Raw genomic sequence first — 70,107 nt, forward strand, 5'->3', positions numbered from 1 at the left:
TGGAGGAACGGGGAAATCTTTTCTCTCTCAGGACCAAATGTCAGTTTAGAGATTGCCCCTCGCTGGGAAGACAGAACTAACTCTCCAGTTTCCTCCTCACTGGAGTTATGATTTACTCTTTGACTGTCAACCCTGGGTTTGGCATTCTTGCCACCTCCATTGATTCTCCCCTCGCTGTGGTCCAAGAAAGGATGTAAAGGCTTTTTGATATAAATTGCTTAGTCATTTTCTTCCCCAACTAACTTCAGGTTAGTAGACATTTACTAAGAACTGAGTGTGTGCCAGGCCCTCTGGGCAGGGACCCAGGTAGGGGATGGCAGTGCACCCTTGTGTTTTGCCCTTGGATGAGGGGCTCTGTATAGCCCCTCAGTGTTGAGGGGGCAGCAGGGGAAGTGGGGCTGGGGCTCTGGGAGTCCCTTCACTTGATCTGAGAGATTGTATGTTCCCAGGGCATCCCCCAACTATGCATATGTCAGCATGGAAAGACTGAGGCTAATCTTCCCAGGTTTTTATTATTGGTGATTTGGAGTTTTATTGTATTTGGGTGATTCCTGTATGGCTCCTTTTCTCTTTTGGTGTGCGTGATTAAATGTCATGGCAGAGATTTCCTCTTAGTAACCAGGTCAGTGCCTGCGCCCTTCCTTGTTTTCTCTGATTGTTTCAGTGCTTCTCCAAGTGTGGTCCGTGGACCACCAGGATCCCCGAGGGGCCGGGGGTGAGGGGACTTGCCAAATATGCAGATGCTGGGCTCCGCCCAGAACTACTGAATCAGAAGTTCTGGGGATGAGCCCAGGAATCTGCATTTAAACAAGCTCCCAGGTGACTCCTATAAGAACTAAAGTTTGAGAGTCACTGGTTTGTGAGGGTGGCTCAGATAATTTGGCCGTTGAGGTGACTTTCTCTCTGATTCTCACAGGATCAGATTCATCTCTTTGCCATTCTCCTCTGACTTTGTCAAAAGGTCAGAGCCAGTATGGGCCACCCACGCCGGGTAAGGTGGGGACAAAGGCAGAAGAGAGGAGGAGAATGGAGTGTGTGTTCACAAGTACCAGCTAAGTGTCTGGCACATCATGCATGTATTTCATCCATTGCTCACAGCAACAGTATTATCTTCATTTCACAGACAAGGAAATTAAGGTCCCGAGAAGTTGATAACTTTATTAAGGTCACACAGCTAGTCCAGGATCCAAACTGAGGTCTAGGGAATGTCAATGTTCATATACTTTCCACTGCCTTGCCTTAGTTGTTCCTTGAGAATAAAATCATGGTGCATCAGAATGCTTCCGGATGAGGGGTTCCAACTGATCCTACCTTACGACACTCCAGAGATAAGGGGTGGAAGGTGACATAAAAGAACCTCCTGGAAATGTTTGTAGAAACATCTCCCCACAGCTTCTGCTCTCCAAGAATCTTGGATAGACCTTATTATGGGGCAGTTCACACATGCCTCTTATGTGGGGATCCAGAATTAAAACTCAGACTTCTGGTGGGAGGACATTTGCCCTGATGGCCTGGACACAGACAGTTGACTGGGGACCTCTGTCTCCGGCCTATTCCTGAATTGACAGTCCCCAAGAAGTCCCACCAGGGAAGTCTGTTCAGAGTCCCCTCAGATGCAAAGGGTGTCCCTCCTGGATGTGATAAGATGGAGAGAGGGGTTTCTGGTGGACAACCTTCTTTCACTTGTTTTATAGGAAAAACTCTTACTTCTCTCACCTTACGTTATTTGGGATTTATAAAAAGGGATTTAAAAAAAGACCTGATTGGGTAGAAGATATTTTGTCACAAGAATACATATTTGATCTCAAGATATAGAAAAACCTTTGAGTAGTTCTCCCTGGCAATGCCAGGGATGACTTCAGAAGGTGTCCCCAAGGGGCACATTGGTCCCCTGGGACGCTGGGATCTTTCTCCAGATCTTTCTTCATGTGGTATCCCCTTAGTCTCTGCCTCCTGGGCTTAGAGGGTCCTGCAGGAGCGCATCTTGGGCACAGCATGGTCTGGATTCCACCAAGTTTGAGCTGGGGGGAAAATCAGGTTCAAAAGGCCACTAGATCTGCTCTGCGGAGGGAAAGGCGTTGTACCAGGATGGGGCTGGGGAAGGGGAGGTGGTAGAAATGGGGGAGGGTCTACCTCTCCTTTCTGATGGTGGTGGTGGAGGGTGTGTATATGCATATTTGTGCCTCCAGTGTTTCCTCCATATTTAATGCAAAAGCTCATCTTCTGAGTGCTCCCTTGACCCACTCCCTTCCCTGGCTACTTGCCTCTCACCACCACTCTTCAGTAGCACCAAGGGTATAAGAGCGGGGTATCCAGACAAGAGGTGATTCCCAGATGGTCATTTCCAATGTCCCTGTCCATTCCAAAGAGGATTACACTTTGTGATTTCCTTGATCATGTGGTTACCCTGCATTTCTCACCATGCTTGGTTCGGGTGGGTAACGGCTCCAGTTTGTACTTCCCGAGATCCCAAGGACTGAAGCAGGGAACAGTTGGCAACACCAGGACCGGGAGAAGGAGCAGCCTGGGTGTGGGTGTTTGTGAGGATGGTGCAAAGCAGAGGGGATTTGAGACTTGGTGGGAGAGCGCTTGTGGCCTCCGAAAGGAATGCAGAAGACCCCAAAGCCCAAGCTTACCCGATTTCTGAAAGCACTATATTCCATACTTCCTTATCCTTTGGAGATCCTGTGTATTTTGGGGAGGGGCATTGAATGTTTGCACAGGAGTAGAATATGGATAGAAGGTCTGATTTTCTCTTGATGGGGGTCTCATCTTGGTTTGTGGAGTTTCAAAAAAAAAAAAAAAAAAAGAGCCCAGGAAAGAGCCCTGGAGCCACTGACATGGGCCTACTTTATTGTCTGGGCCCCTTGCTCTTCTGGCTTGTTCTTGATTGAGAGATTCAGACCACTTGACTTCTCCTTAAAATTTATTTTTTTCTAATGAAACTTTAATCCTCAGTTACTCTTGGAGTGTACCGTTTCTGCAAGGAATAGCTCTTTTCTCAGGAGAGAGCTGTGGGAGACCCAGAATCCTTTGAAAAGAGAAGAGCTTGCTCTGCATTTTTGCTGTTGGCTGCAAGGAGGGTGGTCGGGAGAGGTTTCTTCTTCATGCCGATGGCACCTCGGGCTGCCATGCACACGAAATATGGAAACTTATTAAAAAGCTTATCGATATCTCCCAGCTCCTGGTTGTTTGAGTTTTCAATGCACGGTGTCATATTTTTGGGTATCAGGTTTGGCATTTTAGTTATGCTTGGCCCAGACCCAAGGTAACATCAAGGTGTTTTCCCCAAGCACAGACTCACTGCACAGGCCCCCAGGCTGACGTCCAGAGCATGGAGGCCACTTCTTGCCCAGCGTCTCTCTGAGACATGGCAGAGCTGATGCTCAAATTTTGATCTCCTTACATTTCGGCCCTGGAGATTTAACCTTTCCTGTGGATGAATGATGTGCCTTAAACTGAATGTTGGCCTGTTGTGAGTATGACCATGCCCTTGAAGCCCAGAGAGATGGTAGAAAGAAGGAGAGGGGGCCAGAAACTTGGAGGAGGCCTGTCTGGTGTCAGCTGGCAAACCTCAAACAGCAGCAGCCAAAGCACTCAGGAGAGGCCTCCAGTGGAGTTATAGCTCTTTGGGTCTGAGATGAGGATTCATCAGAATGCACAGGCCCTTAACATCTCCTCCCAGGGACAGGCTGGGGGATGGGGCAGCAGAGGAGGCCGGCAGGGGGACATCTGCCTGGAATAGTGATGGCCAGTCTGTTCTCCTAATGGAGAAATGGAGGTGAGTCCAAGAGGGCTGATGTCTACACCTCCTGCTCTACCAGCTGCCTGAGTTCATCCAACCATCTCAGGCCTGACATGTTCTGGAGCCCCATCCTGGGACTTGGTTGGGGGTCAAAGCCAGGAGGAGACACTTCCTACTCTCCAGGAACTTGCAGCTTGATCCAGTGTCCAGACACACCCAGTGACATCCCTGGACACGAGCCACAAAGAAAGAACCAGAGATCCTCAGGGTTTGAGACACTGTGGGGCAGGAAGCGGGGGATGTGTGTGTGGGGGGAGGGAGGGTAGCGAAGGGGGGCAGAAGGAGTGCTGAGCAAAGGCAAATGGGAGGAGGGGTGTGGGGTAGCCTATGCGTCCAGTGGGATAGTCCTGGGAGGCCTCAGGCGGCGGACTTGTCTCCATTGGGTGGAGCCTGCATCTGGGAAGGTGAGCATCTGGGTGGAGGGGTTGCACAGGGCAGAGGAGCGGGTGGGGAAAGGGGAGATGGGGGAGCCTGTGTTTGACATAAGGAGCACATGCATATGCTGGGAAGTGGTGTGAGCCAGGCAGTAGGGGATGAGAGCTATGAGTTTGGCATTCTGGCTGCTGGGGAGGGGAGGGGGGTTTGTGGGGTGCGGATGGGGAGAAAGAGGTCATGTGGGGATCTGGAGCTGTGGTCCAGGCCTGAGGGGTCTGAGCTGGAATCAGGCTATGGAAGTGGAGGGGAAGAGGCAGAATCACTGGAGGGCTGGGAAACACTGCACGGGGTTGGAAAGGACTGGCCAGCTGGAGATGGGGCCAGAGGGCTCCGAGTGTCGGACATGTTGCAGGCACAGAGACAGTGTTCTTCACAAGATCACATGTCTTTGCATGGCAGCAGCATTTATTAAAACAAAGATTGAGACAACCCAGAAGGCGAGGCACCCACAGACAGTCATAGCAGTGGCCTCACCTTCTCCATCCCACCCACTCAGCATTGGACAGATCCCTCCGGCACCCGCAGGGGGTGACCTCGGAGCAAACATGGTGTTTTCTTTGAAATGTATAAAGGTGTATTGAATAGTGAGACCTGTCCAAAATCAAAAGAATTCCCCCCATAATGGGCCTCTCAACTGGGAGGTCACAGGAGGAGTCTGGCTGGAACAGGTTAACCCAGAAGAAGGTAGTCGGTTAGAGAGACAAGCAAAACACAAACAAAAATGACCAAGGGGCAATTCTTTCCTGCAGAGACCTTCCTGGCCAGGAGAGGGCAGCTGCTGGAAGTGGCAGGGTGCTGCTTCCTCTCTGATTCTCAGGTTGTGGGAGACCAGGCTGGATACTTAGGCTTATTCCTTGTGCCAGGAGAAGGCCAAATTTTCACAATGTCCAGCGGCCCTGGGTGACCGGTAGGGTCCCAGAGAGCCTGGTGACTAATACAAATTGGCCACTGGTATTTGGGAGTTAAATTGGAATTGAGTAAAAGGGCTGGGAATGACTCTCTCTAACTGAAGCCTGTTGGAGAACCAGGAAACAAGTCCCTAAAATGAGAAGGTGGCGGAGAGCAGTGGAGGGTCTTTCCCTTGGAGGAACACGTGGAAGATTCTGGCAGCAAGCACACATTTTCCATTCACACACCATTCCGTGCCCGGGGAGCGCAGGCGGGGCCTCGGACTCTAGGCAAAGCAGACGGACCTGCTCCCGCAGTTGAAGCTGGAGATGCAGGGCTGACAGGGGGCGCAGGAGTCGGGCGCCATCAATCACTGTGATACTGCCCCCAGTGGCCATGGGGCCAGAGGCAATCTGGCGGCTTGGGGTGGTGCTATACATGTGGGCCCCCAGGTGACTCCACCGCGGGAGCTGCTGACGCCTGTGGGAAGAGAGGGGACAGGAATGGCTGAGTGGCCTGTTGTGATGTCACCAACCCCAGGACAGGCCCTAAGGGGCTTCTGCACCGCAGGACCTCCCTCCTCCTCAAAGGGGTTTAGTGGTTCATAACTCAGACCCTGTTCTCCTCAGCATCTCAGCCTTCTAGGGCAGGGGTCCCCAACCCCGGGGTCCCCAACCCCTAGGAAGCGGGCCACATAGCAGGAGGTGAGCCGTGGGTGAGCAAGCGAAGTGTCATCTGCTGCTCCCCATCACTCCACCATCATCCCCCCGCACCCCGCCTCCATGGAAAAATTGTCTTCCACGAAACTGGTCCCTGGTGCCAAAAATGTTGGGGACCGCTGTTCTTGGGCACCTGGGCGAGAAGGAACCGAGGACCCCTACACTCAGAGGGGCAAAGCTACTGTGTCCTTATTACCCTGGCCTGCAGTTCACATCTCCACCAGTGGATGGCGCTCAACTATGCCTTTGTTTAGTGCCTCCAGGGAAGAGTGGAGGGGGGAGGGGGAGAGGGGGGCATGAAAGGCCCCCTCCCTCCCAGGCCTGGAACTTTCTGGGTTTAGTGGGTTAGGCTGTCAGGTTCAGATTTGCCCATCAACAAAGCCATTTTTCTAGGGGTGTTTCAAGCGGGTACTTACAGACATTCACAGAGCCCACACCTTCGCACAGCCTAAGGGGAAAGAAAACTCCGTTAACTCTGGGCGGTGAGCTGGATTCCCTGAGGCAGATGGTTGCCTGGGCACAGAGACGGCCTTCCTGTGTACAGATCCAACCCCCAAGAGGCAGGAAGTGCTCCCCCAAAGTCTGTATTAAATGCTCACTCTCTAACTATTCTCTGACCACAGAGACAAGGCCTTCTGATTTTCAGCAGAGGTGAGTGAGTTTATGAACTCCACCCGTTGCCTCCAATCTGAATGACTTGCCCCACCCTGGATAGTGCCAATCGGGCTCACAGGAAGGAGAGTCGAACTGAATGCAGCAGCGTGTGTGAAAGGGCTTGATGCCCAGGAAGAGCTACAGCCACAGGGTGCATCAGCCTTACAATGCACCCGCCTCCGGGGCAGGCCAAGCTTCAGTCTCCTTTAGGAAGCTACTGGCAGACAATGGATTTTAGAGCCACATGTCTTGGGTGCAGGTCCTGGCTCTTGTGCTTGTTAACTGTGTGGCCACGAGAAAGTCACTGAACGCTGGGCCTTGTTTCCTTATCTTTGGATGGGAAAAATGATACCTACCTCGCTGGACTGTGAGGGTTAAAATGAGCACCTAGCACAGGCCTAATAAGCATTCAGTAAATTATCATTATTATTGAAGCTTGAGCTGTACTAGCAGCGGGCAGAGATACAGCTCACATTTGGGCTCAGCGAAATTCACCGCCAGAGGGCCAGGACCTCCTCCTTCTAGACCCCGAGGTCTTCCTTAACCCCACCTGTGCTCCTCGCCCTCCAGGAGGCGCCTGTAGGTGGCGATCTCGATGTCCAGGCCCAGCTTGGAGTTCATCACCTCCTGGTACTCCTTGAGCAGGCAGGCCATGTCCTGCTTGGCCTTCTGCAGGGCCTCCTCCAGCCCGGCCAGCTTGCAGCGGGCATCATTAAGGGCCGCCTCGCCCTGCTGCTCCGCCTCGGCCACGGCGGCCTCCAGCTTGGCCCGCTGTGGGGAAGGAGATGTGAGGATGAGCGTGAGAGAGAGAGAAGGTGCAACTTGGCTCCCCTGAGCTGAGGGAGCTGGGGCAAGGGTCCCAGAGAAAAGGTAGGTTAACTACCTATAAACGGGTAGTTAATGGGACTATGAACACGAGGGAGGAATGGGCACTTTTCACCATCTCTCCTTGGCGTTGCAGGGTGGCCAGGGAGGGGGACGTCAGTGACACAGCTCATCCCAGCTCCAGTGCAGCGTGATGTGCCAGGGGCCCTGCCCTCTCTCTGGACCCCTGCTTCCTCACGGGCACACTCTGAGGCCTGATTAGGGCCAGACCTTTGCTCTCCTGCTGGCAAAGGGCCTGGTGCTGCAGTCTGCCTGTGCTGGGTATTCAAGCTCTCCCGGAACCCATACCTGGCACTTGGCATTTTCAATCTCGGCCGTCAGCCTCTGGATCATGCGGTTCAGCTCGTTGATCTCCTCCTTGGTGCAGCGCAGGGTCTCCCTGTGCCGGATCACCGTGGCCTTCATCTCCTCGCACTTGGGGGAAGCAGAGATGATTCCTGAGTCTCAGGATGGGGCATCCCATCCATTCAGGACCACACGGATGATTGTGCAGGTTGTACAGTGCTCAGCCTGTGCAGCCAGACGTGGCAGCCCCACCCTGACGCCCAAACTGAGATCTGTCAGTCCTTTTCTTACCATCCCTAAAGATCAAAATCCCCAGACAAAAGAAGCCTTTTCTAATATACACCTCGCATCCTTCCCAGTGCCATGTCTAGGAGGCAGGTGCCCTGGGCCACTCACCTTGCTGCGGTACCAGGACTCAGCCTCAGCCCGGCTGCGGCTGGCAACATCATCGTACTGAGCCTTGATCTCGGCGACGAAACAGTCCATGTTCAGGTCCCGGCTGTTGTTCATCTTGACGAAGACTGAGGTGTCTGAGATGTGGGCGTGGAGGACCTGGAGCTCCTGGGGGGCCGACAGCCAATGCATTTGGTTCTGGTGCCTTGTCTGGGCCACGTGCTCCAGCCCTGGGGGCCGTGTCCACTCCCTGGAGGGGGCACTGGTCATGTATGATACATGACTCCCACTCCCTTTCATTCACACACAGGTACATCATAAGACAGTAAAGCTGGGAGGGGCTTTGGAGGTCAGCTGGGGACAGCCCACGACTTAACAAAGGGGGAAACTGAGGCCCAGCATGTGAAAAAGTCCTGACTCAAAGGGAGCTGGGGTCTGAATGCCGGGACTAGTGATCTGTCCAGGAATTAAGACCCCCTCTCTAACTGGAAACCCACCCTACCCCCCTCCCACATACACTCTTTCATATCCATGTAGAGACCAACATGCACAAAGGCCAGCACACGGGCACACACGCTGCAACACCCCGGGGCTCGCCGGCACAGAGAGGCCCAAGCACGCTCGAGCGCCACTGTCCTTGGGGCTTACCTGCACGTGTCTGTGACAGCTACACGACAGGCCCCTCTTGCATGTGCGTGCATGTTCTTCACATGCTTCCATCACTCAGGAGGCAAACGTGCACGCAACACCTCCCCCCAGTCCCCACGCCTTCCCTCCCCCCTTCCTGGCTGGTTGGCAGGGCCCTCCTCACCTCGTCATAGAGGCGCTTCAGGAAGCTACACTCCTCCACCAGGGCCTCCACGTTGGCCTCCAGGTCTGACTTCTGCAGGTAGGCGCAATCCACGTCCTGGCAGTGGGGCGAAGAGGAGGGGTCGTGCATGTGGGAAGAGGCCCCCGGAAGGCGCCTCTGGGTAGGTGTGGTGACCCACCATGGTGGAGGCCACCAGAGGGTGCCCCTCCCTCCCTGCCCTGTGACCAGCCCCTCACCTTCTTTAGAACCACGAACTCATTCTCTGCTGTGGCCCTCAGAGCCACTTCCTCTTCATACCTGGGGGTGGGGGAGACAGGGGCCGGGGCTTGGCAACCATCTCAGCTCCTGGGCAAGCTCTTCCGGGGCTCAGAAGGGATGAACTCTGCAAATGTCATCTTGTCCTCTCCTTGGTCTATTTTGTGCATTGTTCGTGGGCCAGCCCTGTCCCAGCCTGGCTTATTCCACCCCACTCCTGCTGCCTCTGGATGAGTAACACTCCATCCCCCAAGTCTAAAATCATCTTTGCATCCTAGATCCAAAGAGAGGTGGTGCCACGGGCAGGAAGGGCACGGAGCCCTGTCATGAAGGTGAGCAGGAGTGGGAGGAACAAGAAAGCTCTAGAACCCCATTGGGTTTCCTTACTCCCCCCAAAACAGCTCTAAGACTCAATGGGCCTCCACGGGGTTGAGGTGGAGCCAAAGAATCTGAAAAAACCTAGGCCCCTACTGAGCATCCCCTTGGGTCCCAGGCAGCCCCTGTTGATAGACAGGCAGGAATCTTAATGAAGCTGCTTCAAGAGGCTTGTGGGAGGAGCTTTCCCACTGCCCCTGTTATTCTGGGTCGGGCGCACTCACTTCTTCTTGTAGCCCTCCAGCACCTCCTGCATGTGGTTGAGCTCCGAGGCCAGCCTCCCGTTGTCAGCCTCCACCTGCTCAGCCTCCCGCCTCAGCGTCTCGATGTAGCCGTTGAGCAGGGGCTCCAGATTGCTCTCGGAGCACTGGCGGTTCTGGTAGAACTGCCACTTGGTCTCCAGCAGCTTGTTCTGCTGCTCCAAGAAGCGCACCTGCCGCCCAGGGTGGGAGAAAGAGACTCAGGAGGAGGCTGGGGAGGTGCCTGCCTCCCCAGAGCTCTCTCTCCCTCTGCTCTGATGTTCTCTGAACAGCCAGGGCCAGGCGAGGGCTGAGCCATGGAGTGTCTGCGACTCAGCGGGCCTTGCTCCCAGTCCGCAAGGGAGGCACTGTGGGTATGAGTGCCCCCGGCTTGAGGCCAAGGGTCTGATTCAGCTCCCAGGTCTGCCACTGTAACAGCAAGTTGTCTAACCTCTGGGTGCTTGGTTTTCTCATTTCCAAAACAGAGATAATAATAGTACCTTCCTTAAAGTTGTGAAAACTGACCAAGTTACTACATGTAAAGTGCTTAGAACAGTTTCGGACACACAGTAAGTGCTCAATCAGTTGAACTATGACTTGTTCATTACCAGTCATTCTTCATTTATTCATTTATGCAACAAACATTTATTGAATATTTACTATGTGGTGCCAGGACTTGTGCTAAGATACACACACACACACACACGCACACACGCACATCTTTGTCTATGTCTGTACCTATCAATCAATTTTATTCAATTCTCACAACCTTTGGGGGGAGATCTTATTTCTCCTATAGTACAGAAACGGAAACAGAGACCCCAAGGTATGAAATGACTAACTTACTGTCTCATAGTTAGTAAGGAGTCAGGATCTCATGTCCCTTGAGTCCCCTTCACTTGCCTGTCACCATAGTCTGTCTAAGCTGCTCACTGAACCCTCAGCTTCAATCTGTTATTCAAAAAATAAAGATGATATTTTACCCTATTGAGTCATGTTGAGGATTAACTGAGATCACTAAAGAGAAAGGGATAATAAGAAGGTACCCCTGTTGCCCCCGATCCCAGACCCCAGAGCCTGGTCCTACTTCCTCAGCTGGAGTAAGGCCTCACCGACACAGTAGGAGCCGACATGAGGGGAGACGCAGAGGTGGCCTTTCTGAGAGGCAGCCTCAGGGCAGTTCTGGGTTTCTCAGGCTCTGCACTGGTGGGCCTCCTCCCGCCAGCCTGGCGGCCCTGCCTTCCCCATTCCCAGCTCTGCATCCATGAAGGAGGCTGCCAAGCCTGCTTGGTTAACTGTCACACCTCCTTGCCCACTACTGTCCTTGGAAAAGAACGCTAACAGCTAACGTTTATCAAGCACTTACTGTGTGCCAGCACTGTCCCTGCATGAACCCCGTGAATCCTCACACCAAGCATGTGAGGCCAGTTCTGTTAGGCAGACAAGCAGCCCGCCTGAGGACTCGCATGGCGGAGGGGCAGAGCGAGGGTGGGGAGGCGGCGTGGCTCTGAGCAGCAGCCTAAGCACTTCCGGAGCTGCCCCAGCGCAGGAGTCGCCTCTCCCCACTGTCTCCCGCTCCTCCGGTACCCAGAGCCCTGTGTTTCAGCGGCAGCTCTGATATTCCCACGCTGTCTTGTCTCGGGAAACACACACACTTTAGACTATAGACTCGATTTCTGGACCCCAGTGGGTGTCCGATATACTTTTGCAGGAATTAAACGAGAAGACGGATCCTTCCGCGCACATTGGTCTGCATTTCTCTCCCGCTGCTGGCTGTCGTGCTGGCTCCCCTACAGATCCTCCCGAGGGGGAGGGCAGGGCTGGGGCCGTCTCTGGACCATCCCAGGCCTCACTGACCTTGTCGATGAAGGCAGCGAACCTGCTGTTGAGACACTTGATCTGCTCCTTCTCCTCATGCTTCACACACTGCGCGTTGGGGTCGATCTCCAGGTTGAAGGGCACGAGGAGGCTCTCGTTGACCGACACGGTGTTGATGCAGGGCGGGCTGGGGCCGCACACGCCGCCGGAGCGGTACCCGAAGCTGCGGCCGCAGGAGCCGGCGCGGAAGCCGCCCACCGCTACGCGGGGCGCACAGGAGCCCAGGGCTGAGACGCTGCGGCTGCCGAAGCCCGTCAGCCCCCGGTAGCAGGACACCCCTCGGTAGGGGGCAGCGCTGATGCAGCAGCGGCTGCCAGTTTTGGGGGCCACAGCTGAGCACGAGCTGAAGGTCCTGGTGACCCCACATCCTGGGCTGATCCTGTAGGAGCGGCAGGTCATGGTGTGGGTCTGATCGGACGGAGGCTGAGCGCGCTGGGGTGTCGAGGGCGGCGGGTGCGCTGCTTAGGATACTTCTGGCTCCTCTGATCCTCCCTGGTCCTTTTATTGGTGGGGAGAGCTGGGGTTGGCTGCATGAAAGGAGTGAAAAGTCATTTTATGTTGTTTATTGGCTTGGGGAGTTTGCCAGCAACTCCCCAAGGACTCGTCTTAAACGCGAGCTCAGCGGCGACTCTGGGCCTCCCTAAATGTATTGAAGATGTTATTAGGGATACTGTGCGTTTGCACTTTTCATCTTCAAAGCTCATTTATGTACATTAGGTAATTAATTTTCTCACAGTCTCCCTGTGAGATGGTCTCCACCCACACCTGGAGGCGGGTTTGAACTCCACAACAGTCTGAGGTGGCTGGGCATGGGGTAGGGGCTGGGGCCACTGTCTCCAGGGAGAAGTTCTAGGGTCCCAGGTTGGGTGAGACCACCAGCGGTCCTCACCTCTGTCCTCTTGGCTCCACACTGAACACATTCTCAAGTACATCGATGTGTTTCAGAGGCTGATAGATCAGGTGAGTCCAAACCCACTCAGGCAGCATTGCTTGGAGGTGGTTCAGGTCCAGAGGGGCCATTTTGACCATGCTCCCTGCAGAACAGAGGGCTGGAGCACGTGGTCTCTTAGAACCTTCTGGATTCCACCCTAGAAGGTTCTGCTCCAGAGCCCTCATTTCTCACCCGCAAAATTGCAACTCTCAGTGGCCACAGTGGCGGCCCCTTGTGGATAAGGGGGGCGCCTCCCTTTAGCCACTTTCTCCCACTTGGCTGAAAGGATGGCAGAAGCCGGGATAACCTCGCTGCTGCGGACTTGCTCTGGACACCGTCCCTGGGCTCTTTAAGAAGAAACAGGTCCTGTGAGTCTCACTTCCTTCCAAGACCACCAGCCAGGGCACGGGCTCATCCTGTTTGTCAGCCCCAGAATTGTCACCCCTAGAAGAACATTCAGAGACTGCTCTGCAGAGACGGGGGTGGGAAGGTGGCTTTTTTCTATCCAAGGACACTGTGATTTCTGGCTCCTGGGGGCTCTGAACTCTTGGTTCCTTCTAACATCCCTGCATCCCTGTGTGTCCTGGGGCCATTTATTAGGATAATGATGGATAGTCTTTAATGTTCATTGAGCACAGACCTGGGGATGTGGTCGGTGCTGAGGGAGGATAGCCAGGCCCCTGAGGGGTCAGGAACTTCAGGAAGAAGGGCTGAGGAACTTCTTCTGAGGGTGACAACCCCTCCAGGGAGCCTCCCAGAACCGAATGCTGTCCCTGTGCCACGGTTCCCTGAATCCTCCCTCAGATGCCCCACGTTCCGTCCTGGGTCTGCCCTTGTCTTCACAGCCAGGTCCACTGCAGGTCTTTGCCCAGCGCCAAGCTGACTGGTTTCTATCTCCACATCCCACACCTGTCCTTCCACGTAGGGCAGAGACCTTGGGTAGGCAAGGAGCAGGAGGCCTCACTAGCTGGCCCCAAATAGTCTTCGGATCATAGTCACCCATGGTGAAGCAGCTGGCATTTAGCAATCTGGGCAATGGAATCCAAATTGGAGGACCTGGTCTAAGTGTCAGCTTGGACACTACCTAGCTGTGTGGCTTTGGGGAAGCTCTTAACCTCTCTGAGCTTCTGATTCCTTGGCCATAATGTGGGATTCATTCTTATCTTCTGGGGTTGTTGGGGGGATTAAGTGGATAATACACAAGAATATGCTTTGGGGACCAAAAGGGTCTGTATAAAGGAAAGGGACTCTTGCTTCCTATCAGAAACTCCCCTGCCACCCCCTGCATCCCCTCACCCAGCAGAGAGTGGGCCTGCTCCTTGCCCCGTCCACAGGCTTCACCTCCTCTGCACATTTATGATTTCATTATCCTTTCAAGGCTGCTTTTAATGTTTTCTTTAACCTGATTTCACTAGTGTACAAATTTGGGGTGGAGTCTGGGGTGGAGAGAGGAGGCTATACTGGGGAGCACGGGGGATGGTTTCCCACTCCCCACCCCTCAAGTGGGGCCCTGCTGGCCTGGATCCAGGGATGTATCCTTGAGCCTTGGACAGTGAGCTCACTGACTGATGGTGGTGTAGACCTGGATGGTGTGGTGTGGCCAAGAGGGACTCGGACCCTTTGAAAGTGAGGAGGGTAGGGCCTGAGCACGGGAGGTGGAGGAGGGACGGGCCCTCTGCTCTGCCAGCCTGGAGAGCCCATAAAACCTCATCCGCTTCTCAACTCCCGTGAGCCTCTGCTCTCCTTCAGCTGATTGAAGAGGATGGAAAACGCATTTCTGCCTCTTGGTAGCAGGAGGGAGCGGAGGCTTAGCCCCAGAGGGAGGCTCTTGTGTCAGCTGTTCCCTCAGGCCCCCAACACACACACACACACACACACCCCGCAAGCCTCCACCTCAAATTGGGCCTAGGCACTGAGGATGGGGAAGGGGAGCCAGGGGACTCAGGAGACCTGGAGATACCCCACTGCCTTCAGAAATAAAAGACCCATCCAGGACCAGCAGGACTATTCAGAACCAGGGTGTGAGCCCCTGGGCGGGTGTGCCGGGAGTGAGGGCGGGCCCCGCCCAGCACAAGGATGTGCTCGTGGGCGCTGGGTGAAATTTGCCTCACTGCAGGTGGCAGCAGAGCCCAGGGCCTGTGGGGAATGCTCAGGAAGACCGTCCACACGGTGGTTTGGATTGAAGGGGCTGGGCCGGAGGGGGAAGCTGAGTCTTTATGGGGCTGTTCCCAGGTCATCCTGGGCAAGTGAGAAACTCACAGATCAGGCCAATCTGGCACAACGCCCTGGGGGGTTTGTGAAGACCTATGGGACCTGGGTCTTTGCCATCTGGTTCTACCCAAGGGAGGCATGGAGAACCCATAGAACCATGCCCATCTCTACCCATCACCCAAGCACACTACTTAGTGAGACCAGATCCTTGTCTGGGTGCTGGGGTGGGAGCTGGATCTCTCTTTACTGGCCTTCTCCTCATTTACTGCCCACATGTGCCCTGTGGGTTCTCCGGCCCCCTCTCCCTATCCCCAAGCCCTCTCCCTGGTCACACCTTTGCCTGGAATGTCCCAGAACAGACGGCCACCTCTTCCAGGAAGCCTTTTTGGACTAGTCAGAGCAAGGCTGTGATTTCTTCTCTGGCTCAGCAGGCAGCTCACTAAACGCCCTTTCCAGGGCTGCCCGGCTAACTCCAATTAGCCTCCTCCACACCCTCTTGTCCTGGGTGCTGGCATTCATCATGCTCTTTGGTCCTGTCCCGTTGTGCTACCCCCACCTTTTGAAAGCCACACCCAGTGTCAGAATGTCCACCCGAAAACCCATGGCCCTCCCATAATTTAAAATGCTCCCGAGAGGCCACTTTTTCCAGGAAGTCTTCAAGTGCTAATTGGCTGAGAGAGGTTTCCTACTCCACCCTGGGGTTCCTGGCAGCTTCCCCCTCCCTTCCCCCTCCCTCGTCTTCTTCTCTTCCTTCTCCTCCTTCTCTTCTTCTTTAGCAGTAGAACCATTTCCCTAAATCTTAGGAGGAAAACAGCTATATAAACCTGCCTGTCTGTCTATCTAGCTAGCTAGCTAGCTAGCTAGCTAGCTAGCTAGCTATCTAGCTATATCTGTCTGTCTGTCTGTCTATCTGTCTATCTATCTATCCAGCTATACAAACAGATAAGATGGACACGCTGGTCTCTGCTTGCCCTGCCCCCCCCACTCCAGTGATCCCCTTAAGACACTGAGCTGTGTCACTCCTCTGCTCAAATGCCCCGATAATTCTCCATTTCACTCAAAGTAAAAAAAAGAAAGAAAGAAAAAAAGTCCTAATGATGCACCGCCTGTCCCTCTTGTTACAGTTCTCACCTCATCCCCTTGCTCTCGTCACCCACACCGGCCTCCCTCTGCTCCTCAGACACACCTGGCCCACTCTTGACTCAGGGCCTTTGCACTGACTGGCCCTTCTGCCCTGAATGCTGTTCCCTCCACCACATGGCTTGCTCCGTTGCCACCTGTGGCTCTTTGCCCAAACGTCACCTCTCAAACAGGCTTCCCTGGCATTTCTTTTAAAAATGGCAACCTGCCTTCTTCCTCCCAGAGCGTTCTCCATCCAGCTTATCCTGCTCTGATCTATTTCTTTGTTCCATAGCACTTAACACCTTCTAACACACCCTATAATTGACCTGTTTATTCTATTTCTTGATGATTATCAGTCTTTCACCCTAAAATGAACTCCATGGAAGCAGGATTTTTGTCCATCTTGTTCATTGATGGTTCCCAAGCACTAGGAACAGTGTTGGGGATAGAGTAAGTGTCCAGTAAATACTTGCTGATTGAATGACTGTGTAAATGAATGGATGCCTTGGATACTTTAAATATTTTATGTGTGTCATTAAATGCCACTGATGGGAAACTCTGGCCCTTGAGCCCTGAGGAGCACACTTAGTTTGAAAACCATGGGGCACAGAGCCCTCCATGGCTCTTTCCTGATTCAAGGCTGTGGTTTTCCGAGCATCTGTGGGAACACAGACTGACAGAGACACAGTATGGTGAAAACAGTGCTGTGCTGGGCTGGTGAGTGAGGGGGTGGATTTCTTTTCTTAAAGTTGCTATTCAGTGTTTCAATGTTTGTGTCCTAAACACAGTTTTGGAGAAAACAATTTGTTTTTAAAAGACTCCCCTCTCATAGCGCAGGGAACTGTACTCAATATTTTGTAATAAACTATAAGGGAAAATAATCTGAAAAGGAATATTTATATATATATTTGTATATGTATACAGAAATGAGTCTCTGTGCTGTACACCTGAAACTAACACGATATTGTAAATCAACTATACGACAATTAAAAAAAAACTTAGGGAAATTGATTAAAAAAAACAAAAGAAAAAAACAAAACAAAAAACTCCCCTCTCCCTCCACAAAATCCTATTGCGGGAGTGCTTTGAAAATGCCCTGGTGCGGTGTCTCCAGGGAAGTTGGTGGCCAGCAGAGGGCAGCCAAGCCCCACAGGCAGCTGCGCAGAAACTCAGTCCTGGTTGCCGGAACGGAAAGGCTAGGGAGCCGCCTGCCTGCGGATCAGAGCTGGGGCTTCGGTGCAGTCGCTGGAAACAGTCCGCTGACACTTCAGTATCCACCCGTGTTTGGTCCTGGAGTGGCTGAGCTGCTGAACACAGCTCTTCTCCATTAGTAGTAAAACTAGAACCACCACCATCACCATCAAAACAGTAGCAACCGTTTATTGTGCATCACTGTGTGCCAGGCTATGTGCTAATAATCTTTGAAATAGGAACTATTTTCCATTTTACAGATGAGGCAAGAGGCTTAGTGAGATTGTGACAGACAGAACAGCATGGTGGTGATGAGTCTGAGTTCTGGAGTCAGAATGCCTCTGCTTTGACCCCTGGGCCTTGATTTTGTCATCTGTCAAAAGGGAAATTATTAAAGTGCCTACTGCCTAAGATTGTTGAAAAAGTCAAGTTAAAACACAAAACACACTTGAAACTCTGCTCAGTTCAATCTATAAGTATTATTCTTGCCTATTATTACTTTTGGTCACACAGCTATTTTAAGTAGAGAGCCTGGGATTTGAACCGGGGTCTGTCAGTCCACAGGTTTGAACCTTTTGTCATCTTTGGGGGAGAATCAATGTCTTAGCAATATTGAGTCTTCCAATTCATGAACATAGTATATATCTCCATTTATTTAAGTCTTCTTTGATTTCCTTCATTATCGTTTTGTAGTTTTTAGCATACAGATCCTTTTTAAAGGCTGATACTTAGGTATTTCACTTTTTGGGTGCTATTGTAAGTGTTAAAAATACTTTAAAATGTTTTAATTTCCAACTGTTCTTTGCTTTTATAGAAATGCAATTAGTTTTTGCATATTGAACTCACATCCCATAATCTTACTAAACTCACTTATTAGTTCTAGTAGGTTTTAGAAAAAAGATTCCTTGGGGTTTTCTAAATAGAAAATTATGTCTTCTGAAAACAGAAAGAGTTTTATTTCTTCCTTTCCAAACCGTATGACTTTTATTTCTTCTTCTTGCCTTAGTTCACTGGCTAGGCCAGCTTGTGTAATACTGACTAAGGGTGGTGTGAACAGATACCATTATCTTTTCCCAGTCTTACGGCAGAAATCATTCAGACTTTCACCATTAAGTATGTTGTTAGCTGTAGGATGTTACTTTGTTATTTATTTATTTATTTATTTATTTATTTATTTATTTATTTATTTATTAGATGCCATTTAGGTCAAGGAAGTTCTCATCTATTCCTAGTTTGCTGAGAGTTTTTATCATGACTGGAGGTTGAATTTTGTCAAATCCTTTAGTGTATCTATTAAGATAATCATGTGATTTTTCCTTTTCAGTCTGTTAATGTCATGAATTACATTAATAGGTTTTTGAAAGTTGAACCAGCCTTGCATTCTTAGGATAAACTCATTGCCATGATGTGTTATCTATTATTTGTTGCTGTATTCAATTTACTAATATTTTGTTGAAGATTTTTATATTTAGGTTCATGACAGATATTGATTTGTAGTTTTTCTTTTCTTATTAGTTCTTTGCTTGGTTTTGGTATCAGGGTAATGCTGGTCTCATAAAAGGAGTTGGAAAGTTTTCCCTCCTCTTATGTTTTCTGGAAGAATCTGGGTTGAGTTTTTCCTTAAATATTTGGTAGAATGCACCAGGAAAGGTATTTGGGCCCGAAGTTTTCTTTGTTGGAAGATTTTAAACTACATGTTCAATTCTTTTAGTAGAAATGCAGCTATTCAGGTAGGACTGGCTACACAGTTTGTGGGGCTTAATGTAAAATAAAAATGCAGAGCCCCTTGTTAAAAATTATTAAGGATTTCAAGATGATGACAAGAGTCAATAAACCATGGGTGGGGACTTTCTATGGTGTGGGGTCCTCTGTGGTTGCACAAGACACACGTTAAGAGTTCTGGTCACAGTTCCAACGTGTTTGTGTGTGTGTGTGTGTGTTCATGGGGTTTCTTGTACCAATAAGCAGCTGGTGTCCCACAGTTCAATGCAATTCGGACACTATCTACCTGGAGATAGCATCAGATTCCACAGGTCAAGGGTTCAATCCTACAAGACTGCCCACCCCCAACCTTGCTTTAGATGCAAACCCAGGCTGTCACCTGGACTTTTGACCAACCGGCTATAGATTGAAAGTTTCAAAGACTTCTCCTTGGCTTTGATTAATTTGCTAGAGTGGCTCACAGAACTCAGAGAAACATTTTACTTACTAGATTACCAGTTTATTATAAAAGGATATAACTCAGGAACAGCCAGATGGAAGAGATGTATAGGGCAACATATGGGGGAAGGGTGCCGAGCGTCCGCGTTCTCTCCACGTGTGCCACTCCTCCCACATCTCCACATGTTCACCAACTCAGAAACTCTCTGAATCCCCCAGTCCTTATGGGTTTTTTATGGAGGCTTCATTACATAGTCAGGATTGACTGATTGAGTCAACCTCCAACCCTGCTTCCCTCCCTGGAGGTTGGGGAGGGTGGACTGAAAGTTCCAACCCGCTAAACACATGGTTGGGTCTCTTGGCCCCTGCAATGATCCCAGAGGAACTGAGGGCGGGGTGGGACCTGGGGAACAAGTGAAAGATTTCGCCCTGGTAGGGAGGAGGCTGGAGGGCAATGCGTGGAGAGAAGCGGGCTGCTTGGCATTCGTTTTCAGAGCTTTTGCTATATGTCTCATCTCCCTTGCTGAGCTGTGAGCCCCTCCAGGGAGGGGCCTGAGCGCTCTTTCCTCAGTACCTCCTCTGTCCCAGGACACCAGCTTCTGCCCTTGGCAAGTCCCCAGGGGGGTGGGCTAGTGGAGTCTAGGAGGCAAGCTCCCCCATCCCCAGTGTGATTGGGAAGGAAAGGCCAGAGTCCTAGTGATGCTAGCTTGGCAAGTTTATTGAAATCCCAGCCACACAAAGAGCAGTACAGACGGGCACCCACCCCAGCCCAGGCCTCCCTGGAGCGTGCAGACATAAACACCCCCGCAGTGAACAGAGCTGGGCCTCCCTCACACCGCCAGCAGCGGCGTGGAGTGTTGCAGGGTCCGCCTCTCTACCAGCACCCACCCACCTCGTGGACTTGCATGCCAGGGTTACCCCAACACCCCAGGAAGAGAAGCAGCTAGGACCTATGCCACTCGTAGAAGAACCATCTCTGGGGACTCAGGGATCCCTTGGCCCACCGAAAACGGTGGATCCTTCTGGGTCAGGAAGAGAAGGAAAGAACCTTCTCCTGCCAGGAAAAGGAAGGGGAGGGAAGCAGAGGACGGCGGCTGAGGACACCTGTCGTGTGGACAGCCAGTTCTCCATTCTCTAAGTTAATCCAAAGCTAGGACGGCGACGGTGCCCAGACACACCATCGCTTTGAACTGGCCCGTTTCTCCCCAACATGCTGATTTTTGTAATTGTATTGAATCTGCATTTCTTGAGGTCTTTGGGCTGGGTGGTGAGGAGTGACCCAAAGGAAGGAAATTGGGAGTCAGGGAGAGGCCAGTCCGCTGGGGCTGTGGATGGAGCATGTAGGTGGTGAAAAAAATCTCCCCAGAGGGCACAGGCCAGGCAGAGCAGCCCTTGGCTTCTTGGCAGGAGGGGTACCTAGAGCGCCCTCGGCCCAGAGTCCGGGCACGGTGGGGACAGAAGCAGAAGACATGGAGATGGTTCTTCCCGGTCGGTGGCTGGCCGGCGCTCGGCTCTCAGTACTTGGTCCGTCGGGAGGTGGTGGTGGACACGAGGCGGACGCTGGAACCGCGGCTGCTGAAGCCGCCCTCGGTGGGCAGCGGGCAGGGGACGCTGGGGGCGCAGGTCTCGCCCACCAGCACCGAGCCCCCCCGGGAGGCCGCGCTCAGCGCGTCCCCGCCGCCCACGACCTGGGCCCCGCCCACGCTCGAGCCGCAGAAGCCGCTGGACCGGATGCTGCTGAGGCCCGAGATGGTGACCCCGCCGCGGGAGAGGCTGCAGGTGGTGACCGGAGGCTCGGGCCCGCACACCAGGCCGCCCCGGGAGCTGCTCACCGCTGTGGGAGGATGAAACCCTCAGTGAGGCTGCCTCCTCCTCCGCCTCCCACTGGGGGTGGGGGGAGGGACGGGCGGCGGCATCAGGGGAAGTGGCCTGGGTCCAAGTAGTTCCTACTGTCTACATAGTCAGTACCCACTTTTCCCTTCTCTTGTCTGGGTGTCTCAAAGGCTGCGACTCCACTGAAGTCAAACATTCGGACTAAAATGGAAGAATTCAGCCAGTTCCCCAGGTGTTGGCATATAGCCGTAAGTCCACCATCATTTATATACGGCCAAAGTCAGGTTGGGCTGAGTGAGGCGGGTAGTGACCTGGATTACCCAGCAGCTGCGTCAGTAGCTTCCATGAAGCCACAGGGCTTCTCTCTTCCGATGATACCATGCTCCTTGGCGGGCCCCACATTGCCCATCAAAAAGGTAGTCCTTCGTTCCTCCTGACCCACTGATGGCTCCGCCCTCTAGCCCTCTGGTCTTCACTGGGCACACCCCCATGACCCAGGACCCTAATCTGATTAAACCTTGCTTAGACCAGCCCCCAGGGTGGACGGCCCCCCTGTCTTCCTTCTCCTCTCACCAGAATCCTTCCTGCCATCTGTGACCCACCCGGTTTAGCATACACAGCTGTGTATATTTGCGCTTTTGGATCAGAAATCTGGGTTTGAATTCTGGCCGTGCCACTGACTACCTTTGTGGTTTCTGGCGAGTCCTGTATTTTCTCTGATCGAGTAAAAGGGGGATGCCCGTGCCTATTCCTCCCCCCGGGGTTTTGAGAATTAGGTTGACAGTGGATAGGACCCATCTCAAGAAGATTATAATTCTGGAGAGGAGGGGCTGGGTCTCACCTTGTTTGTGTCCCTATCCTGCAGAGCCCAGCACAGGCCCTGAGCGCTTTGTTTGGCGGCAGTAGCCGCAGCAGCAGCAAGGGGACTTGCGTTTAGCCTTGCCATCCTCTGCCATCAGGAGGGGAGGGAACTCCCTGGCACAGGCCTTTCCATTCCTCCTCCGGTCTTTGCCCTTGAGGGACAAGACCACCCAAAGCAAAAAGGCTGACTCTCTTCTGGAACCCTCTCCCACCTACCAGGCCCTGCAAACCTTTGTGATTGCTTAGCTCCGGGGAGGAAGGCTCTGGGGATGTCTCAGACCTCAGCTAAAGGGATGCTCTCAGTTTAGGGGCCAGATGGTCCCTGCTCCCCTGGCTGTCATGGCCAATCTGGCCATGGGCTCCTGACCCCAACGTGGGCTTGAGTTTAAAGGAAATTTGAAGGGCCCCAGGAGAGAAATGTGTGAAGAGGAAAAGACTGAAGGTTCTTACATATGTCTACTGGTCCAACACCTTCATAGATCCTGGAGAGAGAAAGAAACAAGTTCACAAGGTGTCATTCCCTGAAAACCTAGGTGCTATCAGAGGGCTTTCTTCGCTCAGTGGACCAGTGTACCAGTGGTTCTCGCCCTTGGCTGCACAAGCATCAGGGAGCTTTGAAAAACGACACGTTCCTAATCCCTGCCCCAAAACTATTGTATCAAAATATTTGAGGGAATGTCTTCTTCTTTTCTTTCTTTCTTATTTTAAAACAAGCTAACCAATCAAGCAGAACTCCCCATGATTCTGGTGCAGCCTGTCTACAGGCTTGCACTGAGAGGCACAGATCTAGAGCCATCTTCTAAACCCCTGCCAAGGGCAACCCATCTAAGGTTTGCAGAAAAAATAGTTACCTCTAGAGAGTGCCCATTCCAGCAATTCTTCACGTAGTTCCCTCCCCCACTTAGTCTTTCTAGAAGCCGGAAGTCTGACCCCACTCCCACCTACTGCCCTGAGAGCACTTACCGGATCTCCTCGCCCTCCAGCAGGCGCTTATAGGTGGCGATCTCGATGTCCAGGGCCAGCTTGACGTTCATCAGCTCCTGGTACTCCTTCAGCTGCCGTGCCATGTCCTGCTTGGCCTGCTGCAGGGCGGCCTCCAACTCCGCCAGCTTGCACTTGGCGTCGCTGAGGGCTGCCTCGCCCCGCTGCTCTGCCTCGGCCACAGAGGCCTCCAGCTTGCACCGCTGGGGGGAGGGCAGTTTGCAGGTGGGCTTTGGCAGGGACTAGGGGATCCTCAGGTCAGGCTAGAAACTCTGCCGCCTGTGAGTGGGCACATAGCCTGGTGCTAAGCCAGGGATGGAGCCCGTGGAGGCTGCTTTCCCAGGGATTGTCATCCTGTAGTTTGATGTCACCAGGGAGCGGAACATTGCTTATCTTCCATTTCTATCCTCACTGATTTTGCACTTACTGATTTCTGCTGCTCTAAGACCAATGGGGTCCAGAGAGTAAAGCCATTCTTTCTGCTTCACCTGCCCCTCTAAGTCAGCCCCAGGTCTTTCCTTCTACATGGGAGACTCTTTCCCTGGTTCCACATTTTCCTCCCCCAGGAAGTCTTCCTGGACTAATTCCTATATTTCTCTGTTTCTGGGTCCTGGTGGCCTCCCCCACATCTTCTGACTTGGGCTCCCCAAAGCTTGGGGCCCTGCCTGTCCTCCCTGTGGGGCTTTCTCTCCTTTATTTCGCCCACCTGAGCCTTGGCGTGCTCGATCTCTGCCTTCAGCCTCTGGATCAGGCGGGTCAGCTCATTGATCTCATCCCGAGTGTTACGCAGGTTGTCACAGTGTTGGCCAGCTGTCACCCGCATCTTCTCATACTGGGGGGTGGGGGAGAAAGGGGTATTCTGAGGGCTTGAAGATTGGGTCAAGATCACAGCCCACTTTGTCATCCATGAGTCTGACCCCAGGGCTGCCTACACCCTTTCCCCAGCGCCCTCCTGCCCACCTTGGTCTGGTACCAGGCCTCTGCATCAGCCCGACTGCGCCTGGCGATCTCTTCATACTGGGCCTTGATATCAGCGATGATCCCATCAAAGTTCAGGTCCCGGCTGTTGTCCATCTTCACGATGACTGATGTCTCAGAGATGTGTGACTGCAGCAACTGGATTTCCTGTGTTGTAGGATCAGCGAAACATATGGGCTCAGCGTCCCGTCAGTGGCCGGGGCTCTGCCACAGGGTCCCCAGGATGCGGAGTCAGGAGAGAGAGCACTTCTTGTTTGTTCAGAGCAAAGCAATGGGGCAGATCATCCAAACCAAAAGCAAAGAAAAAGAGGTGGCCCAGAACCGTTTCAGTTTGACTTAAACCCTTGTTATATACTAGGAGACATCCCTTTAACACCTTAACTTCTTAGGTGACTATTAAAACCATGGGGGCCTAGGGACTTGATGGAGAGGAGTGAGACCATGCTAAAGCTTAAACTTTCTTTGGTTTATCCACACAGTGGCTGTGCCGGTCTGGATCGTTGAGAGCTGACAATATCCTAGAACATGGTGGTCTAGGAATTCCTATATCCCAAGTCCTTAATAGAACCGGGGGTGGGGCTGGGGGAGGGCTGGGAACTGGCCTCCAAGGTGAGGGCCCCAGAGGGAGCTTTCTTCAGCCTTTCCACTCAGAGCCAGCCATTTAGCTCTGATTGGGTCTGTCCCAGACCAAACAGAAGCAAAAGATAGCTAGTTCATTTGACTAATTAGGTAACACAATTTTTCTTGCATCTCCTAGCAAATCAGTTTTCCAGGGTCTTCTCATCAGTAGATAGGAAGTGACATTCCTAGACCCCAGTCTTTTGATTGGTCCACAAGGAGTTGGCTCATAGATCCAAGGAGTTGATTCATAGACCTGAGTCAGGCTGCTGAGAAGTCTGCTCCCCTTACCTTCTCCACTTGTACATACATCAACATATAGAGGATATAGATTTGATGGGAGGAAAGATGTATGATACCAAATGTTAGAAAATACGCTAATCCAGTGAATCCCCCAAGGAGTCCAGACCATGCATTGAGCTCCTTGGATGGCTCAGAGGGGATGAGCCCTTACCGCCATGTATAGGGTTTTCAGGAAGTCGATATCCTGAGTTAAGGTATCCACGTTGGCTTCTAGATCAGACTTATTTAAGAAAACTGTATCCACATCCTGTATCAAAGAGAGAAGGATAAAATGCTCATTACCTGTGCACTGTTTCACCTCCCCACCTTGGCAGGCTCTGGAGGTGGGTGGGAAGACCAGGCCAGTTCCCACAGGGCCAGGCCAAGTGGGACAGATGGGAAAGTCATTGGGTGGAAATACAGATTAGTGACTCTTGTTCTTCTCCCTTATACAGCATGAAACCCCCAGGGATGCTGGACATTTTCTGATGCTTATTTAGAGGCAAGAAGAGTCTGGATAATCCAAGACTCTTCAAATGTCATCCCTTCAGACCTCTGCTCTCATGAAGACCCAATCCTAAGTCATTGGAGGCCAAATCAGAACTTCGAAGGGAAGCTGCTGTGACCGCAACAGTGGGGTCCCCTGTGTGTGAGTATTCGCAGGGCTGCCCGGGCAGTGTCCTGGAGTTGCGAGAACATTTGCCTGCCTGGAGGAGAAGTTTACCTGGGCCTGTTGCTCTCCTTACCTTCTTCAGAGCCACAAACTCATTCTCAGCATTGGCCCGGAGTCCCACCTCCTCTTCATACCTGGATGATAAGGATGAAGAGGGTGAGTTCTCACTCTGAACTGAGAGCCCATTACTCCCAGCTCCCCAGTTATCACCTCTTGTGACTTCTGTGCTCCATCCAGGAGCCTGGCTCCCTGTTGCCATCTGCATGTTTTCAACCACTCTGTCCCATCTTTAAGACCTTTTATGAGTCCACAGCCCTTGGTTTCTCCAAATCCCTTTTATTTTCTCAAATTGGATGCGGGGTCTAAAAATCTGGACCTTTGCTGTGCTCCTCTGCTGGAAAAGCCTTAGGGTCATTGCACTTGACCTTAGAGGAAGTAGGACCCTATTTGTGGCTGGACTTGGGCACTGTTCTCAAAACCAGAGAGTTTCCTTTTCTGGGGTCAACTCACCCATGCTCACAGGCAGGATTAGGGACAACCATGCCCAATTCCAAGTCCCCTTTTTCCTCAGGACCCATGGAGGGCCTCCTCCTCCCATACATATCACGTCCCCACCCCTGTCTTCAGGCTGGGAATTGAAACCAGCATTCAACCCTGATCCTTCCAGCAGCTCTCATCCAAGCTTGGCTGCTGCTTTGGGGACCAGCCCATGCCCATCCTAGGTCAGTGCAGTCCAGCAGCCACTCACTTCTTCTTGAAACCCTCAAGGACATCCTGCATGCTGTTCCTCTCAGCCTCCAGCCGGGCCCGTTCGCTGTTCACTACGTCCAGCTGCCTCTGCAGGTTGGTGATGTAGTTCTCGAAGAGGGGCTCCAGGTTGCTCCTGGCACATTTCTGCTCTTGGAGGAAGTTCCACTTGGTCTCTAGGAGCTTATTCTGCTGTTCCAGGAACCGCACCTAAATCCACAGGGGCAAAGACATGGCAATTGAAGTGCTTGATATAGTTACCTATATGTCAACGTTGCTCAGATGGCCAGAGGTGACTTAAACTTGTGGTGACATCGTTCCCTCCTCTGTTGACTTCAGCTCCTCCTCTAACTCAGTAGAATCTGGCGGAGCGGGTCTGCGACCCCTCCTCATGCTCAACCAGGCTTAGCTACAAACAGAAGCTTTGGAACCAAAGCTCTTCAACCATTTCCCTTTCAACCCTCTGAGAAAGGTGAGGGCTGGTTCACTGGGAAGTTGGAGATCGATTCTACCTGAGCTGGGGTTTGCCTACATCTGAAAACTGATTTCAGCCATCCCTAGCAGGGAATGAGGAGCAGAAGTAAAGTACATTGGGCTGGGATGTGGTATTAGGAGGTGGGAATTCTCAGGTCATAAGTCATACCCATCACCCCAGAAATTCCATCAGCTGAGACTTATAGAGCTGGAGGAGAACATAGAGACCATTTGCTCCAACCCCTCATTTCAGAGTGAAATGAAGCTCACAGAGGTGAGTTTCCAATCTCAGACACAACAGAGCATCCCGTGTCTTCATGGACATGGGTTTGGGGCTGTGTCAGTTCCACCTCTCTGTCAGTTCCACCTCTCTGTTCCTCTCATCAGACTGAAGACCAGTGACCACCAGTGGTCATTCCCTACTCTTTCCCTCAATCTAGGCGACTCGGCTGAATCTGGATATCCCAGGTGGGGGAGAGGTATGAATTCTTTGCTTTGTACAAAAATTACTCAACTCCATTCTCCATTTCTTTAAGCCTGAACAGGTGTGGCCACTCAGCCTCAGAAACCGTGAAAACTTCAAAGAAAGCATGAGGATCTCAAAGGATAACACCTCTTAAACCTGTACCAGCCAACACCTGGTGTAGGTGTTCGTGTTTCTAGCCTGTCTGGGAGATATTTCTAAGTGGCTAGGTGGTAGGTCTTAGCTTGTTCAGATGCCTTCAGATTTGGCTGGATGTTCCTCCTTCCCCCAGAAGACACCACCACTGTCTTAATCTATCCCTCCATGCAGCGTTTCCTCAGGCTCGTCCTTGCTCTGCAGCAGAGTGACCCAGAAATCATACTGCCATGCCTTTGGCCGATGCCTGAAGGATCTGGGGTGAAGGTCGATGCCCTAGGTCTGGACCAGTTCTTCTGAAGGGAAAGAACATCTCAGTGCATTTAGGTCTCATCATCCCAGACCCAGAGGTTGAGCTGTCACAAGTACCTTGTCAATGAAGGAGGCAAATTTGCTGTTGAGGGTCTTGATTTGCTCCTTCTCATGCTTCTTCACCCTCTGGACATTAGGGTCAATCTCCAGGCTGAGAGGGGTCAGCAGGCTCTGGTTAACAGTCACTGCTGTGATGGATGGGGCTGCTGGCACTCCAGCTCCTCCAACTCGGTAGCCAAAGCCAGGGCCGCTGAAGCCATAGCCGAGGCCACTGCCGGCTCCAAACCCCAGACCAGCACCACTACCATCACCAAAGCCAAAGGCCATCCCACTGCCAAAACCAAAGCCAACTCCGCAGCGGATGGGCCGAGGGCACACAGCTGCTATCCTGGGTGAGCACGATCCAAACCTGATGACACTCCGACTGCCAAAGCCGCTAAGACCCTGGAAGCTGCGCCCACTCCTGCAGGAGACAGAGCTGGCCCGGAAGTGGTTCAGGTTCTGGGGGGTCATTGCTGAGCAAGAGCTGAAGCTGCCCACACGGCGACCAGAGCTGACTGTGTGGGATCGGCGAGACATGATGGTGTCCTGGCTGAGAGCCAAGCAGCGACGGCAGAGCAGGGTGAGCTGGAGCTGGGAGTCCCTCTGAGGCCAGTGGATCCCTCTCAGCTCTTTTATGTGTGTGGGGACCTGAGGATTGGCCCCATAAAAATGGAAAAAGCCATTCGGAAGCATTTATGAGCTTGGGTAGTTAGCAGAAACTCTTCCAGCCTGTAACCTCCTTCACAATGAGCTAATCTCAGACACACCTATGATCCTCAGAATCAGGGCCATAACATCAAACCTATAAACATTAAAAACGTATAAACACATAAACGTTATGGTCCTACTTTTTCCACAAGTCGACCACAATTGCCATTATGGGGACCTTAATTTGCTTTGGCCATAAATCCAATAGACTTTCCACAGCAAGTGTGGCTAACCACCAGAAAGTTAGGATGGCAACTGCTCCAGCCAGAGGCTGCAAGGGATGCAGCTATGCAGATAACCCCCTCAATAGACGGGGGTGTGCAGAAGACAGGCAGGGTCTTCATAGCTCTAAGTAAGAAATGATACGGTGAGAATACAGTTTGTTGCATCCCTGTAGATGGATTAAGCAGTCCAAAAACATTTTGCAGTGTTTTATCTGACCTCTATGATCTGATTTCACCGTTTACATAAAAGTTGAATCGTCACTAAAGCTCACTTGAGGTAGTGTAGATACATGTCTGATTTGAGACACTCAAAGGAGATCCATTCATTCATACATTCATTTATTCATTTGACAATTACCACTTACTCTCTCTCAGGTAATGTGCTTGGTGCCGAGGGTACAGAGATGAAAAGATGGTCTCTATCCTCATGGTGGTGGGGGGAGATTAATCTTGAGGACTTCCACCAACCAATACTTTTGTGGCATAATTTGAGGCCAGAATTCTGTATGATTTGGCCATGTATCTGTGTGGAAAGTTAACCACATGATTTTGAGCCCCCAAAATACACATTAGGGCTGATCTATAGTCCTGCCTATGCAGGTTTCTTGCATTATTGATGAATCTTTGGTTAGGAGGGAGAGACACCAAGCAATAAGAATCTGGGTAGGAGATGAAAAGTTCTAAGTCACTGGATATCATTATCATTGTTAATCAATATCACAGGTATTTCAGGACCCAGAGACAGATGTTTGCCTTTTCTATTCTAGAGAGTGACATGATTTGTCCTACTTGTCTGTGCCTGGGGGAACTTGTGCTTGACTGGATGCTCACTTGGGATTCTACTTGGAAGGGGATATGTGCTTTTCTCTGGAGCTATCCAGCTCAGGTCTTCACTATTTTCTTCCTTCCCAATCTCTATACCTTTGATTTCTTTTTCTTGTCTTACTGCATGTGATGTTGAAAAGCAGTGGTGAGAGGGGACATCTTTGCCTTATTCCTGATTTTTGGTGGGAAATCTTCAAGTTTCTTACCATTAAGTACAATGTTAGCTGTAGTTTTTTGGTAGATATATATATTTTTTATCAAGTTGAGGAAGTTTTCCTCTGTTCCTAGTTTACTACTCTTTTATACAGACCCAGCTATCAGGTGTATGTCTAAAGGGAGAAGCAGAAAAATAATAATAACACAATACTTCTTGTGAAGATTGCAAGTGACCTCCAGGTTGCTAAATTCATTGGTCTGTTCTCAGCTCTCATTTAACTTAGCAGGATTTGACATAGTTGATCATTCCCTTTTCCTTAAAACAATTTCTTCTTTTGGTTTCCAGACACCACATTCTCCTGATTTTCTTTACATATTACTGACTGCTTCTTTTCAGTTTTCTCAACCAGTTTATCCTCATATCCCCAACCTGTACACACCACAGCATCATTGGGCTCAGCCCTTGTACCTGTTCATGTCTTTATCTATACTTGTTCCCTTCATGACATCATGCAGCCTCATGACTTAAATACCATCTTTCCACTGATGACTGCCAAGGTGCATCTCTATCCCAGACATCCCTTCTGTGGCCCACATGTATATTTTGATCAACATCTCTACTTGGATATCGATTAGGTATCTCAACCTTCATCTATCCAAAGCTGTTCTCCCGATTGATTGTTCCTATGAAATATGTTCCACTTGCCAGGCTCACTATCCTTGTAGTGACTCAGGCCAAAAATCTGGGAGTCATCCTTTATTCCTCAACTTTTTCCATATCGCACATTCAATCCATTGGCAAGTCCTACCTTCAAAATATACCTGGACTCCTACTATTTCTCATCACCCCACTGCTACCATATTGGTCCAAGCCCATCACTCCTCACAGGGTCTATTGAAGTATCCTTCCAGCTGGTCACCCTGCTTCCTCCTTTGCCCCCTCTGATTTTCCTTAACACCATAGTCAGAATGGTCCTTTAAAAACATGTCAGATCATGCCATTTCTAAGCTCATATGCCTCTAGTGGTTTCCCATCCTGCTCAGAGTAAATGCCATACAGGACTCTCCATAGTCTGCCCTCCTCTTTCACTGACCTCACTTCCCTCTATCCGTCCTACTGCTCACCCAGCTCCAGCCACCCTGGCCTCCTGTGTGTCCATCAGACAGGCAGGAAAACTCCTACTCAGACGCTTTCCCATTTGCTGTTTTTTTTGTTTTGTTTTGTTTTCTGCTGGGAACTCTTTTCCTGCAAATGGCTACATGGCCAGGTCCCTCAGCTCTCCCAGTTCTTTGCTCATGGGTCGCCCCCTCTTTAAAGCCCCCTCCCCCATGTACTCTCTATTCCCCCTCCCCGCTTCCTCTTCTCCTTAACAGTGCTTACAGTCTGAGGTCCTTTCCTGCATGGATTTGCCTGTTTATCATCTGTCTTCCCAGGCTGGAATATAAGCTTCAGGAGGCAGGCACTGCTGTGTGTTTTTTTCCTCCTCTGTGTCTCCTGCTTAGGATAGTGGGGACATGTGGGAGGCATGCTATATGGTTTTGTTGAATGAATGAAGACACCACCAAGATTAAAAGCAGGAGGAAAAAGGGAGAGAGGACAGGGGGTGAAAGAAGAGGAATTTGGGCATTTGGCTTTGTAAGTATCTCAGGAAGAGGAGACTCTAGTCTCCAAAATGAACAGGAATGACCCTGAGGAGGATGGTGCCGAAATCCAAGAGCTCAGAGAGGGTCAACCCAGTTTGCCCTCCAGCTCCAGCCTCTTGGGGTGCGAGCCTGGCTGCTTGGAGGAAAGGGCATCCCCCTCCGCTGAGGCCAGGCAAGGGGATCCAGGTGGCTGGGAAGGGGATGCGGGACCCCTGTGGAGGGGAAAAGGGGAAGGGAGCAGGAGGGATGGCATAGAGGACACCAGTGAGTGTGCCAGGCCGGGAACGGAAGACTTGACACAGCCCTTGGTGTCAAATGGAACTGGGTTCAAACCCAATTTTGCCGTCAGTCAGCAGTGTGACCTTGGGCAGTGGCATGGGAAGGGCACGGTAGTGGCACACCCTGGATGCAGGCAGTCAGGGGTGCTTGTCTGTAGAGAACTTAAAAACAACAATACACCCAACTAAAAGTCTGCTTGCCTTTTATTATCACTGTGCAACATTCGCCCTCCATGGTATACAAATGACCTGGGGAAATTGTTTAACCTCTCTAAGCCTCAGGTTCTTCATCTGTAAGATGGAATTATACCTACTGCACAGTATGTGCGGGTTACACGTGAAAATGTTTGGGGTGTGTGCTGTGCGGAGCCTGGTGTGGTCACTGTCATCCATTTCTTTCCCCCCTCCGTCCCCCTCTTTTTCTCTCTGCCCTCTTCCCCTCTCTTTTGCACAATCCTCCTTTCACTGGTAAGCCGTCACCTCTGTTCCCATCCAGCACCCCACCTGCTTCCCGTGCCAGTGGCTGCGGCATCATTACCCCACCAGCCATTCCCGGGGCTGTCCCGTGGCTCAGCTTCCTTCAACCTTAACAGCCCAGGCGGGGTGGGGGTAATTGAGACCAGTCACACATGACCCCTTTTCGGAGATGGGCTGTCGCCATCAGCAGTTTATAGTTCTGAGGCATTATCTCACCAGACAGTGCAAAACACAATCCTCAGCCATTTTTTAAAGGGTGGCAGGTGGGGAGAGGGGTGGAGTTGCCCTGGAAACTCTGGGCTGGGGCTTTTGCTGCTCTGACAGTTTCTGCTTCCTGTTGAGAGTTGGTCTGGATGTAATCCTGAGATCTGCTGGCTGAGCTAGTGTAGACAGATTGCTGGCTCATCTTGATGCTAACCGCCTGGGGCGGAGGGGGAACTGCTGATGAGGGCAAGGCGGGGAGGAGGGGATGGGAGGGGAGGGGGCCATTCTGGTTGGCTGAGCAGAGCCTGCGAACCCTGGCCGCACCGTGGCTGCACTGTGTGTGTGATTGTGTGTGTGTGTGTGCGCGCGTGCCTGTGGGAGGGGAGGAGGGTGACAGGGAAATCCAGATGGTGAGAAGGCTTTGCTAAAGCCGCCTTCTTCAGAGTGTTTCCGTTTTGCCTAGGGACAAGTTTGTGCAGGAGAGAGGCACTCACTGGGAGTGGTCACGCTGAGACCTGCCCTGGTGGGAAGGGAAGCTCAGCATTCCCCCAGCAGAAGGAGGGGGGCGATGAGGAGAGAGCCCTCTGCCCTGACAGACTAGTGATGCTTGGATAGAATCTAAATACCTTCCAGGAGAGTCAAAGCACTCCTCTTGCTTGAGTCCCTCCCCACCCTTTCAGGCAGGATGAGTTTTTTCAGGTTTAGCCCAAATTCTTCACTTGCCCACACAGTTATCCCCTGTCGGGGTGAAATGTGACAGGTGACCTGCTCGCAAGCGTGCAGGTCAGTTTGCTTCAACAAACCTTTATTGGGTGCTGATGTGAGCCCGACATCAAGATTAGGTGCTGGGATGCCTGCTGGGCGCAGCCCTCTTCCTTTTACCAGACTCAGTGATCCTAAGAAGTTTCCCTCTTCTGCCCACAGTTCCATTTCTGCAGCCATTTCCCCCAATCCGAGCCCCAAGGGGAGAGCAGCGGTAGTGGGTCCACCTGGGGCCACTGATGGGACTGGGATGAGGAAGGGATCCTGGGGGACCCAGGGGAAGGGCAGAGGGCATCTGAGAGAGGAGGCAGTGGGGCAAGGAAGGCTCTCCTAGGGAGAAGAGGGACAAGAAATGGGAGACATTCGGGGGAGACAGACACAAAAACAAGGGGCTTCATTCAGGGTCCTCCCACCCACCCCAGGCCTCTTTGGGCTGTTCCCCACCTGTCCTCATGGGGGCGCTCTGGGAAGGGCTGGGATTTGGATTCCCGAGGCCGAGTGGAATGCAGGGAGGCTCTGGCTTCCAGCAGTCAGTTGTCCCTTCCTTCCGAGGGTAGGGCGGGCCCTGATCCTCCCTGTAGGTGCAAGGCAGGTCCTGGGAGAAGCTCAGATGTTTGCCCAGGTGATGGAGGTGAACCGCCCAGGGAACCACCAGGAAGCACTTTTGTCCTGTCTGCCTAGAGTCACCTCCTCCCTGGAGGGAGGGGGAGAATGGGGGCACGGCTGCACAGCACTGAGGGGGATCCCCTGGGGGAGGCTCTAGAAGGGCGTGCGGGGCCTGTAGCTCACATCCAGGACTGAGCTGGGGTGCCCTCACTACTGGGATGAGTCTGCCTAGTGGATGGTTCCAGACAAGTCTCCCTTCCCCTGGGGCCTGGGCCACTCTGGGATGGGAATTCCCAAAGGGATGGTCGCCAGGCTCAAGCCCACCTCATGGTGAGGGTGGGGGACTCTTCTCTCCTTCTCCTCCTTTACTCCACTGGGGTGTCTCCTGGGCCTTGGGTAGTCATCTTTGGGACAGAGGTGGGTGGCCTACTGTCATCTCTGTTTTTGCGGACTGCAGGCCAGAGCATTCCTGTAGTTTTCAGAGCTTTGAGTGCTTAATCAGCAAGGAGCTTAGCTGGCTCTAGGGCCAGGTCCAGAGTGACAGGACTTCAAGTGGGAATGGAGGCCATGAGGCCCCCGTTGTCCCGTCCCCTCCTTCCCTGGGTGAGGATGTGCATCCCTGAAGTCACCAGCCCTCTCCCGTCTGACGCTGCGCACTCTGGCTCATGGCTGCTGATCCCTCAGCCTGGAGCCCCCGCTGGGCTTCCTTGCTTCCCCTCAGTCCTGCTGGCCTTTGGGATCCAGCTTGCCTGCCCCCTCCTCTGGGGACCTTCCCGAGGCCTGTGACCAGGGTGGGACCCTCAGTTATGTCCTCCTTCACAACAAGCCTGACATCTGTAATTTCCTGTTCCAGGTCTGTACCCTCAGGTAGGCTGTAAGCCCCAGGAGCATGGATTGGGGCCAGGGCCCCATTTTTTAAAAACAGCTTTATTAAGATATAATTCACATATCATATAATTCGCTCATTTAAAATGTACAATTCAGTGGTTTTAGTATATTCCCAGATAAGTGCAACCATCACCCAGTCCCTTTTAGAATGTTCTCATTGCCTCAAAAGAAACCTTTGGCTGTCCCCCCCACCCCATCTTCTCTTCCCTCCAGCCCACTAGGCAACCACGGATCTGCTTTCTGTCTCTATAGATTTCCCTAATCTGGAATTTCATATGAACGGAATCATAGAATTTGTGGTCTCTGTGTCTGGCTTCTTTTATCTCCCTCATGTTTTCAAGGTTCATCCATGTTGGAGCACGTATTTGTACTTCACTCCTTTTTATGGCCAAATAATATTTCATTGTATGGATAGACCAAATTTTGATTATCCATTCATCCACTGATGGACATTTGGTTGTTTCCACTTCTTGGAATAGTGATGCTATGAACATTCACGTACAAGATTTTGTGTGGACATGTTTTCATTTCTCTTGGGTATCTACCTAGGAGTGGAATTGCTGGGTCACATGGTAACTCTATGTTTAACATTTTGAGGAACTGCCAGACTGTTTTCCAAAGTGGCGGCACCAGTTTATGGTCCCTACCATGGGCTCTAGGAACTGTGTCTGCTGTCCCTACTGGTAGGTCAGCCCTGACTGGGGCTGCCTTGTTCACCACAGAGACACCAGCCCCTGGGTGGTCTGACCCATAAAAGGTGCTTGATAAATATTATATTGAATGAATGAAAAAGCAAGTGGATGGGTTCTTTTGAATATCCTGCCCATAAATCAGTAACCCTTGTCCGTTCAGACCCTACCATTGTAATCTTCTCTGTGAACTTCTCTCTGATCTCCTTGATTGGCATAATCACAAGTTGCTTTTTCTTGTCGTTTCCATTCTCTCTGGCTGTCACTGCTTATGACTCCTCTGTGAGGCTGAGAGTCACCCTAGGGTTCTGAGCGTGTTGTAGTCACCTCTGTATCACCAGCTTCTAATGCAGGGCTTGGCACAGAAGAGATGCCCTATGCGGGGCTGTGGGGGAAGAGGAGCTGCATCCCAGCGCTCAAGAGAGGGGAGCCACAAGGGGGCATCTGTAATGGGGGGATTGTTACAGGGGATCACTGAGGCAACAGGGAGGGTATCAGGGCCAGGCAGAGGGTGGAACCGCTGCCACCAAGTCTCATTTCCAGGTCTTGGGGCTCCCGAGAGGGAGAGGAGGCTAGGGTGTGCCCCGCCCTGGCCAGTCTGTTGCCCGTCTTCCCTGCTTTCCCCAGGCCTGCACCTGCCCTGCCTGGGGACCTGGCTGGGGAGGCAGAGCCCAGGCTTTGAGGCTGCTGAGTACAGACATGACAGACTTTCTCTAGGACATACGCGGGGGACCATGTGGTGAGGAGGCCTGTGGGGAATAGGGCTGTGGTTTTTAACGTGGCAGGTGACTTGCAAACTATTGGGGTGTGATGTGCAGGTTTTAAGTGGAATTTGCATGGCTCCACACTCACTCCACAGGCCACTTGCCAATCATTCATATGTAGTTTTCCCTTTTGTATAATAACCTCTATTTCCACTCCCAACCCCACACCCCGCACCGGCCCCCAGTTCCCCAAAGCTGCCCATCATTTCCCCTTCAGCCTCATTGCCCTCCACAGAGCAGTGCCAATAATCCTGATTCCTGTAGCCTGGGAACAGTCAGTTTATTGGGAATAGACAAGCCCGGAGGCTCATGGCAGAGACATGGATCCCTGGGTGGGCAGGGCTTCTGCAGATGCAGCACAATTCAGGGGTAAGAGGTGTGCTCTGGGGAGGTGGGGTCAGCCCAGCACCTCCTCTTCCCTCGCAGCCCCTGAGTCAGAGCCTCCAAGTGTGCTGAGGCAGCCCCGTATCACTGCAGCCAGGAAAGCACGTTCATATCAGACCCAAAGCAAGAGGAACTCATGGGAGAGGGAGCAGGAGAGGGATGGCTACATACAGAGGGTAGGGGTGGGGCTGATTCCATTGAACAAATAACGTCAGCTCTTGATTGTCCCTTTGTTCAGTAAATACTCCATGTCCCCTTGCCTTTGTGCTAGGCATTTCTTAGCCGTCAGCTGCCACTGTGAGCTCAGGAAAAAATGTATTTTTATAGCGCCAGTTCAACACACCTGAGCAGGTAAATCTACTGCCCAAAGACCACCTCTTGATTCTGTGTGCTAACTGAGAGGACCATGGACAGGTCCCGAGCGAAGCTGAAATCCTGGCACTTGGCTTGGGAATTTGGAATGGGATTTGGGGGTGTCTCCTATTGATATTTGTAATAGTGCACGTATTAGGTGGGTGTTGAAAGGAGTTCACTTTTTAGGCGCATGACAGACCGAGGTAAGAGAGGAGGGGAATGTAAGGGGGTTGGGGGAGGCTGGCTTTGTGGGGAAAGTTCCATGGGATGATTCACAAAGCAGAACCGTGATGTGCCCATTTGGCCTTCTCATGGGGAAGAGAAGTGTTTGGGGGCCATTGCCATTCTCTTGGCCGCACTAGAGCCTGACTGTGCGTGGTCCAGGGATACGGCGGATGCATTTCCATTCTTTGCATCCCACCCCCACCCCAGGACCTAGCGCAGTGTCTGCACACAGCTAAGTGAAAGGTGACTCTTGAAGATACCTGAGGGGCAGCTCACGGTGAAAACCCAAGGGAAAACTTCGATCAGTACAGGAAGGTGGGATTTTGGAACAGCCTTGTCTTCAACCCTGGTGGCAGGGGGACAACATCCAGGCTGGGGGCTGGTGCCCTGTCCCCTGGGCTTCTAGCCTCTGGGGCTGTACTAACACTTGTGGCAGGAAGAGCCACCCCCAGCCCCTAGCTTCACGCTAAAGCTCCGCCTGCTTCCACAGCCCAGTAGCCCCTGGGGCTCACAGGGGATGTAGATTTCACTGGTACCCACGATGCTGCAGACCCCGCTGCTCTTGAGGACACTGGTGTCCCCTGGACAGTACATGGGTGTGCTGACCACACTTGGCTCGTAGAGGATGGCGCCTTTGGAGCTGCTCACAGCTGCGCGAACAGGAAGGGATGCTCAGGGCCCTGCCCTGAAACATCTCGGCCAGGCCAGGCCCCCACCTGCTGCAGCTCACTTCTAAGGACATTCCCATCCCAGCTACCAACTTCCATGTCTCTCACTCCGGCCACATAAAGTGCTTAGCAGTTCCTCACGTGTCTCTCCTCTTGCCCCAGAGCCCTATCTTCTGCTTCACCCTCTCTGTTTCTATTTGTCTGAGCCTGCTTCAAAACCTCTTTCTCTAGAAAAGCATCCCCTTGTCTATATGGTTCCTTGCAGCTTCTGGGCCCTGAAGCACTGGGACCACGCTGCATGTCTGCTCCTGATTCTGACTCCCATAGACTTGGGTAGCTCTGAGGGAGAGCCTCTCCATCTGCCAGGAGCTCCAGGCAAACAGAACTCTTCCTTTGGGGTGGGGGAAGCACGCTGAGGTTTGGGCAGGGGCCAGTGTGGTCTATTATGGGTCGATCAGCTCCCAAGACCCCAGAACCGGTGGGGAGGGCTCATCTACTCACAGATATTCATGGGCCCAACACCTTCACACAGCCTGGGGGTGGGAGGAAAAGGAGACACAAGGGAACTGCATCAGAGAATGAGGCCAAGAAGCACGCGGCACCCCCCCGCTTCTGCCTGCTCCACGGACCCTGTCAACGAGGAGGGCCTGTGGTCTGCATGCCGTTTTAGATTTTCCACGACTGCGGGATGGGCAATGGCGGCAGCAGCAACCAGAGGGCAGGAGAATAGATATACCTGGTGCCCATCCTTGCCTTACCTGTGCTCCTCGCCCTCCAGCAGGCGCCTGTAGGTGGCGATCTCGATGTCCAGGCCCAGCTTGGAGTTCATCACCTCCTGGTACTCCTTGAGCAGGCAGGCCATGTCCTGCTTGGCCTTCTGCAGGGCCTCCTCCAGCCCCGCCAGCTTGCAGCGGGCATCACTAAGGGCCGCCTCGCCCTGCTGCTCTGCCTCGGCTATGGCACCCTCCAGTTTGCAGCGCTGGGAGGAGAGGGCACAGAAAGGCATTATGGGGCGCCCTGGAGCCCTGGACTGACTCTTAGAAGAACAGAGAACACGGTCATTGTGAGACAATTAGAAACAATATATATTGGTCTCTGCCCCCAGTTTCTGGACAGAACTCCCCCAAACCTTGTAATTTCCTAAGTGATAAGCACACTAAGAGCATCCTTTGTTCTAACATTTGCTCCTTGGCCCTGGTTTCTGACACAGAGTCCCTAAACCCCTTAGAATTTCCTGGGTATTGGCAACGTCTTTTGCTTAATTAAGGTGACTCTAGGTGGGCTCCTGGATGGGGGCTGGTCACCAGAAAGACCAAGCCATGATGAGAAGCTGGGAATTTTTAGCCCACCCCGCAAATCTCCCGAGAGGGGAGAGAAGCTGGGAACGGAGGTAATAATTGATCATGCCTATGAGAGGAAGCCTCCATAAAATCCCAGCAGTAGAGGATTCAGAGAGCTTCCAGGTTGGTGACCAGGCGGAGGTGTGGGGAGAATGGCATGCCTGGAGAGGGCGTGGAAGCTCCACACCCCTCCCCCATACCTTGCCTTTTCCATCTCTCCCACCTGGGTGTTCATCCGCATCCCTTATCATATGCTTTTATAATAAACCGGTAGATGTAAAGGAATCTATTTTCCTGAGTTCTGTGAGCAACTCCAGCAAATTAATCGAACCCGAGGAGGGGGGTCACGGAGACCTGCAATATACAGCCGATTGGTCAGAAGCATAACCTGGACTTGTGATTAGCATCTGAACTGGGGGCAGCCTTGTGCGACTTGTGGGGCAGTCCCTAACCTGTGGGATCTGATGCTATCTCCAGGTAGGTAGCGTCAGAAGTGCGTTAAGTTGTAGAACACCCAGCTGGTGTTGCAGAACTGGTTAGTAAGGAAACACCCTTCCCCCATATCTGGTATCAGAAAGTGTTGTGAATGTGCTGGTGGGAGGGTAAAGGAGGGACACAGGAGGAAGAGCGAGTTTTTCCTACAGTCATGGTTATGTGCCAGATTCAAATCTGCTGTGAGTTTTCATCCTAGGATTGTGACATCTGGTTCCTCTGGGGGATGGGGACCAGTTCTCCTGTCTATAACACCTCAAGGAGTTCTGTGAGTTTCCTCTAGGTAAGCCAAGCAATTTCTTTGTGACTAATAGATTTTAAGTGTCTGCCTGGTCTTCACTAGCCTAGGAGAAGAGAGTGAGTCTGAGTTTATGAACTCTGCGGAGTCACCTTGAATTTCAGGATCATAGAATTAGAGTCTTTGGTTGGAAGGGGCCTTGGAGAATATCTTTTCTATACTCCCATCTAGTGAAGCATCCTTGCTATTCCATCTTTTTTTTTTTTTTAAACTTCATCACTTTTTCTTTTTTTTAAATGTTTTTATTTTATTTATTTATTTTTGGCTGTGTTGAGTCTTCGTTGCTGCGTGCAGGCTTTCTCTAGTTGTGGTGAGCAGGGGCTGCTCTTTGTTGCAGTGTGTGGGCTTCTCATTGCGGTGGCTTCTCTTGTTGTGGAGCACGGGCTCTAGGCACGTGGGCCTCAGCAGTTGTGGCACGCAGCCTGAGTAGTTGTGGTGCACGGGCTCAGTAGTTGTGGCGCACAGGCTTAGTTGCTCCGCGCACGTGGGATCTTCCCGGACCAGGGCTCGAATCTGTGTCCCCTGAATTGGCAGGCGGATTCTTAACCACTGCGCCACCAGGGAAGCCCCTTGCTATTCCATCTTGATGAAAGCAGGTTGCCCAGCCTCTGCTGGGGGCCTCACTGTTCCCTGGGCCTGCTCATCCTGCTGTGGGTCCGCTGTTCTGTAGAAAGGACTTGCTCCCTCTCGTGGGAGACAGCGCAAGTTTATTCCCTCCTCAACTGGGCCCCCAGGGAGGATGGACCCACCCATCGTGACCAAGACCGGACGGCGGGTTACCCTGTGATGGCCTCATCTAGGCTTTGATGTTCTCAGTGTCTTGCTGCAACCACTGGATCAGCTTGTTTATTTCCAGAATCTCGTTCTTGCAGTTGCGGAGGTTGTCACAGTGGGTCCCGGCTGTCAGCCGCAGCTCCTCATACTACCGGATAGGGAGGTCAGAACCTGGGCACCCACACTGTGGTCCCTCCCAGCCCCCTTTCCCACTGTCCCCCGTGTCTCCTCTCCTGACTTCCTGGGTCAGGTGCTTTTGGATTCTTATACTTGTTCTGTTCCCCATCCCTTATCCATTTCTGGTCCTTTTCTGGGCTACTCCTTATTCCTTTCTCATATTCCAGCCCTGAATCTTTAGGCTTATTAAATTCTCCTCTAAGCTCCAAACTCCCCTTCTCTCTGTTTAGTGATTCTGTGTCTTGTCCTTTTCTCTCTGCCCTGGGATTTCCCTCCTTTTTGCTCCATCCCTGCTCTGGACCTTGGAAGGGGATTCTGTGCTCAGCCTGGGGTACCTAACAGACCAAGGACTGAGGACACAGTATGTCTGCCCCCGCCAGGGTGAATATGTTTGTATATTCTCCTTCAAAACAATTGAAAACAAAATGCAATATTATTTCCTATCTTGGCTTAACACTTTTTTTTAAACTTTTGCACATTGAATCTAATTTCTGAATAGTGTGTTATAGATTACATTAATAGATTAAAAAATTAGCCAACTTTATGTTTTCTGCATATAATGGATGGGAGCGTTTTGCATAGAAAATGCAAAACAAGATAAGCACAAGTCACTCTCTTTGGTTATTGTGAAAAACCCTGTAGTTGCCCAATCAATATCCATTCTCCTCTTCTTCAAACAGAAGCCCAGATAAGAGAATATTTCTCAGCTTTCTCATCAACGAGGTGCACGGCCATTGCTGGGTAGGGCTTCTAGGAAAGCTATTTAAAGTCACAGATGACTCAGTTGTCATGTTCCTTTTGCCCTCTCTTCTTCTGCCTGCTTGGAATGAACATGTGAGGTTGGTGGTATCGCAGCCATCTTGGGACATGGGGCAACCATGAGGATTAAAGCACTGTGCTAAGAATGACAGAATAGAAAGCTAGAAGGAGCCTGTGTTCCTGATGGTAACATAGAACCCCAGAGTCACCTGTGGGCAGTCTATTTCTTTACTTTCAAATTATTTGAGAAAAAAGTAAAAATCAAATTTGTTTCAACTGTTATTATTACTATTGATTTCTGATCCTCACAGCTAAATACAATTTTTAAATAATAGAGTTATCTTTCTGGTTCTAACTTAGGAGGATGGGAAACTGAGGTTATTTTCCCTGAGCCCACCTGACCGATGAATGGCCCAGGAGAGTGACTGGAGGAGGGGCCGGCCGGAGCAAAACCCGGCCGTGGGTGAGCCACAGACTGAGTCACAGGGAGCTGACTCCAGGCCAGGGTTTGATACCTTGATCACCATGGATCTCCAGAAAAAGGGTAGAGCATTGCTTGGGACACTCCCTGGAGACTGGTACCCATTGCCTTCAGAAAAAAGTCCAAAGGCTTCAGTGCAGCTCTGCAGATCTGCTGTGATCCGGCCCTGTGTCTCCAGTTGCATTTCCTTCATGGTGCTTCTTTTCATGCTTCTCCGGCCTGGCTCCTGCTGGCCCTCAGCCAGACGTCCCTTCCCGCATGCTCTGCTTATGGAAATCATACTTGGCCTTCAAGATCCAGACCACATCCCAGTGCCTCCGCCTTTCCAGACACAATTTGTTACTTCCGTCATCATCCTACTCCCTTAGCCTGCAGCTCGGCCTTAGCGGTCACTTCATGCTACCTCGTATTTCAGTTTGGCTGGTTACACGTTTCTCTCCCGTGGACTGTCATTTCCTTGAGGATGGGGATGGTGTGACTCTTAGTATTCTCATGGTTCCACACACCCCAGTAAGGCCCTCCTTCCCTGGCCACCCTGTTGAAAACCGTATTCCCACCGTACTCCCTACGCTTCACCCTGATTTATTTTCTCCACAGCACGTGTCCATCTAACATACATCCACTGTACTTATTTGTCTTGCCTGTCCCACCCCTGCCCCTGCCTCTGGAATGAAAGTGACACGAAGGCAGGGATTGTTTGTGTTGTGCCCTGCTGGACCTCCAGCACCTAGAATGGTGCTTGGCAAACGATGGATGCTCAATAAATGAATGAATGAATGAATGAATGAGTGAGTGAATAATGAATGGTGCCTTTCACAGATAGGGTGGGTAAGACTGAGATGATAATATTTGTTAAATCAAATTGCTCTCAGGGACACCAACTGCCCTCCCAGCAAGGCCCTAATTACCTAAGTCTGGGGCCACCTGAATCACGGTTTCTGCTCCACTATTAGTAACCACCCCATGCCATCAGCCTCCTCCCATGCCCGGAAGCCCAGAGTCCTTTTGCCATCATTGCCAATTAGCATTCCTTGAATGCTACTTAGGGGAGCACTTCCAGCGAGTCTGTGGGTGAATAAAGCTGGGGAGCTCTGATGCCAGCCCTGGGCTGTCTGTGGGGTCTCCCACACGCTCTGCGGGGACCTGGCCTGAGGCCTGGCCGAAACGACGGGGGCTGGGCGTGGCATGGCCCTCAGTCTCTCCTCACCCGCTTCCTGGGGGATAGTGGGTCTGGGGTCCCCCGGACCCCGCCTGGGCCTCACCCGGCTCTGGTACCCAGGCCTCTGCTTGGGCTTTGCTGCGGCTGGCGATTTCGTCGTACTGGGCCTCGATCTGGGCAACGATGTCGTCCGCCTCCAGCTCCCGGCTCTTGTCCATCTTCACAATGATGGAGGTCTCTGAGATCTGAGACTGCAGCAGGCTGATCTCCCGGGGGTGGGGACCCCGGGTGAGAACGGGTGAGCTCTTTGAGGATAAAGTGGGGGAGGGAGGGGGGAAGAAAGAGGAGACCCAGCTCTGACCTTCCCACAGCAGATTTGCGCGGGCTTTGCCTAGCTGTCCTGGCCTTCGGCCACCAGCCTGCTCCTCGTCCACTCCCTCCAGTTACACAGAGACCAAGAGCTACGCTCTGGGCCGTCCGACTTCTGGGAGTCTCTCTGCCTGAGTACTAGCTGTCCCATGCTGATGTCTTCACTTGCTCACTTCTAAGCCTGAAAGGTACCCGCAGGGCAGGAGCTTTCCCACCCCATCATCCCTACAGAACTGGCCCCTGGCTAACCACCTGTGGGTACCTCCTCACATAAGCTTTTCAGGAAGTCGATCTCCTGGACCAGAACCTCCACGTTGGTCTCCAGGTCAGCCTTTATCAGGAAGGCTGTGTCCATATCCTGCGGCCAGAGGAGTGACAGTCGTAACCTGGGGCCACCCCTCCGCCAGCTGGGCCACCTCCCAGGCAAGGTGGTGGCAGGTGGCGGGTGTGGGACCCACCTTTCCTCGCTTAGGCCCATGTGGAAGGGAAGGGGTGACAAAGCCAAGGATGGAGTGAGGGGTCCCCAGCCCCAGGACCCCATGCCTGGGCCTGGCATTCTGATGGGGAAGCATCTGAAGGGAATGGGGTTAAAGGAGCCTTGAATGCATTCCTCAGAGCTCCCCGTGGACCTCAGGCCAGAAAATACGTCGCTGTCTATGTGAGGGATCAACAAGACGATTTTCATCTCTGGGAGTCTGAGTCAGAGTCTTTGTTTTGGCTTTGATTTGGCATTTGCAACATCTCCAGCTTCTTGGGCAGGTGTAAATACAACCCTTAACACGAGTTGGGAGGTGGAGGCCAGGTCATTCCCTGCCCTTCTGCAAGGGGCGGTGGAGGCTGGCCTTCCTCCCTCCCAGGGTCAGTGGGGCTGGCACCAGGGTCTGCGGGGTGAGCGGGCTGCAGGCACATTTGGACACGGTCCAGGGGCTGAGCGTCCCCAGGCCCAGTGGGCCAGCTCAGGGGGCCTTCTCCCTCCCTGGGCCATCCTCCCTCACCTTTTTCAAGGCAACAAACTCATTCTCAGTAGAGGGCTGCAGGGAGAGCTCCTTTTCATATCTGGTGGAATGGGCAGGGGAAAATGTTTTAGTTGGGCTTGTGGGGTTTGGAAGGGAGTTGGTATCAGGCCTGAGGGTAGGAGCCTCTGGGGGCAAATCTGTGTCTCACCGACTGAATGCTCTAGGGAGGCACCAGGTCCAGCCCCATCTCTGGACATCTCTGGCTCCTCCATCCACTCAACACAGATGACTTTTATCATAGCCTCTCATTAGCCACTTTGCAAGTTTACCTTCCATGCCACTGGCCAGTAGCCTGTTCCTGTGTCGAATCATTCTCTGGGAAGTCCTTCTTAAAGCTACCTTTATTCTATCTTGCTGCTGAGGAAGCTTACCTCATCTAGTCGTTTCCTCTGGGAGGGCGGTGAAGAGTTGGCTGCCTGTTGCTGGCACAGCTGTCTTCTCTGAGTTGTTCTGAGAGTTGGCTGTAGTCACTGAAATCCCAGCTGACCCCATGCCCCTCCTCACCAGGAGAGTTCTGAGCCTGGCCTCTACCTGCAGCTCACTTGCAGAGGTAGCAATTACTCACTTTATCAGATCCTCAGAGACAGCCTGCCTATTTCCTCTAGGCTCCAAGGGAGCTCCTCACCCACTCACTGCCCCCGAAGGCAACGGAATCAGGGTCAGGGGTTTAGTCTGGCCGAATGACTCAGTTTGATGAGCGACATCGATGCATTAAAAGCTTCCCCATGCTTCCTGACGCCCGTCCTTCCGTTTTCCAGCATAACTCTGCCGCTGCACAGGCTCTGGACACTGAGACTGCCACCTGGGTTTCAACCCCAGCTCTGTCCTGTGCTAGTCATGTGACTTTGGGTAAGTGACTGCGCCTCTCTGGGCCTCAGTTTCATCATCTGTAGAATGAGGATAACACTGGTCCTGCCTCACAGAGCTGTTGTGTTACAAATATCACACTAGTTAACGTCTGCAAAGCACCACGTGAGTGCCTGGCACAGGGTACTGTGTATTTGCTATTATTGTTAAAATACCATCTGGTCTCATCCTTCTCCTATTGCCCCACTTTTAAAATCAAAAGTCCTTATCTTGAGCTGCAAAACATGTCCCCTACCCATCTTGTATCCATCAAGAAAGGCATCGCTCCTGCTGAGAGGGCTGGCCTTACCCCACCCATGACCTTACCACATCTCGCCTGTCACAGTCTGCTTGAGTTGCCCCCTCTCACTTGCACACTCTGGTCCTTCCTTGTCACCTGCTCCTGTCCCATCTTCTTTTCTGTGGTCTACTCTGGACTCCTCTTTTATAAGAAACAACTGGAATGAAACATGTCCTTCAAGGCCCTGAGCAAAATGGCACCTCCCCCAGGAAGTCTTCCTGGGCCACATCTGCTCTCTCGCTCTCTTGGGGTTCCTCTCCCCTCATGCCTTGTACCACCTTGTAGCTGTTGGTGTGCATGCGTGGAGGTCTGTGCTGACTGGACCAGGACATCTTGAGGGAAAGAGGCAGACTTTCCCAACTTTATCACACCCACACTGCCCCCAGCACAGCGTCTGGCCCCAAGGAGACATGTGGCTGACACCTGCAGCATGTGTGTCCCCAACGTGGCTCCGTTCCACCAAATCCTTGCTCTTAGCATATTCACACTGTCAATGGAGATGTGCCTCTTTCAACTCTCCCCCGCTGTCATGAGAGACCCACCCAGGACCATGAGGCAATTTATCTAGGCCTCAGCTTCTTGCAAGAAGCACTGAATCTACTAGCCTGTGAGTTCTTCATTAACACATGCTTATCCACTACCTTCTGGTGTGTGAGTCAGGTCTGGAGCTGTTCTCAGGGAGGGCCAGCTATACAACCTTCACCACAAAGAACTGGGAGGGAGACAGGGAGATGGAGCAACTGGGGGTGATGACTTCTGGTTGCTCCAGGAGGAGGCGGGATGGGATATATTGTATTAGCCCAAATGTTGCGAAGAAATCCCAAGAGGGGCTTATCAGGAAGAAGGAACAGTGGGAGTCCAAGCTCGGAGGGAGGAGGGTTTGGGGATCTGTTTGGGGACTAAGAAGTGTGCAGGATCTACCAAGGGACTGATGGAAGATAAGGCAGAGCAGGTGGTAGGGCAGAACCCTGGAGCGCCGGGAACGGCAGGAGAAAACTTGTTTTACATGAAGAGAGGAAGAGCGTGGTGGGAAGGGAGATGAAGACAAATCCGCAATCTCAGAGCTTCTGCCGTGTGCCAGACAGGCAGTATCCTAGATGCTCTGCCTGCATTATCCCACCTGATTGTGCTACCACCTAATGAACTAAGTTTTCAGCCTCCCATTTTATAGATGGGGAAACTGAGGCCCAGATCGTTTATGTCACTTGCCCTAGGTCCCCCGGCTGGGTGGCAGCAGGGCAGACTCACTTTTTCTTGTAGGCCTCCAGCATGTCCTGGAGGCTGCAGAGCTCCGACTCTAGCCGGGCCTGGTCCCCAGTCAGCTGCTTCTGAAGGGCACAGATGTAGGTTTCGAAGATGGGCTTGATGTTGCTCTGGCAGCACCTCTGTTGCTGCATGAATTTCCACTTGGTCTCCAGCAGCTTGTTCTTCTGCTCTAGGAACCAGACCTACAGCCAAGAACAGAATGTTATGGGGGTGCGGGGACCCTGGGGACCATGGCTGGCGAGAGTAAGTGCTGGTGGGGGCAGTGGAATCCATCTGTGCTCCCACTCCCAACACGCTGCTGCTGTGTCTCTGTGTCTCCCCTGCCTGGGGTGGCTCATAAGACCCCACCTCCCACCCAGGGTCACACACTGTAAAGGAAGGAGGGCTTTCCCAAGAGGCCTGGGACAGGTCCTCCTTCCAGCCCTGCTTTCCTCCCATGAGCCTGGTAACCTGGGTCGAGCCATCCCAGCCCTTCAAGCCTCACTTTGCTGCCGAAAGCTCCTACTTGGGATCTTATGGGGAGACCTTTGTACGTCTTCATACTAATGTAAGCTGGTGAGTATACTGGGAATTGGGGCTTCTTCAATTACAGCCCAGGGGCACTCAGGGGACAAAGCGCAAAGGCTTGGTGCTAACACTTGGTGCTACTCTGCGCCATCCTGCTGGCTGAGTCCAAAACATGTCCCTGTCACAGTAATGTGGAGAGCTGCTGGCCCAATCCTTTATTTTTGTGGCTTGGAAACCGAGGTTAGGAGAAGCTGAGTGAGTTGGCTGTGGTCACCCAGCTAAGCTAGTCACTGGCAGGGCACACACGGTCTCTGGTCCTCGCCCTGGATTTTGCATCTTGTGCACCATCTCTCAAGAAAATGGCAGAGGAAGTAATGTTGCTCTCAACGGCCCCATTACCAGGAGGCTCTCAGCCTCATAGAAGGTGGTGTGACGTAGCTGACAATCAGGGCCCACATTGTTAGGATGAGTTTACAACCAGAACTTAATGACCTTTCAAAATAAAACTGTAAGTCTAACAGTTCCCATTTACTAAAACAAGTTCCTTTTGGGAGCATTTTGCATATATTAGTTCCTTTAATTCTCCCAATCCATCTCTGCCCCCTACCCCACTGGGCAGCAGGGTCCCTGAGGCTGGGAGGCGAGTGGTTTGCAGAGGGCCTCAGGGTAACAGTCAGGAGTGGAGCCAGCACAAGGGTCCAGGTCTCCTGACTGCCAGTTCAGGACTCTTTGCCCTAAACTTGGGGTCACCAGAAACACCAGCTCAGCCCTTGGCATGTATCCTGACCGCAAGAGCCTCCCTGGGGTATAGGGACAGGCCCAGAAGCAGCTGAGGTGACAGGCCAGTCCAGCGCCTTCCAAACGCAGCACATCACCCTTCCCTGAAGCTTTTCAGAGCTGAGGCTCGGGGGTTGACAGATGTAAGACTTTGGTCACTGCAACTTTGTATCCCTAGCTCTGACTGCCCCACCTTCTCCTCATCTCAGGCCTAAGCTGATGGCAAATTCCAGGGTCACAGTGCCCACCCCTGCCTCCAGGCCCAAGGGTCTCGCCCCAGCTCATGCCCTCAGAAGATGGCTCTTTCGTTAAACCCTCATCAGGAAGGGCAGGCCTCTGCTTCCTTGGTTTGCCCTTTCAGTATCTATCATTGATTTGGAAGTTCCTCTTGTAGTCTGACCTCAGGGCCCCTTGGTGATTTTATCAGATAATATCCAGAGACAGATGACATATTAAAAAAAGGACAAGCAAGCAGAAATTTCTAGTGCTGAGACTGATCTAACCAGCTTTCAGTGATTAGGGGTCGTGGAGCACAGGAGAGGCCAATGGATCCACCATGGCTACTCTGCCGTCAGTCTCTCCCTGTTCTTGGGGCAGCCACAAGGTGCTTTCTGCCTCCCATGGCCCTGGACCCCTGCGCCCACCCTCCTACCTTGTTGATGAAGCACGCAAAGCGGTTATTGAGGCACTTGGCCTGCTCCTTCTCGCCCCTCTTCACCCTCTGCACGGTCGGATCGATCTCCAGCTCGAGTGGGACCAGCAGGCTCTCACTGATGGTGACGGGGGGGGGGGATGCAGACAGAAGGCTCGCAGGCGGCACCCACGCGGTACCCGAAGCCAGGCAGGCCACACCTGGAGGTGACCCGGGGCCTCCCGAAGCCCACGTTGCACAGGATCCGGGAGCCGAGGCAGCCCAGGGCGCGGAGGCCTCCGCGGCCCACGGGCCGGCATGGTCCCTTGCTCACTGCGTAGTGGGTGACCATCCGGGGTGCGGGGGGGATGGCTGAGCATGAGCTGAAGCTCCGGCTACCACATCTGGAGCCCTGCTGGAAGGAGCGGCACGACACGGAGGGAGAGAGAAGCAGGGAGACGGGGCCCTGGCAGGAGGGCGGGGGCGCGAGTTACAGGACAGCTCAGCCTCTACACTTTTGTCTGGGGATGGAGGGCTGAGCTGGGCCAAACCCCAAATCACCACGAAATCAGGTTTATGAGCTTGGCATATTGGCAGCTGCTGAGTACCAAGGTGGGTAACTAGGGTAGCAAAGAGCAAAGGGCAGGAGCCAATGGTCAATGCTCGTGGGTCTCATAAAAATCCTATTTGTCCGTCTTCCTCGTTTATGCGGGTGATGAAAGGGGCCAACCAGACAGATATGTTTGGCGTGTTCAGTGGCTCGGCCTCAAGGAAAGGGAGAGTTGGGACCTTATGCCCTTTCCTGGGGTCAGGGGGAGGGGCGGGGCATGAATTATCTACCTGGCTGCTCCGGGATTAGAGGTCAAGTTACATGTGCTTGAGGATGCTCTATTCCCCCAAGGCTGTTTCTATGTTTTTCTGCGCATGCTCCAGACCCAAGTGCCCTCCACGGGCTCTGAGCTGGTCCTAGAAGCCCCCAGGGAGGGAGGCTTTTGGCGTGAGAGAAGCCTCCCTCAGCAGGCGGGGCCCTGGCCTCCTCAGGCCAGGCGGAGTCCTGGCTCTGGCTCAGCTACCTAGCCACTGTCCCTCTAGGGCTTCTGAGATAGAAGGCTCCAGACATGTGACTGTTGTCTCCAGGGCCTGGTTAGTCGAAAAAAGGCTGGAGGGGACTCAAGAGGAGATGCCTTGTGCTTGAGGAAGGGAGAGGAGTGGATGCTTCCCCGAGACGCTTTGGGGCCCTGGATAGCTGTTAGCGTATTTGACGCCATCTTGGCCCATACAGCTCCTCCAGTCCTTCCCCTGACCCCACCTAGGGCTGTACTGTGCAGTAAATTACTTCTCTGTCATCAAGGGCTTTGTAGTTAACAGATATTGTTTAATAATCATTAGGGACAGGTGGCCCCTATGCTCTGTTGGTCCCCAAGCAATGATGACAATCTTCCCTGACATATTCCCGGCACCCACAAGACTAGTTACCCATTCATAAACCTTGACTTAAGAATGCACGTCCTGTTTCCAAGCACCTACCCCTGTACCCCAAGTTAACTCTAAAATTGTCCCGATGGCCCCTCGGCGATGTGGAGTGCAGGTGCAAATGCTTCCAGATCGTTGTCTACCCAATCCCACCCTGTAAGTTACCCTGTAATAAACTGATCCATTGATTAAATGGAGCCGCCTGCCTCGTTTTTTGGTTTCAAGATAACTTCTCAGTTAGGTGGGCACTTTTTGTTCCCTCCATCCTCCAACTGGCCCCCAAAATACGTACTGTTGTCAGCCATTAAGTCAGGGTTCCTTTCCCTGTCTCCACACCCCATCCTGAGCCTCCCTGAGGTAGACAGAGCCTGCTCTGGGCCGAGGACATCTCTGGGGATGGTTGTTGCCCTCAGGAATTGTTCAGGTGGAAGCAGGATACAGGCTTTCTCCCCAGCACCCAGGTCACAGCTCTTTGGAGATGCTTGAAACGCCTCGCCTTTCCATCAGTCCCATCAGTGAAACCACTGTGGCCGACTGGTCTTTCCCTTCCACACTGTGACCTTCTTCCAGATCAAAATCAAGTCAACAATAATAGTTACACTTATTGGGTGCTTACTATGTGTTGGGACCACCCTGAGCTCTACATCCATTATCTCATTTAATTCTTGTGATGACACCATGATGCAGTTTCTATTTTACAGATAAGAAAAGTGAGGAGCAGAGTGGTTAAGTAAAACTCCAAAGCCACACAACTTGTCCAGGATAGGCTGGGATCCAGTCCCATCCTTTCTGATGTCACCGTGCTCTACTGCTCTGGTGGGGAGGAGTCTAGGTTAAGAATCAGGGGTCTACCGCCAATATGCATAGTGTCTGCTCTGTTTCTCGGCTTTCCCACGTCTAGATTAGGAGACTGGAACTCAAACATTTCTTGTGCATGGCAATTCTCAGTCTAACTGTGACATTTCACTCTGTCCCCTTTTGCATTGTCTTGACTTTGGGTCCCAGAGTGCTGGGGAGGGAAGACTGGGGCTTGGGGAGGTAAGGGGTGTAACAAGAGACCGTGGGGGATGGTGGGAAGCAGAGGCGGGGTGGAGGTCCTGTTGCATGGTGTCCGGGGAAGGGAACTCTCATTCTGCCCTGGAGTAAGCATTGTGGGCGCATGGAACCTGCTCCCGGAGAACTCCATTTCCAAGGTTGCCCTCTGAGCGTGGGTTAGGACACAGACTCAGTCAAGACCTAGAGAGCTCGGTGACATTTTTTTTTTTAACATCTTTATTGGAGTATAATTGCTTTACAATGGTGTGTTAGTTTCTGCTTTATAACAAGGTGAATCAGTTATACATATACACATATCCCCATATCTCTTCCCTCTTGCGTGACATTTTACTGAAGCGATTTCAGGGAATAGGCAGGAACAGGGAGCAGGAAGTTCAGAAGGGTTTGAGCCGTCAGAACGGGACTGACTTTTTTCTGAAATCATGAACTCTGTCTTCTTTTGAGCAGCATGGCAACCAGTCTGTATTGCCTTTGGAGTGAGTTTTGGTCTTGAATACATGGCAGGTGTTTTGAGGGCTTACAACTCTTTGGACTCAATGGGGAACCACCCTGTGAAGGCCACTCAAAAAGATCTCTGTGTCTCCCTCACTCCGCTATTCCACCGCCACCCTACCTCTGCTTCCTTCAAGGAGCTGAGTTCATGCCAGCTCAGGGCAAGGAAGAACAAAGGAAGAACTCCCTCTTTCTTCCAGGTCTGCTATCTTGGAACTTCCCTGTGGGCAGGGAATCTGGTGGAAGGCCTTAAAGAGTTCCAGCTCTGGCCAGAGTTGGGGACAGGCAAATCCACACCATAGACATTTCAGAGACAGGGAGATAGACACACAGGGTGGTAGAGGATGAACCGAAAAGGGAGAGAGGGTGAGGGAGAAGGTGGAGAGGGCAGGGTTAAAAGGAAAGAAAACTTTCCAGAAGAGAGATGTCATGGCTAGCTCAAAGGAAAGAGAAAACTCTTGAGCCTGGAGGATTCTCTGGGGGAGGACTATTTCCCAGGGCAGTTCTGATACAGGCTCATTGGGTTCCTTTCCCTGGTGTGTCCGTTGCAGGGTCTGGGGCCCAGCTGCCTTGCCCACACCCTCACGTGAGTCTCCCTCCCTCCCTCCCCATCGTCATCGGGACATTTCTGTTTGGGACAGTAATTCTAATATGGTCTTAAATGAGGCAGATGTGGAAGGAATCTGGCTCTGAACTCTTACACAATGTAGCCCCAGGCCGCAGAGAAATTTTGGGTTCTTGATTACATGATTCCATTCTGGTATGAACAGTGGAGTTGGTAATATTTTGAAGGGTGTCCCATCTCCCCAGCTCACTCACTCTACTCCAGCTACCTGGGCCTCCTCTGAGCATTTCTGGCTCGTCAGTCCCTTCAGGTTATCCTACACCATCTGCCTGCCACTGCCCCCTGTTGTCAATTTCTCCATCCCCCCCCCGAAATGGTGTAGTGATTCTCTCCGTGCTGCCCACCTCCTCCACTGTAATGGAAGCTCCAAGAACTTAGGTCCTTGATTGTGTTTGCCCAGCACTGTACCTGAAGCCCTGAGCTCAATGTTGGGCTTATAGAGGCACACAGCAAAATGCATCTTCAGGAGAGCCAGTTAATTATGCTGTGTGCTTCCAGAAGCACCCGAGGGCTCACTAGGTGCCACTTGATGTGAGTAATTGCATCATCCTGCAGCCGCTCTAGGAAGAGTAGCAGGTAAATCTGAGCTGGGCTGGGTGAGCCAGGTTGTTCAGATAGTTCTAGGGAAACCACGAGTGACAGGCAGTTCATTTGTCTGACCAACAGAACATGCTCGAACTTTTCACATCGACTGACCCACCAGCTGCCCTGGGAAACCTCACATTCTCCCTTGGTAGGGGAAGCAGCGTCCGCCCCGTCAATTCTAACTCAGGCATGCAGCGAGCGTCAGAGAGGAGACCAGGGAAGGGGCTGGCAGCCTCTGTGCTCTGCGCTCCTCTCCAGAAGCGGGGAGCAATCAGCCCCACTTACTGTGGCGTAGAAAGCCCTCAGGAAGTTGATCTGGTCCATTAAGGCTTCCACCTTGGCCTCCAGCTCCACCTTGTTCATGTAGGTGGCATCCACGCTCTGGGCACAGAACATGCTGTCACTCTGAGTCTCACCCTTCCTGGGCTAGCTGGCCGCTCTGTCTGCGAGTTAGGCTGGAGAACTTCAGCTCCCACGGAGTAGAGTGCTTCTCTATCCCAAGCTATAGATGGAGTGGAACGCAAGGGGGATCCAAACTCTGTGTGCAGCAGGGCTCTCAGGAAACGCCCACCTGCTCATCAGCTGGTGCCATGTGGAAAGACCTCCCATGTCACCTCCATGCTGTGAGGACAACCTGGCCCATCCTTGGCCCTTGGGCCCCCCTGCCTCTGGACTTTCCCAGCCTGCTCCTAGGATTCCCCTCCTCCTCACACTCTGCCCCTTCCTCGCCTTCACGCACTGCTGCTCCCTTCTTCCTCCTTCTCCAGATTAGCTCCGGGGCTGATTCTCTCCCTTCCTCCGCCCATCCCCGCCCAGCAGAAAGGTCCACAACTCCTGGAGCTGGTCCCTGTCCTGCACCCATCCCTGAGCCCAACTTGAGGTCCTACAGACCCAGCTCATCACAAGGTCCATTTTGCTTCCCCTTTCCCTGCACTGGACCCACGTGGCGGAGGGGGCTGGTGTCGGGATTTACAGCTCGGACTTGGGTGCCCTGGATCCTGACTCGCTTCTGGTTGTCTGGGTAACCTGCGGCAACTTATTTAACCTCCACAAACCTGAGTTTTCTCACTTCTAAAGTAGCACCTGCTTCCAAGATTGGCTGCGCAAATTAAGTAAAGCCTTGTATACAGGGCCGCTGGCTTAAGTGGCAGCTGTCACCCCCGGAAGGGGCCGCCTGGGCCTGGAGGCAGGAGGGAACATCCCTGTCTCCTCACCTTCCTGAGCACCACAGACTCATTCTCCGCCGCCGTGCGCCTGTTGATTTCTTCTTCGTTCCTGCGGGAAGGATGAAGTGGATGGGTGTTCGGAGCAGGGGTTCTGGGAGTGAGGTCCAGCAAGGGGGTGGGCTGTAGGTGGGTCTCCAGAGCAGACTGGGAAAATGTGCTGCTGTAGCACTGTTCTCCTGTTTGTTACACATGTGCCCCCCACCCCAAATCCATCGAGCAACCACCCCTGTCCGAACAAAACCCGAACTCGAAACAGCCCAAAACAGAACCACCCCTCATTCTTTCTGAGGTTGCTTTCTCACAGCTTTGCTCCTAAGAGGTCCCATGAAGGGACGGGATGCTTCCTTTTACCTCACGGTCTCGCCCAAGCCAAACAGGGGCCCTGAGGGGAGGAACAGAGAACAGCAGAGGCGGACAGCCTAGGCCTAGGCCGGTGCCTGCACCCCATGGCACCCTCACGTTGCGTCACTGTTCTCTTCTCAGCCCCTGCCCCGCAGCCTGGGAAGCAGATTCTTCAGGCTAATAAGAGACCTCTCCTTTGCCCCCTCCACCAAGTTTTCTCATCTTCAATTTGCCCCTAAGCAGCAACCCCACTACCCCCTGCCCCCCTGCTCACTGATCTCTGGGAGGGAAGTTTTACGTCTGCTCTAGGTGACCCATTTCCCACCCTACCTCCTAAGCATCAGCCAACCCCACCCTCTCGGAGGCTCTGGACAGCTGGGCTGTGGTTTGGGCTTTGTCTCTTCTGCCTACCAGCTGAATAACCCAGGGCAGTTTCCTTAACCTCTCAGAGGCTTTTTCCCCGTCTATGAATCCGCTTGTTGTTATGTTTTTAAGACCACGAAGTACTAACCCATGTGATGGATATAACCAGAGTCTCCCCGGCTTTTATGTTCCGTCTATTGTCCAGAGAATTTTCAGTACTGTGCCTTCGTCTAAGTTCTCTGAGAAAACTGATCTGATTTTCCTTATTGTTTCCTCAAGTTGTCTTTTCATTAGATCTGAGCATCTTGGCTTCACCCAACTCCATGCAATTGTCCTTCCGTGTTTCCCAGTTCACAGTCCCTCTGCCAGAGGGCAAGCATCACGTGGCCCTACACAAGCCTCTTAGACACCTGCCACAGGAACATCGCCATCCTTTAACCGGCAGCAGACTCCAACAGATACCCTCACCCTCATATCCCTCCAATGTACCTCTTTCCTTCTCAACCTTGAGCTTTTGTCTCCTCCTCCAGGAAGCCTTCTTGGAATGAAACACTGTTACCACACATTTGCATGATCTTATATATTACCCATCTGCACTTGCTTCTCTTGTCTATGTTTGCGTCACTACACGCATATACCTAATCATCAGTACAATAAAAATAGCTAACATGTATATGCCAGGCATTGGGCAGCCTACTAAGTACTTAACATGCAAGTTTTGCTTTAATATTCTCAATCCCCCTATGAGGTGGGTACTATTAATATCCCCTTTAACAGACAAAGGAACTGGGGCTTAGAGAGGTTAGTTTTCTTCAGGTCATTGAGCCAGTAAGTGGTTGAGCCAACACTGTAAACCTGACTAGATTCTATAGTGCTGTTCCACAGAACTTGTGTGGTGATGGAAATGTTCTGTATCTGCATCCATTATGGGACCCATTAGTCACATGTGGTGACTGAGCACTTGAAATGTGGCTAGTGTCACTGAGGGACTGAATTTTAAATTTTATTTAATTTTAAATTAATTTATATTTAAATAGCCCCATGTGACTAGTGGCTACCATGTTAGCACAACTCTAAAATCTGGACTCTTACTACATTATACAAACAGTAACCAAAACGTATCAAGTCACTTATTTTGTTTGGACCAAGAACATTAGATATAAATTAAAACAATAAAAATAAGAAATTATTTGTATCTATAGGCAAGAGCATGCCGCTATGTTTAGCGGGGTGTGTGTGTGTGTGTGTGTGTGTGTGTGTGTGTGGTTCCAGGAAAAAGGCAGCAAATATGCTTCCTTTTTCTTCATTTCCCAGCCTTGGCTGGGGTTGGGGTGGATGCATGAACACTGTGTAAGTCAGCAATGGGATTGAGATGAACAAATGTGAGCATGAGATTCTACGGGTGTAGTTCATAACTCATGAGTTGCTACTTGTATAACCTTGGATGAGTTGGTTGCTATCTCAGAGTCTTACTTTCCTCATCTCCAGAGTTTGCAGGGTTATGTGTATCACACTCTACGTGCCCATGTTAGTTTTCATCTCTAAGCCCAGCCCTTCCTCAAAGGCTCAACATTTATTTTAAAATTAATTAATTTATTTATTTTTGGCTGTGTTGGGTCTTCGTTTCTGTGCGAGGGCTTTCTCTAGTTGCGGCGAGCGGGGGCCACTCTTCATCGCGGTGCGCGGGCCTCTCACTGTCGTGGCCTCTCTTGTTGCGGAGCACAGGCTCCAGACGCACGGGCTCAGTAGTTGTGGCTCACGGGCCCAGTTGCTCCGCGGCATGTGGGATCTTCCCAGACCAGGGCTCGAACCCATGTCCCCTGCATTGACAGGTAGATTCTCAACCACTGCGCCACCAGGGAAGCCCCGAGGCTCAACATTCTTGACTGCAGGGTCCCAGTTCTTCTCCTGAGTCCACCTCCGTGCCCTAAGCGTGTGCCCTGTTTCCCACTGGCCTGGACACTCCCGGAGAGCAGAGCCTCCCCTGGAGCCTCAGGGCTGAGCCGCCACTCACTTGCTCTTGAAGTCCTCCACCACGTCCTGCATGCTTTTCAGCTCCATCTCCCGCCTCGAGCCCTCTCCCCCCAGGCTGTCCAGCTGCTGCCTCAGGTTGTTGATGTAGGCTTCAAACATGGGCTCGAGGTTGGCCCTGGTGGCTTTATGCTCCTGCAGGAGGCTCCACTTGGTCTCCAGGACCTTGTTCTGCTGCTCCAGGAACCGCACACCTGGACGGGGGAAGAAGAGAATGGAGTCTGGAGAAACTGGGGAGGCAGAGCCAGACACCCCAATTAATACGGGAGAGAGGAAAAGTATGCCTGTCTGCCAATGATATAACGGACAACTCCAGGTCAAAATGGAAAAGCCCATCAAGCCACCCCGATGTTCTCTGGGGCTCCACAGAACTAGTGCAGTGGGCCTTGGAGACTTTGATGGGGAGCCTCTCTTCCTGGGGTAAGTGTCTCTACAACACCTGCTCTGGGTTAGGTTAGTTTGCCCAGGGAATTTAACAGCTTCACTCTTCTCTCTGTGTTGACTGAACCAGCCAGCATGGCTCCCAAAGAGGATGAGGGGAAATTCCCACAGGTTCTGCGGGGCAAGCTGGCCCCACCTGCAAATACCTCTGCCCCCGGGAGGTGCTTGCTGAGTGGATGCGCTTTCCCACAGGGAGGTCGTTGGGTGACGGCTGCACTCTGGCCGGGGCCTCTCCAAAACTTCCTGCCAACCCAACCGCGTGGACCAGATGCAGCCCCCGGCTCGCTTTGTCAATGAAAGAGACAACCTTGTCATTGAGGGTCTTGATCTGCTCCCGCTCCTCTTTCCGTACCCGCTGGATGTTGGGGTCAATTTGCAGGTTGAGGGGAGTCAGGAGCCTCTGGTTGATGGTGACCTCTTGGATGCCTCCAGGGGGACAGATGGAGAAGCCAGAGCCCCCATAGCCCCCTCCAGTTCCACCCCCATAGCCGAACCCACCACTGACCCCGATCTCTCTGCTCGCCCTGCCATCAAAGCCACTTCGGAAGCTGCTGCTGCAGCCACTGATGGAGACCCGCTTGGTCCCCCTCCAGGTTGTAGAGGCTGAGGCTTCCACAGCTGGCCCCAGAGCCGCTGATCCTTCCCAGTCCTCCACTGCCCCCCCCCCCGGGGAGTGGCCCACAGAGACGGAGCTGAAGCGAGAGCGGCCGGTGGCTGGGGTGGTGGCCGAGGCCGTGCTGAAGCCCCTGCGGCTGCCGGTCTGGAAGGTGATAGCGGGCTGCCTGGACGTGGTGGCTGGGAGAGGCTGGCAAGGAGAGCTCCTGATGTGGGTACGTGTGGAGGGGCATGGAGGAGACAGGGCAGCTGGGGCGCCCTGGCCCCCTGGACTTTTATGGGCCTCTGGGAGGGGCAGGGCGTGCTCAGGCAGGCCCTCTGATGGCATCTCCTTGGCATCCACCAACCCTGAGCCCACACTCAGCTCCCCTCTGGAAACAGTGTAAAAGCCACTGGTTGGTTCCCTGACATCCCTCCCGCATGTGGAAACTCCTTTCTAGTCACAACTTGATCAGCCGATGAATGAGAAGCAGGTAAATTGCTTTCAGTCTCGTCCTAATCATGCATCTTAAAATGGACTCAGAAAACACTGCCTCATTTCTAAACCGCTCTCTTAGGCCTGGGACCAACTCCCTCTTGTCCAAACATCTTGTGTCAACCCCAGCGACTGCGGTTCACTGTTTCCTGTTCCTTTCTGTCCCTTAGGTGCGCATCTTATTCCTGAGCACTTTCTGGGCAATTATCGCCCCTCCCAACCCCGTCCCCAGCTCAAGCAGTCCCTCCAGATCTTGAAAATCCTGCTCTACACTCATCTTTATCAGGAGTCCACCCGTTTTGATTGCCCCTTTATTTTACTCTGAAGCTGCCATCTCTATCGCATGGGTCACACACGACATCCTGGGGCGTCAGTGTGTGTGTCCGTGCGTGCACGTACGTCCTGTCCATTCCTGTATAACGTGACCCTCAAGGCCAGGTCTTCTGCCTGCGTGGAGAGTAGTTGAGAGAGTGGGAAGATGGGTTTGAATCCCAGCTCTGCCGCTTCCTAGTGGTGAGACATGGGGCCAGTCATGAAACTTCTCTGGGCCTCAGTGTGGGTGTCTGTAAAGTGGGGTTTGTGATGACTATTCATGGCAAAACAGCTTTTGCAACGCTGAGGACATGTAAATGCTGAGCCAATGTTTGTTGTGTCTTCTTTCCTGATATAATCACGCATGTGTGAAGGAAGTGCCAGCAGGGCGTCTGTCCTGAGCAAGGCCTGCGGGGATTCGAGAGAAGCACAATACACATTCTTTTTCTTTAATAACAGGCTTGTGGTCCTGTTGGGAAGACAAAATGAAAGCACACTGAGTAACTTATGAAAAGGTGGTACGCAGTAAAACACCACCTCTTGGCTCTGTTTCAGGTTGCCTTATTCCAGAAGTCTCCCTGATTGGCCACTTTTCCTATTGATGGCCAAGGATCCTGACCCTTTAATCCTTCATCAAAAAGCCCCAGTGGCTACACTGAGTAGAGGACTTGTTTTTTGTTTTTTGTTTTTTGGGTTGTTTTCCCTGTTAGTCTTTAAAAAAATTTTTTAAAAAGATTTTATACAATTTTAAAAGGTTACTTTCCATTTACAGTTATTACAAAATATTGGCTATAGTCTTCGTGTTGTAAAATACATCCTTGTAGCCTATCTTACACTCAATAATAGTTTGGACCTCCCACTCCCTCACCCCTATATTGCCCCTCCTCACTGGTAACCACTAGTTTGTTCTCTATAACTGTGAGTCTGCTTCTTCTTTTGTTATAGTCACTAGTTTGTTGTATTTTTTAGATTCCACATATAAGTGATATCATACAGTATTTGTCTTTCTCTCTGACTTATTGCACTTAGCATAATGCCCTCCAAGTCCATCCATGTTGCTGCAAATGGCAAAATTTCATTCTTTTTTATGGCTGAGGAGTATTCCAGTGTATATATATACCACATCTTCTTTATCCATTCATCTGTTGATGGACACTTAGGTTGCTTCCATATTTTGGCAATTGTAAATAATGCTGCAATGAACATAAACACATGGAGGTTAAACAATATGTTACTAAGCAATCAATGGATCATGGAAAAAATTAAAGAGGAAATCAAAAATTACTTAGAGACACGGGACTTCCCTGGTGGCGCAGTGGTTAAGAATCTGCCTGCCAATGCAGGGGACATGGGTTCGAGCCCTGGTCCAGGAAGATCCCACATGCCGCGGAGCAACCAAGCCCGTTCACCACAACTACTGAGCCTGCACTCTAGAGCCCAGGAGCCACAACCCCTGAGCCTGCATGCCACAACTACTGAAGCTGGCACACCTAGAGCCCGTGCTCCACACCAAGAGAATCCACTGCAATGAGAAGCCCGCACACCGCAAGGAAGAGTAGCTCCCACTCGCTGCAACTAGAGAAAGCTCGCGCGCAGCACCGAAGACCCAATGCAGCCAAAAGTTAAAAATAAATAAATAAATTTATATTTTAAAAAATACCTAGAGACAAATGAAAATGAAAACATGATGATCCAAACCCTATGGGATGCAGTAAAAGCAGTTCTTCTTTTTTTTTTATTCTTTAAAAATCAAAGTATAGTTGATTTACAATATTTCATACATACAGCAAAGTGATTCAGTTTTAAGCAAAAGCAGTTTTAAGAGGGAAGATTATAGTGATCCCTGTTGGTCTTGTTGACTGTGCCCTCCAGCCCCTATCCATCTAAATTGATAAGGAGTCTCCAAGCCTTCTCCGTCCCCTTTTGTCTTCATCTCACATCCCGGGGGCGGGGGTGGGGGCGGAGTCAGACAGAGAAATATTTAGATCTTCTTTTGTCTTGGTGACTTCTTGCTTCTTGCAGTGGCTTTGGAGGATGAGAGAGGGAGAGAGAAGCTGAAATGTATGCCGTCTCTGTTTTGTCGATGAGGAAACTGAGTCCCCGCTTGGTAAATGAAGGAGACCAACATTGCCGAGCTAGAGAGAAGCAGAGCCACATTCCGTGGTCTCTCCACACAGGGGTCCTTTCAGAGGTGCAGGTGATGGGTTGGCAGATGCTCGCCAGCCTCAAGCAGCAGCTTGGCACTCGGAGCGGCAGTTCTCTCTTTTCTGGGCTATTTCCTCCTTGGGGCTGAGGCCAGGGAATGGGCCCCTCCTCCATCGAGAGGTTTTTTGACAGTCTCAGTTTCCACAGGGAACCCGTGAATCATAGCTTTTGTTGATACAGGCCAGGAGGAGCACAGGAGTTCTCTTGCCTGGTTGCCCACGGGTCCAGATCCCAGCTGGGGTGGTGAATGCGTCTGCGGTGGAAAGAATAATCGTCTTTGTGTTCTGTACTCGTGGCATGATGATCTTTCTCCCAGAAGAAGGGACACTTATTTCCTGAGCCATGCTGAGGAAACTCTTCAGAGCTTTCCAGGGAACAAAAGCTGGTGAAGGGTCAAGGCTGGGAGGGCCTTCGCTGGCCCGTCCACGGGACTGGGGGTCACCGCAGCTCTTGCCCATCAAGCTTCCTGTGCGGAGTATGCTCCAGGCTGCCTTCCCTCCTGGGTCGTGTTTTTCTTTCCCAAACCCTCTCCTGGGAGCCCATTCCAGGCATTGCCGTCTCATCCTGTTTCCAATCTTGTCTCCCTTGGCCATCACCTCTTGTCTGGGGTTGCCCACTTCCTTCCTTCCCTCCCTCCTCTCTCTAATTTTCCCACCTGGACCGTTGTTTCCAAAGCTAGATTGTCTTACTCGTTGACTTTGGTGAAGTAGATGGGAACAGATATGTCTTGCCTCTCTTTCTCCTTCACTCCCCCTCCTGTGACCTTTGACCTTCACTGTGACCTTTACCCTGGTGGACAATGTCTACCTGAATGCCTAGGGCACCCCGGCCTCCCACTTTAAAACCTCAGAACTTAGAGACTATGACACCTCTGCTTTCCTTCCTGCCAACGAGGTTTCTTGTTTCGATTTTTAACCTCCTTTATAATTCTGCTTTGAACTCTCCCCGCAAGAAGCCTTCTCAGATAAACTGTGCCCAAGACCAGCCCCTTCACACCTGTTCCCTGAGCAGGCCTGTGTGTGGCTTGCACATCAGCGTATTGTTCCTCCTGCCTTGGTTTCCTGGTGGTCTGGAGGGTTGGGGTGTGTCCCCTTTCCCCTGCCCTGCCTCGTAGCACCCTACAGAGAATTGTGACTGCGGCTCACTGGACATAGGTTGTCTAATTTAAAGAAGAGCTTTAGGAACATATTCCTTTCTGTTCTCCAGATCTCCTGAGTTTCTCCAACACTGTACTGTTGGGTCTGTCTGGGAGGAGTTTTCTTGAGGCTTGAGGAGCCGTGGATTCAAAACCTATAGTATGGGCTCTGGTGCCCAAGGCTGGGAGCGCCAAACTCCTCCACTTCCCTGTTCCTACACCGTCTGCTTGGGTTGGTCTCTCCCATCCTCAGAGGGATGCTGGGGCTTTTGGCTGTGGTGGATTTCAAGGAGACTGACCCGAGGTGGCAACCAGGGCTTGAAGTCAGGGGAAGAGGGGAGGAAAACATGGAGGCACACCTCCCAAGGCCATGGGGGTGGGGGGCACACCAAGGAGCTTTGGCTTCCAACCAGGCCAGGGCTGGAGTAGGGCAGGCTGGAGGGGGCAGAGGGGATTGGATCATCCTCTCGAGCAGGCTGGCTGATGCTCAGAGCCAGGGTCCCTGGGTACAGTGTCCAAGTCCCCAGGCCTCAGCCACCCACCCCCAATCCCTCAATATTCTAGATCCCTCCCAGACAGCCCTCTCCTACTGTCTCAAGGAGTTCTGCTTGTAGTTAAAAACTATTTATTAGCACTTGCTATATGCCGGGTGTTTACTGATCCAGGCACAGGAGATATAGCAGTGAACAAAGCAGACAAACCCCTTCCCTCCCGGAGCTCACACTGAAAGAGAAAGGGGGTTGGGGCCATCTGGAGGTTCAGTCACAACCTGAGTCTTACAACTTCTGGGGACTGAGTACAGAGATGATAATTCTGTTGCAGTGGTACCTGAGACATCCCACCAGAAACACTCTCCAACTTTGACTGTTCCTGCCGGGGCAGCTGACTACCTCAACACTTGGCGTCTCTAACAGGCACCACCCAGCCTGCCTGTACAGGGGTCAGACCTTCCACCACATGGCCCCTTTGCTCCTGCATTCAGTGGCAACCATTCCTCTCCAAAGGGACTAAACGTGCCAATTGACCTCAAGAAACCACCGAGATTCAGGACTTGGGATGTGTACTTGTGCACGGCAAGACCTTACCTGATCTGCTCCCCTCCATTGCCCACGTAACCAGGGCTTTCACTCAGGTCTAGATTCAATGGGCAGGTACAGAGCCTGGTGCAGGTGGGCAGGTGGCCCTCAAGGCCCCTTCCTCAATTTTAGCAGCAAATTGGAGTGCTCTTTCCATTCAAGCTTGTGCTTAAGAGAAGCAAGATGGAGCAGCCCCTTCCCTCCATGATCAAGAGCTTCAGACACACCCAGCAGATGTGCACGTACAAAGCATGGATGGACACATGGCCACCCACGTCCTAAGAACATTCACGAGACGATAATCTACACATGAATGTGGTGTCGACTGGGTGCGTCGGGCTAGAGAGGTGAAGCAAAGGAGCAGAGTCAATCTTTAGAGCTGAGGGAGGCTCAGAGAGGACGAAACCAAGGACAGGAGCCACTGAAGGCCACACAGTCATCTGGTAGACCAGCCAGAGCTCCCGATCCCTTCTGATGCCTTTTGCCCCGAACCTCCCTCACATCATAGAGCCAGTGAGAAAAGCCCCCTTTGCCTGGGAAGCACAGCTGGGGTTCTTCCTGGAGGGAGGGGGTGGTACGATGCCAGTGTCTCAAGGGCCCTCACAGTGCCCCCCCCTCCCCACAGAAAGCATCTGGAAGGATTCATATATGTCTTGGCCATCTGCCTCTGACCATCTTAATGTCCTCCCGTGTCCCCAGGAGGGGGCACTTCACCAAGTCTCTCTGGTTGGTGCTGAGGAGGAGCTGCCAAACGGGGATGCTGCTGGGAGAGGAAAGTGGGGGAGCAATGGGATGCCCCTGCGGCTCTTCCTGGGCCATCAGTGAACAGATGGAATCCTAGGAATCCCGGTGAGGTAAACGTGGTACGTCGTCATGGTCTGTGGGCACAGGCTGGGTGGGCTGGGCGATACTCGAGCACCGAGGGAGGCTCTTTACACCATCCCATTGGCTCATTACTGGGCTTGGGGGTTGCTGTTGAGGGTGGGTGTGTGTGTCACCAGCTGGGAAGAAACAGCCGGATGTGTCAACCTCACCCCTGTGCTAGGCTGGGCACTGCCCAGTGTCTCGTGGGCTTGGATGTCATGGAAACGCTTTCTTCCTTCCTTCCTGCTTTCTAGTCTCATCCTCTCAGCCCCAGTTATTTTGACCTGAGCCTTCAGACAAGATGTAGTTGTTCATTTATTCATTCAACAAATGTCTGTGGAACTTACAATGTACTAGGCACTGGGATACCAGAGTGAGGGGGGTCCCATTACCAACACATCCAGGGAACGGACCATTAGGATAGTGTCGCCGTATGGATAGGAGTAGGCATAGGATGTGCACGGGGAGCTCTGACACAGCTGCCAGGTGTCTAGGAGGCCAGGCCATGACCCTGGGGTGTAGACCCCAGGCCCTTGCTTTCACCTCAGCTCCAGAAAAGTTCATGAAGTACGTGTTACAGAGGTCCCTATTTTATGGATGAGGAGAGTGAGGCCTAGAGTCCCACAGGAATTTGAGAGTAAATCTGGAGTTAGGACTCTTGTCCCCTGTCCCCCAGCACAGGACTTGTGCCCATGCCACCCTGATCCCTGCCGGATAAAAGGCTCTGCATGGTTCCCACCCCCAGGGGCTTGCTGGGCTGTGAGAAAGATAAAATTGATGTACTTATATGAAACAATAAAAGTCATGTAAAGTGGCATACAACAGAATTTAAAAAGGTGAAATTCAGACAGTGAGCGGCATGACTGAATGCAGGATAGATGTTGAAGTCTGCAGACAAGCCTTGCTCTCCCTGCTGGCTCCAAGGACCACATTTTGGGTGCACACAAGAGGACGCAACCTCCTGAACGTGGGAGGAGAGGCTGGGGGAGCCGGCTTGGTTGAACATTTCTCACTGATAAATCACAGAGTGATTCCATTCACGGATCCTTGAGATGGGATTGCATTGATCTGCTGAATGCACACCCACCTTGTCTGTAAAGCTGCATTACTGTCTAAAACCTTTTGGTGACACATTATTTACCTGGGTATTTCCACAGGCAGGAGTTTCTGGATGTGGGGCTGTGTTCTCCACCATCCCCTGGAGGGCGGGGCCTGCGGAGCATCCAGCCTTGGCCTCGGAGTCCCTGTCTCATTCTGGACTGCCTGACACCCAGCTGACCTGCAGGCACCGTGTGAGCATACGCTGATGATGAGGATGGTGACAATGATGATGGTGTTGGGAAACCAAGAGCCATTAAGCTGGGAGCGATTGGCTCCAGGTAACTGGAGAGCAGATAGCTCTCCATGCTCTGCTTTAACAGGGTAAATATTCAAAAGCCCAGACACAGAGGGGTGAAAAATTAAGATCTGTGACCTGTTACTGCAAAAGAATTCGTCTCTTTGAAGAAGGACTCAGCGGAGGACTCTTGCAACTGGTCAGCTCTTCTTGCGTGCACTCAAAGTGTGATTGACTGATACGCAGCTTCCCTGGAGGGCTTCTAGGAAAAGCCCTCTGCAAAACCAGGTGTATTTCTGGAATCGGATGGAATGAAATAGTTTTCACAAAACAGACCAGCGTCATGTCTGTGCTGCAGGTTACACTGAGTGGCCAGGGCGCTGCTCTCACCTTCCTTCCTGGAAAAGGGCTAAAATGGTGTATGATCCCACAGGCAGACGCCTCAGTGCCCTCTGGTGATTCTCCTCCGGTGGATATTCTAGATATGCTCCCATCAGGCCAATGAGAAACACTAATTCCTTTTAAAGGAATGCTTCAATGTGCTTTCCACTTGCCCCGAGCACTGGTTTATTAAGCAAGAGTTGGCCAGCCTGGAGTGAGCCCAGAGGTGAAAATGATGAAGGTATTGGGAAATAGGAGGTGTGAGGGGAGACGAAAGGCATGATGCAAGGAGGTCAATCTGTTTCTTCGGCTTTGTTGTAGCCACCAGGGAATAGAATACACTTAAACTAAGCAAGAGGAATTCAACTCAGTAACAAAGGGCTTCTACTGTCTAATGGTAAACAAGGAAATCCTCTCTCCAGGGAAGTCATGAGATTTCTGATTCTTTCTGGAATGATTGAGAGGGTGCGATTCTGCAATAAATGGAGTTCTTTTTGTTTGCTTGTTTTGTTTTGTTTTTCTGGAGCATTTAACGTCTCTGTGAGATTAGCACCTATACGCTGTACCCTGATAAGGTTGTTTAGGTATCATGGTATTTTATGGATTTAGTTCTAAAATGTGGTTTCCCTACATTTTCAAAAACTGCCCTTCACTTGAAGGAATTGACAGCCTCTCTGAAGTTGGACCTGCCACTGTTCACGTACCTTTATGCTTTGCATGCATGCACCACTCTTGCCTCTTAATTTACATGGTGTGTGTGTGTGTGTGTGTGTGTGTGTGTGTGTGTGTGTGTGTGTGTGTGTTTATGGGTGTAGTTCTGGCTCTGTCAAGTGAGAGGGATTTTTCTTCAAGGGTAGGCACATAATTCAGTTGAATCCAACATGAGCTTAATAATGTACCTACCTGCCTTTCAATTATCTGCAGTGTCTAAAAGCTAGCTCTGCCACAGGTAACCTTACACTGTATTGCTGAGTGACTTTGCTGGGTGGCTGAGTGACATAGAGCATATATGAGCAAATAATGAGGTTTGGAAAACATGTTTTTAGATGAGAGTAATACAGGCTAAAGACAGTCATACTCCACTCATCACTCCTACATCACCAAGGAATAAACGAGAGGTCAGAGCGGGGAAAATAAGGCTGCAGAGACTGGTAAGGTTCTCAGGAGGAGGAAAGACAAAATAAAGCTTGGATGGAGTCCAGAGCTGGGGGAGGAGAGAACGGGATGCTGTGCCAGCTTGGGCAAAAGCAGTCATTCCTCATCCTCCCAGTGTGGGCTGGCATTCTCAGCCTCAAGGGCAACACTCCTTGGTGTTTGCCCTCGGTGCGGGGTATGTCACCAGCTGATGTCATGAGCCAGCAGATGTCCCGTTGAGGAGAGGAGCCCACTCCTGTGTTTGCTCTTAGCACCCTAGCGCAATGGCATCTCCACTGGAGGGCAAGCACAGCCGGGAAGGGCTGGAGTGATGGGGGAGGCCAGGTCGACCCCTCCTGGTCCACACCTGCACCTCTCCCCACGGCCAGAGGGGGAACTGATGGAGCCAGAGTCCAAGGGTGATACCGCACCGCCCTAGCACTGGGGAATAGTGAAGATTACGAAAGGAGGCAGGTCGGTCCTTGCATCCTGGCTCTGCCTCTTTCTTGTCACTTCATCATCAGAACTGGGATAAAGTTTAGCAAGGTGATTGGTACAGGAATCAGTAACTCTCATGCACTACCTTCCAGTGATTAGAAAATATGACAGAAGAGGTCCTAATTCACAACAAAAAACTGTAAGATCCCTAGGGGAACCTAATAGCAACAGCAACCACAAAACAAAATGCACAAGAATAAGAAGAAAACATTGAAAACAAACAAGCAATGAGTAGAAATCACTGTATCAGAAACCATCATGGAATAGAAAGCTTTATGATAAAATGTTTTTGTTGTTTATGTGAAATTCAAGTTCCACTAGGCAGGCTCTATTTTGTCTGGTGGCCCTATTCATAGCTGACTGGGATAGTAATGCCTGCCCTGAAGGTCAAGCTGCTGGCATGTAGCTGGCCTCCACAGAACTGGGGACATATCTGGCCTTCATTCCAGGGTGGTGAGAGAAGCCTGTAAGTAACCTGCTGTCATGGAGCTTTTCACATGGGGAGGGGGAACCAGAGTCTGTGCCTGGCTCATTGGGAAGTTTCCCCAACAGCTTTTGGGATTTTGTACAGCTTGGTAGTTCCTGACCTCTGCTTCCATCATTCCCTTGACTCAAACCCTACAGCTGCATAATAGTAGGGTAGGGTGGTCACTAATTCTCAGAAGTCTTCCCCAGATCCAAAACTTCTGCCTAGTGACCTGCTCAGCTGCAAGTCCCTTGCACACCTGTGGACCACCATGGCATAAGGCTAGATTGCAACTTGATCCATGATCCAGGGCAGAGGGTCTCTGCTGTGGCTCCAAATTAGCAAAAATTATTATAATTGAATTGGTAATTGTTGTTCCTATGGAATTTTTCCTTGCTTTTTATTCTTCTGCATACAGGTAGCACCTGGTTGGAAAGCCTGATGAGCCAAATTCTAGAATAAGCTTGTGTAAACTTGGCCTAAAAATCTGTTTCTGTCTAAACGTCAAAATCGTAACCCTGACACTGATATCTGGGAAGATTTGAATAAACCTCTAACATCTGTTTTGCTTGTCAAAACTTGTATAGAATTTTACACTGAAAACGGCTGTTGGATATCCTATCACAAAAGGAGAATGTTCCCAGCCATAACCGCCTCCATGCTAATCTGTGTCATCTGTTAACCTGGACCATCTTTCTTTTTTTTTTAATTAATTTTTATTGGAGTATAGTTGCTTTACACTGTTGTGTTACTGTCTACTGTACAGCAAAGTGAATCAGCTATACTCATACATATGTCCCCTCTTTTTTGGATTTCCTTCCCATTTAGGTCACTATAGAGCACTGAGTAGAGTTCCCTGTGCTATACAGTAGGTTCTCAATAGTTATCTATTCTATACATAGTATCAATAGTGTATATATGTCAATCCCAATCTCCCAATTCATCCCACTCCCCCCTTTTCCCCTTGGTATCCATATGTTTGTTCTACATCTGTGTCTCTATTTCTGCTTTGCAAATAAGATCATCTATACCAGTTTTCTAGATTCCACATATATGCATTAATATACAATATTTGTTTTTCTCTTTCTGACTTATCTCACTCTGTATGACAGGCTCTAGGTCCATCCACATCTCTACAAATGACCCAATTTCATTTCTTTCTATGGTTGAGTAATATTCCATTGTATATATGTACCACAGCTTCTTTATCCATTCCTCTGTTGATGGACATTTAGGTTGCTTCCATGTCCTGGCTATTGTAAATAGTGCTGCAGTGAACACTGGGGTGCATGTGTCTTTTTGAATTACGGTTTTCTCTGGGTATATGCCCAGTAGTGGGATTGCTGGGTCATATGGTAATTCTATTTTAGTTTTTTAAGGAACCTGCCTACTGTTCTCCATGGTGGCTGCATCAATTTACGTTCCCACCAACAGTGCAAGAGGGTTCCCTTTTCTCCACACCCTCCAGCATTTATTGTTTGTAGATTATTTGTTGATGGCCATTCTGACTGGTGTGAAGTGACACCTCACTGTAGATTTGATTTGCATTTTTCTAATAATTAGTGATCTTGAGCATCTTTTCATGTGTTTGTTGGCCATCTGTTTGTCTTCTTTGGAGAAATGTCTATTTAGATCTTTCCACCCATGTTTTGATTGTGTTGTTTGTTTTTTTGGTATTGAGCTGCATGAGCTGTTTGTATAGTTTGGAGATTAATCCTTTGTCAGTTTCTCCATGTGTAAACATTTTCTCCCCTTCTAAGTGTTGTCTTTTCGTCTTGTTTATGGTTTCCTTTGCTGTGCAAAAGCTTTTAAGTTTCATTAGGTCCCATTTGTTTATTTTTGTTTTTATTTCCATTACTCTAGGAGGTGAGTCATAAAAGATCTTGCTGTGATTTATGTCAAAGAGTGTTTCTCCTATGTTTTCCTCTAAGAGTCTTATAGTGTCCAGTCTTACATTTAGATCTTTAATCCATTTTGAGTTCATTTTTGTGTATGGTGTTAGGAATTGTTCTAATTTCATTCGTTTACATGTAGTTGTCCAGTTTTCCCAGCATCATTTATTGAAGAGGCTGCCTTTTCTCCATTGTATATTCTTGCCTCCTTTATCATAGATTAGGTGACCATAGGTGCATGGATTTATCTCTGGGCTTTCTATCCTGTACCATTGATCTATATTTCTGTTTTTGTGCCAGTACTGTCTTGATTACTGTAGCTTTGTAGTATAGTTTGAAGTTGGGGAGCCTGATTCCTCCAGTTCCATTTTTCTTTAT

The 70,107-nt window shown here is 51.5% G+C and overlaps 3 protein-coding genes across 3 annotated transcripts; all 3 read right to left on the reverse strand.

Annotated features, from left to right (window-relative positions):
* Positions 1–5,414: 5,414 nt before the first annotated feature.
* KRT85 (keratin 85) lies at positions 5,415–12,021 on the reverse strand. The gene is given in 11 exon segments (XM_068561920.1): positions 5,415–5,492; positions 5,494–5,579; positions 5,582–5,608; positions 6,264–6,295; positions 7,052–7,272; positions 7,675–7,800; positions 8,068–8,232; positions 8,876–8,971; positions 9,112–9,172; positions 9,730–9,938; positions 11,602–12,021. Coding segments are annotated over 11 exon segments (1,521 nt in total).
* An 8,730-nt stretch (positions 12,022–20,751) lies between these two features.
* Positions 20,752–28,194, reverse strand: KRT84 (keratin 84). Its single transcript, XM_068561191.1, has 9 exons — positions 27,673–28,194; positions 26,212–26,420; positions 25,537–25,597; positions 24,963–25,058; positions 23,873–24,037; positions 23,619–23,744; positions 22,895–23,115; positions 22,382–22,413; positions 20,752–21,071 (listed from the first exon to the last, which is right to left on the reverse strand). Exons 1-9 carry the CDS (start codon positions 28,192–28,194, stop codon positions 20,752–20,754), a joined length of 1,752 nt encoding a protein of 583 aa, XP_068417292.1.
* A 9,071-nt stretch (positions 28,195–37,265) lies between these two features.
* LOC137775805 (keratin, type II cuticular Hb2-like) lies at positions 37,266–58,283 on the reverse strand. The gene is given in 15 exon segments (XM_068561953.1): positions 37,266–37,495; positions 38,015–38,046; positions 38,272–38,497; positions 40,445–40,565; positions 43,097–43,108; positions 43,110–43,259; positions 43,625–43,720; positions 44,358–44,418; positions 46,774–46,973; positions 48,728–48,862; positions 48,864–49,172; positions 53,223–53,318; positions 54,152–54,212; positions 56,883–57,093; positions 57,506–58,283. Coding segments are annotated over 15 exon segments (2,718 nt in total).
* Positions 58,284–70,107: the final 11,824 nt, after the last annotated feature.

The sequence above is a fragment of the Eschrichtius robustus genome, chromosome 13 (genome assembly GCF_028021215.1).
Source record: "Eschrichtius robustus isolate mEscRob2 chromosome 13, mEscRob2.pri, whole genome shotgun sequence".
In the NCBI taxonomy this organism is placed as follows: Eukaryota; Metazoa; Chordata; class Mammalia; order Artiodactyla; family Eschrichtiidae; genus Eschrichtius; species Eschrichtius robustus.

Coding starts and splice junctions, on each gene's coding strand:
- KRT84 (XM_068561191.1), bottom strand. CDS start 28,194: ATGTCTCGCCGATCCCACACAGTCAGCTCTGGTCGCCGTGTGGGCAGC. Junction 25,059..25,536: donor AGTTTGTGGCTCTGAAGAAG/GTAAGGAGAGCA, acceptor TCTTTGATACAG/GATGTGGATACAGTTTTCTT. Junction 21,072..22,381: donor TGTTGGACCAGTAGACATAT/GTAAGAACCTTC, acceptor ATCCTCCCACAG/CGGTGAGCAGCTCCCGGGGC.